This window comes from Apium graveolens, chromosome 11 (assembly GCF_009905375.1).
Source record: "Apium graveolens cultivar Ventura chromosome 11, ASM990537v1, whole genome shotgun sequence".
Taxonomy (NCBI): Eukaryota; Viridiplantae; Streptophyta; class Magnoliopsida; order Apiales; family Apiaceae; genus Apium; species Apium graveolens.
This window is the reverse complement of record NC_133657.1, coordinates 3317463-3388376: the sequence shown is the minus strand read 5'-3', so window position 1 is coordinate 3388376 and position 70914 is coordinate 3317463. Positions and strand designations below refer to the sequence as shown.

At 35.0% G+C, this 70914-nt stretch overlaps 8 protein-coding genes across 12 annotated transcripts; 6 read left to right on the top strand and 2 right to left on the bottom strand.

Moving 5' to 3' along the window:
• Positions 1 to 6815: 6815 nt before the first annotated feature.
• On the top strand, positions 6816 to 10450 carry LOC141697782 (ubiquitin-conjugating enzyme E2 36). The gene is made up of 8 exons (XM_074502327.1): positions 6816 to 6980; positions 7113 to 7140; positions 7252 to 7338; positions 7756 to 7814; positions 9249 to 9290; positions 9378 to 9451; positions 9869 to 9966; positions 10077 to 10450. Exons 1-8 carry the CDS (start codon positions 6945 to 6947, stop codon positions 10112 to 10114), a joined length of 462 nt encoding a protein of 153 aa, XP_074358428.1. The 5' UTR covers positions 6816 to 6944; the 3' UTR covers positions 10115 to 10450.
• Positions 10451 to 13078: 2628 nt separating this feature from the next.
• LOC141697589 (uncharacterized protein At2g24330-like) lies at positions 13079 to 19645 on the top strand. The gene is made up of 6 exons (XM_074502049.1): positions 13079 to 13267; positions 14247 to 14525; positions 16533 to 16677; positions 17786 to 17895; positions 18475 to 18895; positions 19031 to 19645. Exons 2-6 carry the CDS (start codon positions 14250 to 14252, stop codon positions 19312 to 19314), a joined length of 1236 nt encoding a protein of 411 aa, XP_074358150.1. The 5' UTR covers positions 13079 to 13267; positions 14247 to 14249; the 3' UTR covers positions 19315 to 19645.
• A 317-nt stretch (positions 19646 to 19962) lies between these two features.
• Positions 19963 to 31911, bottom strand: LOC141698370 (increased DNA methylation 1). 2 transcript variants are annotated; one of them, XM_074503056.1, is made up of 9 exons: positions 31653 to 31911; positions 28127 to 30520; positions 27286 to 27409; positions 26549 to 26631; positions 24411 to 24655; positions 23184 to 23270; positions 22237 to 22336; positions 20948 to 21155; positions 19963 to 20839 (listed from the first exon to the last, which is right to left on the bottom strand). In XM_074503056.1, the coding sequence occupies exons 2-9, from the start codon at positions 30401 to 30403 to the stop codon at positions 20499 to 20501; spliced, it is 3465 nt and encodes a 1154-aa protein (XP_074359157.1). In that variant the 5' UTR covers positions 30404 to 30520; positions 31653 to 31911; the 3' UTR covers positions 19963 to 20498. The 2 variants fall into 2 exon arrangements, with proteins under 2 accessions (XP_074359157.1, XP_074359158.1); XM_074503057.1 differs by lacking the exon at positions 31653 to 31911 and adding an exon at positions 30647 to 31631.
• A 3342-nt stretch (positions 31912 to 35253) lies between these two features.
• On the top strand, positions 35254 to 37594 carry LOC141695081 (PHD finger-like domain-containing protein 5A). Its single transcript, XM_074499324.1, has 2 exons — positions 35254 to 35392; positions 36918 to 37594. Exon 2 carries the CDS (start codon positions 36961 to 36963, stop codon positions 37291 to 37293), a length of 333 nt encoding a protein of 110 aa, XP_074355425.1. The 5' UTR covers positions 35254 to 35392; positions 36918 to 36960; the 3' UTR covers positions 37294 to 37594.
• Positions 37595 to 38073: 479 nt separating this feature from the next.
• On the top strand, positions 38074 to 40091 carry LOC141698487 (PHD finger-like domain-containing protein 5A). Its single transcript, XM_074503195.1, has 2 exons — positions 38074 to 38253; positions 39295 to 40091. The coding sequence occupies exon 2, from the start codon at positions 39343 to 39345 to the stop codon at positions 39673 to 39675; it is 333 nt and encodes a 110-aa protein (XP_074359296.1). The 5' UTR covers positions 38074 to 38253; positions 39295 to 39342; the 3' UTR covers positions 39676 to 40091.
• A 983-nt stretch (positions 40092 to 41074) lies between these two features.
• Positions 41075 to 45398, top strand: LOC141698519 (cold-responsive protein kinase 1-like). Of its 2 annotated transcripts, XM_074503224.1 has the most exons (7): positions 41075 to 41195; positions 42462 to 42577; positions 42813 to 42928; positions 43021 to 43231; positions 43313 to 43550; positions 44052 to 44202; positions 44817 to 45398. In XM_074503224.1, the coding sequence occupies exons 2-7, from the start codon at positions 42505 to 42507 to the stop codon at positions 45174 to 45176; spliced, it is 1149 nt and encodes a 382-aa protein (XP_074359325.1). In that variant the 5' UTR covers positions 41075 to 41195; positions 42462 to 42504; the 3' UTR covers positions 45177 to 45398. The 2 variants fall into 2 exon arrangements, with proteins under 2 accessions (XP_074359325.1, XP_074359326.1); XM_074503225.1 differs by lacking the exon at positions 41075 to 41195 and having other exon boundaries at positions 41263 to 42577.
• A 5549-nt stretch (positions 45399 to 50947) lies between these two features.
• On the top strand, positions 50948 to 57270 carry LOC141697874 (uncharacterized). Of its 3 annotated transcripts, none has more exons than XM_074502432.1 (2): positions 50948 to 52553; positions 57052 to 57270. In XM_074502432.1, exon 1 carries the CDS (start codon positions 51104 to 51106, stop codon positions 52550 to 52552), a length of 1449 nt encoding a protein of 482 aa, XP_074358533.1. In that variant the 5' UTR covers positions 50948 to 51103; the 3' UTR covers position 52553; positions 57052 to 57270. The 3 variants fall into 3 exon arrangements, with proteins under 3 accessions (XP_074358533.1, XP_074358532.1, XP_074358531.1); XM_074502431.1 differs by lacking the exon at positions 57052 to 57270 and adding an exon at positions 54271 to 54757; XM_074502430.1 differs by lacking the exon at positions 57052 to 57270 and adding an exon at positions 54308 to 54757 and having other exon boundaries at positions 50949 to 52553.
• An 11005-nt stretch (positions 57271 to 68275) lies between these two features.
• LOC141695272 (uncharacterized) lies at positions 68276 to 68850 on the bottom strand. Its single transcript, XM_074499531.1, has 2 exons — positions 68611 to 68850; positions 68276 to 68497 (listed from the first exon to the last, which is right to left on the bottom strand). The coding sequence occupies exons 1-2, from the start codon at positions 68848 to 68850 to the stop codon at positions 68276 to 68278; spliced, it is 462 nt and encodes a 153-aa protein (XP_074355632.1).
• Between the last annotated feature and the right edge of the window lie 2064 nt (positions 68851 to 70914).

The window sequence follows — 70914 nt, the reverse complement described above, 5'->3', positions numbered from 1 at the left end:
AATAGTTCCCAACCAGGAACACAGAACAAACGAGGGAGGGACAATAAAGCCAAACACTCACCAACAAAAGCCTTTATTAGAAGAAAGAGAGCCAGAACCCAATCTTCTACACAGGGTGCACACACTGCACAGATACATCCATTTGTATCAATGCCTTCTCAAACTCAGTTTGATGTGGCTCCAACAAATGTGGAGTCACAGCCCCATTCTCTCACAATTAACACACATCAATCACCACACACTTCATCACCATCTCTAGATGTGGATATGTTATTCCCATCAATTCCTGATTCTCCCTCTTTACAACTCAGGGAGGAGCCCCACTCAAATACAGGTGATCATCATCTTTTAGATGATTTGTTGGATCACCCGCAAATTCTTTCAGATGTAATTGAAGGATCTGTGTCACCAAAACTCATATCAATCTACACAGATTCAACAGTTATATCACTTTCAATTTCTACTTCTTTTCCTTCTTCAACGGATATCACTCATCCGTTGACAAGTGGTTGTTCTTCAACGGATAAGCTTAACAGCAGTTATCCGTTGATACCATCAGTTTCACCTTCAACGGCTATTTCGCATCCGTTGATAGTCTCTACACACACAACTGAAACAATTCCAAGTGTAGAAGACTTGATTACTGTACAATCACTTCTAGGACTGAGGGAAGGGAGTGACAATTTGAGTGAGAGGTTGGGTTGCTCCCAGGCAAAAGGAGAGATTGAGAGCTCAAATATGCATGCTATTTTTTCCAGCATGGCAAAAGTAAGTGAGAGGAGTACCACCTTAGTAGGTGAAGGTGAGGGAGTGAGTTGTGTGAGCCAGGGGGAGCCCCTGATGCAAGAACATAGAGAAAATGAGAGAAAGGCAGGTACAGCAGATATAAGGATGGAACCAGCCATTGCTAGTGAGTCAATGATTGTGAATGATGCTGAAAAGGAAAGACAATTTCAGCAACATTACAAAGCTGTAATTGATAACATTTCCTTGGATGCTGACACTTTTACTCATCCTGTTTCAGCCTATCAATTATTGGCTGCACAGGGCAATGTGGAGGCAGAAAAGACACTACATCTAGTACATACAACAACATCTCTTCAATGGGACAAAGCTGCTATTAACAAGACGCCTTCAACAGCTGGTGAGTCATTTGAAGAATTTGGAGTAAATTCTGATGATGATGACTTTGTTTCTTCTGATGGAAGCATGAACTTAGGGGGAGATGAAGGCCCTAGTTCTATTCCAAATCTACCTGAATGGGCCTTAACAAAGGAGTCTACAACAGGGCAATTCAATGTCTCCTTAGTCAAACAAATCAGTACTATCAAACAGGCCATTCAGAAAACTTCTCATGCTGGTACAAAGGCTATCCTTACAGCTCACTTGGACTCACTGCATCTCATGAAGTTGCAGCAAGTAAGACAGAATCTGAGTGTGGATGAACTCAGAAAGGATATTGCTGACTTGAAATCCTACAATTCTGAAAAATTGGATTCAGTCATGCCCTATGGTACAATGCAGGACATTTTGTTGAGATTGAAAAAGGAATCACATACTGAAAAGAGGCTGGCCAAATTGGAAGACAGAGTTCAAGTTATTGAAGATTCTGTGGCCACCATTCTTCACAACCAACAATCTCAAACAAATCTACTTATGCAGCTAGCAAAAGCACAGGGCTTGACCCCTCTCCTTGATGATAACAAAAAGGGGGAGAGTAAAAGGGAAGGGGAAGGAGAGCCATCTACAAAAATCCAAATATCTAAAGTGCTAGTTCCTGCCATCACTACTTCTCCAATCATTCAAATCAAAGGAAAGCCTGATGGAATTGATTTAATCCAGCTAGCAGCAGCTGAAATTCAAGTGAAAGAGCAAAGGAGGAGAATTGATGAAAGGATGCAACAGTTGTTTGGCTCTACACAAGATAAATCAATATCTGTGAAACATAGCACAAAGGTTGAACCAATCAATATGGAGCACAAGCCAGAAAGGAGAAATAAGGTTGGAGAGACTTCTTTCAAGAATCTAAAACCTATGGTTCTCAAGCCCAGCACTAGATCCAGCAAGGACTCCATAAAGAACCCTCTAGACTTTGCTCAGATGAAAGAAGTGGACTTTCCTCTTCCAAAGCCTGATGAAGACAAAGTTTTGGGTGCTAGCATCATAAAACACAAGGAGACCATGGATGAGGCAGTAAGGAGAAACATGGCTATTATCTTAAGAGAGGGAAAGAGCATATGTGTGATGCAAGGACATCCCAAATTCTCAATAGCCAAGAGGGAAGAAACCAAAAGGTTAAAGAAAGAAGCTGAAAAACTCAAGGCTGACAAAAGAGCACAAGCAAAGCTTGAACAAAAGCTAAAGTCAAGTCTAGTTGAAAATGAGAAAGAAATTGAAGTCAGGGGTGAAGACAAGATTGCAAACTTAGATGAGGTTTTTGGGAGTATATTTGGTGAAAGTATGGAGGAAAAAGAGGAATGGCAGAAGGGAAACAGAAGAAAGGCCAAGGCACATAGAAGGAGTGAAGACAACACTGAAGAAACTAAATCTCTACCTTCCATACCTGAACCCTTTGTTGCTGATCCCACTATAAACATCCATGGTGAACCAATCATCCCAAAAGAGGAACCTATTGATTGGGACACCATCAATTTGCCTACCTTTTTAACCACTCTTCCACTACCAAAGAAACAGAAAAGAAAATCCAAATCTACACCTCCCCTAAACTCTAAGAAATTCACTCAAAAACATAAACCTAACCCTAAGCCACCCATTTCTAAAGATGATTATGTTCACATCTGTGACATAAAATAAATTTCAGACATTGAACTCTATCTGGATGAGCTGGAGGATGTAAGGGGAATTGCTGCCTACAGACAGCTACCAGAGAGATTGGTGTTCAGATACAAAGGAGCTGGGGAAAGAACATGGCCTCTCTACAGGATTCTGAATGAAGGCTACTCTACCTTGATCGGAGTCTTTTCAGCCATACAAAAGGATTCTGGCTTTACCAGAACTGCCAAGACTGAAATTCTCAACAAGATTGCCAACATAAGGAAAACTTGGAGGGAGCCCAATGCTTTGCCCAGAACCTTACTCATTCAAGAAAGGGGAACTACAATTCACAAATCACCTCATTGGTTGATGGAATTCAGAGATGATAAAGGAGTCAGAAGATTTTTCAGACTTGAAGACCAACTCAAGATTGTCAGCAATGAAACTCTCAAAGAAATGCAATCTAAGTTGGATATCAGTGATGAAGATGAAGCTGAATTCTTCAGACAACTCCAACTCCAAATTGAGGAAAATGACAAGGGGCTAGGAAAGAAAACCAGGGAACAAAGAAGAAAAAGATGATTTGCTCAGGCTAGAGGAGCACCCTTGGAAATACTGTAAATCTTCAATTACCTTATAGTACATACACTTTTGCAGCACTTTTAAATTTCTACTTAGTTTCAGTTCATATATTTGTTAAGTGTTTTGTTATCATCAAGTTAACCTTGAATTTATGTCTACAATTCTTATAGACATAAATAGGGGGAGATTGTTAGGAATATATGTGCATTAGTTTGATGATATGTTTAACAAAACACTTAAGTAGAAAACTAGTGTTTGTAGCCTCAACGGATAAGACCATTCTGGCTATCCGTTGATGGTGTAGCTTTACTTAGAAATAAGTCTAGTGTTGTAGCACATTTCAGTCTCTGAATTTGAGATATAATTCTTAAATGTTGAGGGAAATTATAAGTCATGTTTACTACTAGAGGATATGCAGATAGGAAGGCCAATTGTAAATATTTCATGCCTTGTAATCTTGTATAAATGAAATGGTGTCAACGGATAACTTAAAGACCTTCAACGGATGAGAAACAAAGCTTCAACGGATGTCTTTAAAGCTTCAACGGATAACATCCTTCAACGGATGAGTGCATCAACGGATAGAGCTTTAACTGCTAACACATCAACGGATAAAGCCATCAATGGATGAAGGCTTCAACGGATGTTCTGTTAAATAGCAGTTGACAAGTGGTAGTTGTACCTACAAACAGAGGCACATGGGTTGACAGAGACAACTGAGATGTGGTAGCCTATTTCAGGAACATCAGAAAAAGCAGCCGTTCTACTCTAGTATAAAGAGGCAATAGTCAACAATACACTGGAGTAAAATGGAGAAGAAACAAGTGGAGAACTTATTTTATAATTGTACTTTTTATCTTTGTCTTCACTTGTAAACTTGGTAATATATAAACCAAGTAGCAGCTAGTAATTAGATATGAATTTTTCCAGAACTGTTTAGAAAAATCTTGAGAGAAAAATTATGTAGTTTGTACTAGGATGCAGCTGTGATCAACTTCTTGAATCACAGATTTTCTGAAATACCATCTCTGGTGGAACAACAATCCACCAGAAAAGTTTTTAAGGTCTGTTGTGTTCTTTACATTAGTGTTTGAATATATATCTGTCTGTATTAGCTTAAAGCAATTCATACACTTGTTTATCTTAAACACATAGCCTTTGAAACTGCTCAAAACTTGAAAAAGTTTTGAGATTTACATTCAACCCCCCTTCTGTAAATCTCATTGTTAGTTCATTAGGAATAACAGATTTACATATCATATTCCAAAGATATTTATTAATCTAACATTTTATTGCAGAAAATAAAGATATAATAAATTACTAAAGAATAATACATAGAATCATAATTAATAATCCAAATGTCTCATAACATAAACATAATATTGTTGTCTCTAAGGCGCACACACTAACACTTCTACTATTCACTCGACCAAGTTACTATGCTTCTTAGCAAGATAACTATTTGATCACCAATTCTTGTTTGATTTTGTACTAATTGGTTTGCATGGGAATTTGTATGGGTTTATTTCGTTTATTAATTCACTTACGTACTTACTTAGCCGCTTCCTCGTAATTGTGGTAAATCTTCGTAAGTCATTCATGAGGTAATCCTTTTTTATGAATCCTTATATTTTATAATCTTGTATTTGGATTTTATTCGTGGGATTTTAAATCCTTGGTCGTAATGCGATTCTCGTATTTCTCGATAGTTCGTAAAATAAGGTCGTTTTGAAATATTGATTTTCTTCGAGAACTAACGACTTTTACATACACTAATTTGGTATATACAATCATAATACCAACTCAGAAACTTAATTTAAATACCGTTATATAGCGTGGGCTTAAAAGTTTTTCCTTGATCGTCAGGATTACTATTTATTCATCGTTTTACAAAGTCCCAAAAATTCGGGTTATTACAGTCTTCCCCCCTTAAAGGGATTCCGTCCCAGAATCAAACTGAAAGCAGGTGGGGATACTTTTCTTTCATTGCGTCTTCTAGTTCTCATGTTGATTCTTCAACATTCTAGTTCCTCCACAAGACACTGACCAACTTGATAGTCTTGTTCCTCATCACTTGTTTCTTCTGATCCATTATCCTCACCGGTTGTTCTATGTAGGTTAAGTCTGGTCGTAGGTCTACCTGCTCGTATTCTATCACGTGTCATGCATCAGCATGATATTTCCTCAGCATTGACACACAGAACACATTGTGCACTTGTTGCAAGTTAGGAGGCAAGGTGAGCTCGTAAGCTAGAGGTCTAATCATTTTCAAGATTTCAAATGGCCCAATGAATCCGGGGCTCAGCTTCCCTTTCTTTCCAAATCGCATTACTCCTTTCCATGGAGACACCTTCAACAACACTAAATCCCTCACTTCATATTCTCTATCATTTCTGGTCTGGTCGGCGTACTTATTCTGTCTATCTTGAGCTGCTACCTGTCTATTTCTGATGAGCTCTACTATTTCTCGCGTTTGTTGGACCAGCTTGTGTCCTAGAATCTTATGTTCGTCAACTTCGTCCCAACACAAGGGAGAGCGACACCTTCTTCCATAAAGAGCTTCATACGGGGGCATCCTATGCTCGCGTGGTAACTATTGTTGTTGACGAATTCGATTAGGGGCAAGTGGTCATTCCAACTCTCTTTAAAGTCAATTGCATAGACTCTTAACATGTCCTCTATAGTCTGAATGGTCCTTTCGCTCTGCCCAGCTAGCCGGGGGTGATAAGGAGTACTCATGTTTAGTCTGGTGCCAACGCACTCTTGAAAGCTTCTCCAAAATCTGAAATTAAACCTCGGATCCATGTCTGACACTATGGCGACGGGAACTCCGTGTCACACCACAATCTCCTTTAGATAAATATTGACGTGAGATCGAACGTCATATCAAAAATAATAAATATGAATCTATTGATCAACTCAAGATTAAACCTAATAATTTTTCTGCCACGTATATTTTTGTGTCGCTTTTTTCATGTTTCATGTACTCTAATACCAAATACAAAAAAGATCCATCAAGAGTTGGTGACTATTATGTTAGTATTGTAAATTCATGTTCGTATATTTTTGTGTTAAAATTAAATCTAAATTAAAGATATTGATTATAAATAATGACTAATAATAAATAATAAATTTATTAATGCGGCATATGCTGTGTATTTGAAAAACAGACACAAATCAATATTAAATCTCGATTATGTATTTTGATATTTGTACACTTACATGACGTGTAACGCAAATACAAACGCAGACCTAAACACTAAATTATTATATCATTTCGTGTTATACACGAAATTCATGTCATGTATCAAATTGTCGGCTCCAACTCCAATTCCGTCTCGCGTTAATTAATAAAATAAAATGAGTAAAAGTCTTGCAAAAAGAGTTGGTCCGTCCTGGTGGCCCCGATCGAGGAAGGATGGGTCGTCAGCAGAAAAAACAACCCACATTACAATTTGGATCTGCCGAACAAAGTCTCCCCAAACCCTCCCCCCACTCCATAAATACTCTCCCGTCTCTCTCTCTCTCTGCTCCTCCCAAACCCCTTTTTATATAGCGTTCTTTGTAATCTAGCTCATCTTTCTTCGATGGCGAACAGTAATTTACCCAGGCGAATCATCAAGGTAACATCTCTCTCTCTCTCTCTCTCTCTCTCTCTCTCTCTGTCTCTCTGCCTCTTCCTCTCTCTCTCTCTGTTCATAAGCTCCATTTATATGTTTATTTTGCTCTAATTTGTTTTTTTTTTAATTTATTAGGAAACTCAGCGTCTTCTCAGCGAACCAGGTACACATACTCTCTGAGTCTCTATCTCTTTCTCTCTCTGTTTGTTAATTGATGTTACCTCTAAACTTTTGTAACTTTATTCGCAATTTGTAATTTGATCTATTTGTGCAGCTCCTGGAATAAGTGCATCGCCATCCGAAGAAAATATGCGTTACTTCAATGTCATGATCCTCGGTCCTTCGCAGTCTCCTTATGAAGGTACTAGCTACCCGAAGCTTTACCATTTTTTGATGATCAATTGAAGTAAATTATATTATGGTTATTGATTGTGATTTGATTGATAATAAATGTTATGCCGCTGATCATTTCATTTGATTATTTAATGACCTGACAATTCATTAGTTTGTTCAGTTGAAACACATGTTTTTGTGTCGGGCTTATATGCCTTGTTATATCACTAAACTTTAGAAACTGGATTATTAGGTTTTATAGGTTTCTAATCGACTTTGCTGCAGTGATTTATCCATTTATCGAGAATTACTATTTATCGTGCTTCTCTTCCTCACATTACTATTTTGTTTGTTTTGTTTATCGTGCTTCTCTTCCTCACATTACTATTTTGTTTGTTTTGTTTATCGTGCTTCTCTTCCTCACATTAGAAGTTTATGTGTGAAGGTGGCGTGTTTAAGCTGGAATTGTTTTTACCTGAGGAATATCCAATGGCTGCTCCTAAGGTACCTGTTTTCTACTGAGAAGAGCGCCACTATATCTGGTTATGCCTTTCTAAAGTTCAACTATTAAACAGCTTAAATTTTTAGCCCAATCATCTTGTTAAGCTTCATGATAGGCTTGTTATATTTTTACTAAACTGAGGACATATACAAAGTTGGGTTGGTGGTATTTTTACTCAGCTTTGTTGATGAATATAATTTCCATCATATTGCACGGTGGTGTAGGGCAAGGACACGGATTCCACGAATATGAAATTATGGGAATCTGGTGGCGAGGGAATACAGATATACATATATAACAAAGGGTTGGTGCAGTGGTTGAACTCTTGTCCCCCTTGAGGGAGATCAAGAGTTCGACTCCTGCTGTGTGCGTTTGTAATTAATTAGCAAAAAAACAAGATAATAAATTTATATTCAATGTTATGTATGCTTAGCTCCATTAGCTAAATATAGAACTTCATACATTTTAAATTAACATTGACAATATGCTTTTTGTTAAGTAGTTACTGAACACCCAGTTTGGATAAGAATGACACTAAATTACACATTGGGAGGTAGAATAGGTTATTGACACTTATTGACATAAAAATTGACTTTATAACATTATATATTTTGGAATATAAACTGGAGAGCAAAAGAGTTAAAAAGCTATAATTTCGGGTCTTGTGATGGTAAAAAAATCCAGGTTTATCGTATATTTAAGGATAGTTGTGACTTGTGAAGATGGACGTCCATATGGCGGTGTGGCAGGCCAGAACTGTAAGGCATCCTCGTTGCCTTACGTACCTGTTCCAAGGCGGGTATCCACCTTATGGACGTTCTGATGACAAGCTGCTTTTTTGGTTAGTTTGTAATTTCTATATTGAGATTAAGATTTATGAAGTTCATTAGTATAATTTTTTTTTTTTTTTAAATTCGTATTCCAAATAAGATTATTGCTACAGGGACTTTGAAATTCCAACAAAATCAATAATTGAAGCTTTAAACGAACTTTAAGTGTAATGTTTATACAAACTTTTTCACAGAAGTGATGTGATTTTCATTACCTGTTTTCTGTAGATACTAACTTGTTAGTATCCTATTAATTTCATAATTATTGGTGATTACATATATGTGTTATTGTTAGTTAGTATTTACTATGTACAGTAATATATAATCTATGACTACTATATTATGTATAAACGCTTCCGGCACCAAACAGACGTCGCAATGGATTCCACCTCACCATATTGTTGTGAAGGTCTTCCAGTGGCTGGGTTAGAGCCAGATTGACTGTTATACTTTATTTTTTCTAGGACTTTTTAAAAATTAGTATGATTTTATGTCTCTATGACAGATGAGGTGATACTGATTTTGAATGATATGGTGCCTTGACTATAAGGTGTATGTTTGTTGATGCAAGGCTAATGTACTTATTATATGCATACCTTGTAACAGGTCCGATTTCTCACCAAAATATACCATCCCAACATTGACAAGGTTTGCTACGCATAATTCCACCTATATTCCTCTTCGGTTTCAGCCTCATGTTTCTTGCCTTTTTATTGAATTGGTCTCTGGATGCAGCTTGGAAGAATATGTCTTGATATTCTAAAAGACAAATGGAGTCCTGCTCTTCAAATTCGTACCGTACTGTTAAGGTAAATGGCATGGCTACTAATCCATTATGTTGGAAGATTTATCATCTTAAACCAAGTAACCAACTACCCACTAATAAGGCAACTGGTGGTAGCTTTTAACTGAATAGATCTAGTTGATATTCAAACTTAAGATATCGTATACATTTGAGTAATTTACCAACATTCAACTATTCAGGTATACAGTTCTCCACTAAACAATACGCATGGATGATAAAACTACATATAATATAGTTTAATGTATGCCTAAACAGCAGTTTTGTGGACAGTGTTTTGCTGCCAGTTCTACTGTTTAGAGGCTATTCTCAGTTTTGAGTGTGTTTTTTCCGTGGTTCTTTATTGGTTGTTGATAATAGAAATAGCGGAGGTGCCTATTATTCATATAGTTAGTTTTGACAATGGAGTTTCTTGATTGCTTAGCATTCAAGCCCTATTGAGTGCTCCAAACCCAGATGATCCTCTCTCTGAGAACATAGCAAAGCATTGGAAAACGAATGAGACCGAAGCTGTTGAAACAGGTTTATGATTGTTTTTGTTGTAGCACATTTTTACTACAAAGGGCACTTCTTGTTACAGTCTTTACTTTTTTATGTTATAGTTATTTACTTATAAAACCTGAAATACACAGCAAAGGAGTGGACCCGCCTGTATGCTAGTGGTGCGTGACAAAGTTGGGAAATGGGGAACCATCTTCTAGAAAATAACACTAGATGCAAATGTGTTCCCACCAAAGTTGAAAAATGGAATTGGAAAGAATAGATTCTTGAGCAGCCAGCTGGAGCATAAAATTATGAAAGCATGCTGGCAGATACATGTTTCTTGTCTTAAATTTAAAATTGGATTTGTATCATGATTTGTGAACTTGTTCTGTTTCTTTTTTCTTTTATTTCATGTCTGAGATTATGTTATTGTATGAAAAAGTTGGAGTTTGGTAAAAATCATGTGGTTATGGTACTAGTACATAAATATATTATCTCTGATCAACAGATCAAGTTCTATGAATTGGGAAAAAGGTCAAGTAAATGATACTTATTGATTGCAACTGAAACTTTATGGCACCGGGCACCTATTGCCATGATTGAAATTTGGGTGAAAGCTGCCGTGAACACGGCATTACCTGCATGAGAGTTATGATTATAGTTGAAGATACATGATTGGTAGCTGGCTAGTTACTACCATGTCAGTCCAAAGTTCCCGCAAGTAAGATGTAACTGTTTCTGTTTGCGGAGGACTTTGATCCATTAAATATTTTTATTTTGCACTTGTGTTATCATGTTTAATTTCTTGAGGAGGCTAACTGGGTAGGCCGTAAGTACCTGCTTTACATTTTTAACTGCGTTAGATATTGGTTTATTTATTTGGCATGGTAAAACAGACGCTGATGCCCTTGCTGTCATTCCATCCAGTAATGAACATGGCAGAATAACTAGATAGTTTATTGTACGTGCTAACGTTTTTCTCTCTCTCGAGTCTTGAAGTTATATTATTTTATGTTTATTTCTCTTGAGTAGATGTTTCTTTTCTATTACTCCCTCGTTTCCTATTTGTGTTGGACACGTTTGCCAATATCTTTAAATTCGTATTAGTATTAAATATAAAAATTTCACTTACCGTGAACAGTACCGAAAGTCAAATTAGACAACGTTTAACGGGACGGAGGGAGTAACGTTTAATTTCTCTTGAGCTGGTGCCACTGTAGCTGGCGTTTCTATTTATTTAATGGTCTTTAGAGAAAACATGACATGCTCCCACGCGTTCGTCTTAGATTTTTCGTCATCTTGCAACCATTCTCCGCGAGCAGGGAAGGCAAGGCAGTATAAATCATGTTGTTGAAGTAGGGAAGAAGAAAAACTAAGGGGCTGTTAAAAATTTTCCAGTTTTCTTTTTTCCAATTTTCTAAAAAGTTTTCACTTTTCTATTTCTGCTGAAAAATGAGAAAACATGTTCTAAATTAACTTAAACAGAAAAGTAAAAAATATATATGAACACTTCTAAATTTGAAATATATAGTTCTTATATGTAATCAATAAACAATTATAAATAATGTTATTGTCAACAAAAATTATACTAAAAATTATACTATGAAAACTTGTTTTTAAATTATTTAATTATATTTTTATAGTTTTCAATAATTGTATTATATATCAACTTTTATGTATTATTATGTTAACAATTTATTTGTTTAAAACAAATGTATTAATATTAATAATATTAATTGTATTATTATAATAATATTCATGTATTTTCATAAGAAATAATATAATAATATATTATGCATATCTTATAAAAATGTAGTGAATAAAAAGGCACTGAATGTGTGTATATTAGGTTAGAACGCGTGCATATTAGGTTAGAACGTGGGTGTTTTCTATTTTTTTACATTATAAAAAAATAAAAAGCTGTTTTCCAGAGTTTTCCATTCCTAGTTATAAATCTAGAAAATCGTGTTTTTCATTTTTCTAGTTTTCATTTTAGAAAATATGCAAGTTGAACACATATTCAAAATTTTCTATTTTCTAAGAAAAATTTTCTGGAAAACTGTTGAAATAAATAGCCCCTAACCAATTCTCCTGTGATGCTAATAATTGGCTTTGCTCAATTTTTTATATTATTATTATTAGTTTGAGGGAAAAAAACAAAAGGTTGGACTGACAAAGGCTTGATTCAGTTGTCCACCTTTGTCAAGTCATATAATATACTCGATTCATTTAATTTTAATTATTTATAGCTAAATAAATACGGGTGATTATTAATAAATCAAAATTATTGAAAACATTTATTTTAAAAATGCTGGTTAAAAAATTGACAGTATAAACACTTTATCATATAAATGCATTTGATAAATGAGAATCAATGTATATTAAAAAACTGGGACCTCAAAGAACAAATGATTTTTACATTAAAAGAACTAAAAAATAATTAGAATGAGGATACTCAATGTGTTTAACTCTTTTTTTTAAGTGAAAAATCAAAATACGCCTTATTTGGGAGGGAATATTTAAAATATTGTTTTGACAAGAGTGACAGTTCATCATGCATATTCTTTTTTAAAAATTTTACATAAAAAAATACATGTCTTGTGTAACCTTCAAGTGTTTTGGGCCGTTCTTTCTCTGGGAATTTTGAAAACTTAAAACTGAAAATTCATGTATGTTGATATTCTTTCTTTTCGATATGAAAGCATTTGGTACACACTGTTAACTTTTTATAAACACATATTAATTCCTAATAATATAAAATTCATGTGCTACATACTCATAACTTTATATAAACACATATTAATTTCCTAAAAAATTACAAAATTAACAATTACCCTAACAAATTAAAACTTCTAGGCAGTGTTACAGATTTCGGAAATCGGAACTATTCGGTTGAGATACCGATTTACGATTTATCGGACGATTTTTAAAAAATCGGATAATTTATCGGCGATTTATCGGGAATCGGTCAAATCAGATCAATATTTTTGAGCGATTTATCGGCGATTTTTGAAAAATCGGCCGATTTCTATAACAGAGCTTCTCGAACATGAATAATGCATCATAGTTAATTATATTCAAAAAATTCAAAAAAAAAAACAAAAATTAAAAGTTGAATGAGGGAAAGGAAAGAGGCAAGATGCAATAAGTGGAAAGTGGGGCAAATGTGCGGAGTATAGGGAATGAGGCGGGCATGTGAGAGGGGTTAAAGACTCAAAGTATCTAAAATAAGCCCATTCACATCTCTCTCTCTCTCGTAAATCTCTCTCTCTCGTAAATCTCGCCCTCGCCGTCGCAACCTCGGTGTGAATCTCGCCGTCTCCGACTGAGATCTTTAGTGGTAACCTCTCTCTCACTCTTTACAGTTTCTGCACTCTCATTCTTAATTATATATATATAAACAATTAACATATGCGTGTGTATGTATTTATATATATTACTAATTACATGAATAACACTCGATCCATCAAATTTGAACAAAAATAGTTTTATATTAAGCGAAGCATCAAAATCACTGTTGAGATCCAATTCTGATCATCGTGAACAACTTTTTTATTTTGGTTAATTTTTCGATAAATATATATACTGGAAAACTATAGCTTTAGTAGTTTAGCTCGCGGTTTTGTTGTTTATCGCATTGTCTATTTGTAATTGAATTCATTTTACCGGTTTTTTTGCGTTTGCTACTTTGGGCTTGGGGGATGGCTCAAGGCTAGGGTTTTATTTTTAGGGTTTTATGGACTAGCTTAGCTGTCTGGACTAGATCGTCATTCTGAATATATCGAGTTTTTATTTTACATTGCCGTGCAGAGATAATAATTCATTTAATGGAGATAAACTGATTAGTGTAATTGATTGAGCAATGTAGTGCGGTGGTCGAGCCTGAATTAACAAGTTGGGGACGGTAGGTGTCTTTAGTTTAAACTAGTTATAGGATTTGGAATTGAACAACCTAATTGATTGACTAGTTGCATAATTTGGCTTGAACTAGAGAGGTTTATGGAAAAAGAGATGCAAACAAAATCAAAAAAATGTGAAAGGACCTAAACTCATGAACAATCCTTAGGATTGATAGCAAGGTCTATAACCGTTTCTGCACAAATTGTACAAAACTAGCATAATTTTGCTTCGAATCTGTGAAGTGTAAACTAAATAGATAAGTGCTAGCAAGACCTGCCATATTACAATCCCTAGACAAAGTTGTACATTTTGGAATAAAGTAGGTCTAATTTTCCTTGAATTTCAAAACCGTACCATATGATCCCAAAAATGAAACTTTTAATTATTTAGAAATTGAATTTGTCTTAATATTTGAATAGGTAATGGCTGGAGACTCTAAGAAAGACCATAAAGAAGTTGCAGAGATCGCAGGAGATCTTCCAGCTACAGCTTCAGAAGAGAAGACAGCGAAGAAGAAAAAGAGGGGAGTAATGTCTCGAATATGGAACACATTATTTAGGTTACATGGTGATGACTTTGAGAAAAGATTGCAACATATTTCCAAGGAAGAGGCTGCCATTGTTGCTAGATTAAAAAAGCGAGCTATCAATCGGAGGGGGGTAATTAGGAATATTCTTGTTTTATCTGCATTACTTGAGGTAATGATGTCTCAGGCTTTCAGTTATTGTGCTTCACTGTTTTTACTCTTTTGGATATCCAATGTGTTTACACTGTAGAAAGTATACAACTTGAAGCTGCTTGCACACAGTTTGTCAAAATTAGGTCTTTTATGTGCTTGAGGGTTCCAGTAACAGTACTACCTGTCAATACTATACAATGAATTATAAATGGGGATTCTAATACATGACTTTAGGATTAAAAAAAAGGTCGCATGAGGCTCCCCTCTTAGCAGGGTTTAGGATAGGTTTGGATGTGTGCAATGATGCACCTTACCGTTATCTTTCAAATTTCAATTTTATAAAGAGGTTGTTCCTGACTTTATGGGGTTTGAACCTCTGACCTAGAGGATAACAGATAGACTGCGCGACCTTCTGAATATCTAATGTGCAACATTTTTTTGTCAAGTGGTAATAGTTCAAAGGAGTCGCCATAAGTTGGTACTCTACAGTTCAATTTGAGTTTGTGTCAAAGCACGTAGCCTTCTGCACTTAATAAAGATGTTATCTCTCAAATCTAAAAAGCTAAGAAAATGAAGGAAGTTATTGTATATATGCCTAGTGTTATTTAAATGATAAGAACTCACCGAGGCACAGGACTCTCCTAGAGGACCTAGAGTTACAAAAGATATAAGTAGATGGAGATATTCTTTTATAGAGAAAGTAAAACTCAACAGTCAACAAGTAGTAAATAAATCATGTTAAAATGTTTTTTTATAAATTAGATGCAAACATGCAACTTAAATGGGAAAAATAAATTATAAACATGATAAACTTATTTAATTGTGCCATTACACTTGTACAGCAGCAATGAATAATAAATAGTATTCTGATACTATTCTAATGCGTGTATATATTTTGAGAGGGTTCGAACTTCGGTTACAATTTTCGTTATTATCATCTATAATATGTGTGTGCCATACACATAGAGTTTGGTTCTAGGAAACAAGCATGATAATGAAAAATGTAGGAAACTATGGCGTCAACCAGACTAAGGAAGAAGATACACATTTTTCAATCGATCGGTCTGAGGTCTGATCTGGGGTGAGGTCTGGCATGATCAATTACGTCTGTCTGATGGCTAATTAGGAAATAGTGTGAAGTTTTGTATCTTCAAAAATAAAAGCTTTGAATAAGTACCTATCAATACTACATTCTGTCTGATGGCTAATTAGGAAATAGTGTGAAGTTTTGTATCTTCAAAAATAAAAGCTTTGAATAAGTACCTATCAATACTACATTCTCATGCCTGATATTTTATTTTTTAACGATCTTAATCTGGGTTTCACATGAAAAAGGTGCACCTCACCTGCACCTGGCATATTGCCCTGCGCACATGAAAGTGAGCCGGAGATGTCACCGTGCCTAGGCCTGGACCTGTGATGACACTGAGAGTGTTTAGGGGTTCTGCTAAGAGATTAAATTGTAAATATATGAAAAATGCAATTTTTGTACATAATGCCATATGCATTCTGATTTCTACATGAAATCTTCTACTAAAGAAAATATAAAGTTTCACAAGCTGGATAGAGGTAAAAAGAAAATAGAAAGTTTCACAAGCTGGATAGCGAGGCCATTTAGAATCTATGATACTCTCAGCGTAAGATGCAGTTCTTAGCAGTTTTTAACTAATTATCTTAATACCGAATTTTTTAATTTGAGGTGTTTTTGTGAAACACACGGAGTATCATACATATCCCAGTACCTTAGTTGTTGAAATGCAAACAATGAAGACCATATGAACTTGATGTCTGTCACTAAATTACATTTTTTTTCTTGGTTATACTTAGAGTCATATAATGTATGTTGGCACCCCTTAGACAGACCTCTAAACTGATTTTGCGTAGGTGAGTTTCATAGACATGTTTTGTAAATGAATGCGTAGAAACACTTTTCAGATGCATGTATAAAGCATCTGGTTGTGAAGATATTTTTTGCTTGGCAGTGTGTACATGTTATTTTTGAATGACTTTTCTTCCCCATTTCTAGGTTATTGCAGTGTGTTATGCTTTTATGACAACAAGGTCATTGGATTTGAACTGGAAGATGAGGGCGTTACGTGTGTCACCCATGTTTCTTTTGCCTGTTCTGTCCACACTTATTTATTCAGCTATTGTCAGCTTCACAAAGATGTGTAAGTAGCTTCAGTTTTTTTCTCTCATGAATTTTATTGATATCCTACTAACATATTTTAATTGTTGTGATTGAGAGTTCGATGTTAATTTAGCTTCCTTCCTAGTTCTTAACTCGTGATACTGATTTCTTTCTATATACGTACTGTTTGTGTTGGATGAGGTTTTGTGACTACGAGGTTGACAACTTCATGACCTTAATATGTTTTGCTCGAGTACTAACTCTGGAAGAAGTAAAACGGGTGACAGGGTTCAGTATATAACCATACCAGAATCAGTAGCCCGGGCTTTATCTCTTAAAAATGACTAACATTGGAAAATTTAATCTGAAAAACTGGCTGACATATAGATGGATGTGATGACAAAAAGCCCAAGGAATATAAGGACATTGTAGGAAGAAGTTTATTTTTCTCCTTCTTAGGGACATAATTTACATGAAAGACTTCTGTTGTTCCTGTCATAAATTGTTATTGAGACAAAAATACACATCCAGTTTGTTCAATTGCAAGCATGTATCTACTAGGTTATAAGACAATTAGCAAGCATCCATGGGATGTGGCTGCTATTTATGTGCAGTGTTTTATAGGTAATTGAATCTAGTGGTGGTTATTAAAATAGTCCCCTCCATTCAATTATCTAGTGCATGAAGATTCCAGACTTTCTTTTGGTCCCAAAGTTTGCGTTTTTTTCTTTAATGCACATATACATGATGAAGTATATAATTATCTCTTTGATGTTACTTCTCTAATAATCATTGGATTCACATTAGCTTAATATATGGTTTTTGAGCTGTCATTTTAAACTAAGTTGCAAGAGTCAGCTGCCTTGTGTGCCTTAGTCATAAGGAGTTGGGCAAGGATCCATGAAGTGCAATTTATTTAGTTTTTTGGGTTGTCTATTATTTTAATCTCGGGAATATATTTTTCAATATATATTCTAAAGTTTTTTTCAGTATATATTTTTCAGTATATATTCTAAAGTTTTTGCTAGAGGTTATGCAATTTTGTCATGATTATATTTTTTGGGACGAACAGAAAACAATAAAAGACTATAATATTTAATGAAGATGGCGGCTATTACTGATTAATGATTGTTGATGTGATTTTCCAGGTGATCGCAAGGATCAGAAAACTCTAGAAAGGCTTCGGGCTGAACGACTAGAAAAAATTAATGAACTGAAAGAAAAGACTAATTATTATACTACGCAGCAACTTATTCAGGTAACGACCATCCTGTGTTGACTTTTATACATAGTCATAAAGCTTTGCAAGCTTACTTGTATTGTTAGTATATAGAATTTAAATGCCTGATGGTAGGTCACTAAAGTTGGAAACAGTAGACTTTATTTGTGGTACCTCTGTAGAATGATGTAAAATTGTAGATAATAAAAGAACCAAGTGCTTCACTGTTTGCCTTCAATGATGTTAAAATTGATTTCATGCACCATTGTTTCCGAATTTAGCAAGATAGTGTGACTTTTAAATTGTTTTGGAACTTGCTGAAATTTTAAGTCAACTCTTTTTGATTCTGTGGACAAAAAAATAGAGCTATTTTTTAAGCAAAATTATGTTAATATATGTTTCAAAGCTTGACATATGTCATAATTTCGGACTACATCTTGAGTTGAAGTCGAGAAACAATTTCTAAGCTTTTATGAAGGGTAGTAAAAAGGCATGAAGCATGTACTTTAATTTTTAACTGTAGCAGTTTGTAACTCAATTTAAATTGTGGAAATACGATACTTGCATTATAATTTGCGAAAATATGATGTGTGTAAACCTAATTTTTTGTTTTTTCAGAGATACGATCCTGACCCAGCAGCAAAGGCAGCTGCTGCAACTATTCTTGCGTCCAAGTTGGGTGCAGAGTCTGGCCTGAAACTGTATATGGGGGATGAATCAAAGTTCAATCCCTCTACAGGGAAGAGCAATGATGTTGAACATGTCCAATCTAGTGGTCTGAGAAATCGCAAGCAACCACTCTCTAGATCCAGCAGCAGTTCAAGTGCTGTTATGCATCAGTTAGAAGGGGAAATGCTGCAACATGCTGCAACTGAGGGGTCTGATATGGCTAGACATGACGAACTGGTTGTTGAACATGAAAATCCTACTTTGCATGCGCAAGATGGGGGATGGATTGCTCGAATTGCAGCTTTGCTTGTAGGAGAGGATCCTACTCAATCTTATGCACTTATATGTGGCAACTGTCATATGCACAATGGTGAGTAGATCAAAATTACAGGACTAAACTTTTTTTCTTATTTTAAACAATAAATAACTTTAATGTAACTCAATCAACTCATGTACAATTCAACCAGCATTCTCAGTAAATTTATAATACTTCCTCTTGATACAGGGCTTGCAAGGAAGGAAGATTACCCGTACATAACTTACTATTGCCCACACTGCAATGCCTTGAATAGGCCAAAACAACTGGAAGGCAGTTACCCAGATAGTTCACTGATTAGTTCCCCTATTTCTGGGCCTTTAGCACCAGTTGATGAAGTTAGTATGGACCAAAGTGTTAGGAGACCCATGGGTGACAAAGCATCTAATAGCAGCAGCCCTGTGGCTGTGGCTGCTGCAGTTGAGAACAGAGAAGCATCCGAGACAACAGCATGCGAGAGTGAGATAAGTTGATTGCAGGTGTACATGGAAGAACATATTGCAAGTGCTTTCTTTTTCGACCCTTGCGCTCCGTTTCTATATAGGTGGTAGAGCCACGTCAATTGTTGTGATTTGTGACGGTTTGCCTAGGGTTTGTAGAAAATATATGTTTCTATATATAAATATATACACAGCAGAAATTGCACAGCTTTACCTGAATATTTGTAACAATAGCTTGGTTTACTTGGCATAAGCATTTAACGGAATTCCGCTGCTTGAATTTGTACGAGGTATTGAGGTTTTATATTTGTGACAATTTTGAATTTAGGAAGTTTCAGTTAAATTAACTGACAGTTCTGGAACAGATGAAATGCTAGAGTGAAAGTGAATCTTTCGTTTTCTGACGTTAAATATAGAGTTATGACATGAAAGTATGATTTTCCATCTTGTTCCTTGCATAATCTATTTTGTTTTCAAGCTGAATTGTTTTTTATCTCGTGGTAAATATAATGTACATGCATGTCCACCCGAGATGTCGTTTATAGTTTGTCGATCCGATCATATGTAATCTTTCACATTCTATTTTGAACAAATAATATTTCATTTTATTATTATAAAAGACAAAAACATGACACATTACCAACAGCCTATAGCAGAAGAGATAGACAAGCTTCTAAAATTCGGATTTGCTGGTCTTTTTACTATGGCTCATGGTGGCTCTAATTGTCACACTTGTTTAAGTGAAATAGAAACAGAAAAACTCAACATTAGCAGCAAATTGGTACTAAAAAACACACCCAGACACAATTTGTCCCCATTGTACTCCGCCTGTCGCAGGCGGTGAAGGCGCATAAGCCAAGATCAAAATAGAGAAGCCATTTCTCACCACATACAATGAGAGTGACAACCGTATGTATCATTTTGATGTCGACAACTCGACATCCATTCGAGGCCATAAATTACAACCATTTTTTTCCCTCCATACCGTGTTTCCCATACACTATGCAAAAATGTTGTTCCAAGCCTGCAATTTTTACTCCTTTGTAAAAAAAAAGGAAACAGACTATAAGTGCACCCTATTTTAAATTTTGATTTTGTGCTACAGTTATATCGACGGCCTTTCTAAACTTCTAAAGCTTTTTCGAGAGTAAATCTACAAGAATCCAAAATTCCTTTTAAGCACTTTGACCGCAACACCAAAAGTTTCCTCGACTCCTTCATTCGTCAATATTATGAGCTGCATTACTTTTCTCTAGCTGTTTGGTATGTCCTCTTTCGAGATACACTTGCACTGAATTAACGCCACTAACTTTCAACTGGTTATTTTCTTCTTTTTCCTCGAATGACAGCTGTGAGAAATGGGCATCTAAACCTTCAATCTGGTCTTTATCCATCTGTATATTGTTGCCATTACTGGAAACTAGTTCTGTCTTGACTCCAACTTTGTCAGTGGACAAATTTTTTTCTGATGTTGCAGTCCGAGTCACATGACCTCCTTCAGACAATGATTTTGAATCACCCAAACTGTCTTTTTTAGAAGGCGATGCATAGCATTCTCCTATTTTGCCAGGTGTAAGCATGTTAATTAACACTGAAGCACTTTCATAAAAATTTAATGGAGGAACAGAACCAAGGGTTTAATTAATCTGAGAACAATAATTCTCACCGGTTTGTTGCTCCTTCGATACCTCACTCCTACAGAGGGATTTTTGGAGCCATACAGTTCCTGGAAATACCATGAGGTTGGCTGTCCGCCGCATAGCTCGTCTTTCATCATCCTCTAACCGTTCAAAGCCAAAACCTTCAGTCCAAGTCTCTACTAAAGCAGGAACCGCAGACATCACAAGCTTATCTATATTGATGGACCTCAGCATCTACAGGTCATAAGGTACAGAATATCAGAAATAAAAGGTCCAAAACCTATGGCAACTCGGTGTCGAGAAAAAAATGGTCACAACTCGTAATGCATTTTATATAGGGAGGGGCCAAACATGTGAGACATAAAATTACAGTTATCACCTAAGCATCCCTGGCACCATTAACCCAAACACTTTTAGTTGTTTAGATCATATTTGCATAGAAAGGATTGGCTTTTCTCAAGTTAGCCATAGTAAAAGTTGCACATTTTCTCCAATTTCACAGAGAACTGTGACATGGCTAACAACAGACATTAGTAATGTACTGAAAGCCACCCCCCCCCCTCCCTCCTCCCTCCCTCCAAAATTTTGAATAATTTTTTTTTATACTATTTAAATTTCCTCCACGAGCAAATTGTGTGGGATACACAATTACTTTGCCTAAACATACTCCTGTGATTAATATATTTTATGAGGCAGGCATATGTTTATATAAAAAACTAGACAAGTGTTTTTAAAACAGATTGTTGTATCTAGAAATATCCTTTGTGAATAAATTTTTTAACATGTTAGCAAAGTATTCATATATCCCCAAGTACCGACAGGTATTCTCATGATTGCCCAAGTGGATCCTTAGAAAGTACGTATGACTTGCTTGTACTCTATGCATTTTAAAGTGAATATATTACTTCTCTAATGCCAATCCCACTTCTTTAACTTGGTACCAAATATTACACAAATATCATTCATAGAATTTCATGCTCTTGTTTAGCCAAAATGATTTATAAGTTTACTTCTGCTTAAACTATGGCCAAGTGACTAACTACTAGAGTAAGCATAAGCGCCCTTATTAAATAACAAAGCACATGCCAGAGTTATATTGTAATGTTCTTTATGATAAATTCTATGTTACGCTAGAAGTGGAACATGGACACGTGTCCAAGTATCAGACTCGGTAACTTTTTGAAAAACATACATGTTTTTGGCCTAAAATAGGTGTCTAAGTCCGAGTGTCGAGTGTCCGACACGGGTACTCGAAGGTAAATTGAAGAGTCCGAGTAACATAGGATGAAATTACCAACCCAAATAAGGTTACTACCTTTTCAATGGCATACATAAGGCGTCGGCACATTCCCTGACGCCGATATCTATTGCAAGTAGCAATTAGGGGCATTTCTGCAACTGTTGTTCCATGGATCCTGCATTTAGAGAAATATCTGATCTAGAACTTTTGACAGAGGAAATCAGTGATAAAAACTTGTATATTGCCACTTAAGAGTTTCTTTCCAGAAGTTCCCTAGACATGAACCCATGGTGCAAATACGTGCAGATAGTTGTTATTTTTAAATTCTACCATGACTAGTTCACTACCTTCACTGATGCTTTATTTGGTGGCATTCGGTGATAGTATACTACTGATTCAGTAAAAACAACGGCACAAGGCCTAAACTCTGTACAAGATGCAGGTCACTTTACAACAATTAGCTTCTTGCAAAGAGGAAGAAGCTTCGGAATATGCAACTGTGCAACCAGACATACAATCACCAGTACACCATGCATATGTCAGACTATACATTGGGAAATTTTATGTCCTTAACTGCGATTATTCCATAATAAACTGTTAACTTACCCTATTCAAATTGATTTCAAAAATTAAAAAGAGAAAGAAGTCTTCTTCCAAACATTAACTTTATTTCTAATATTAGAGTTACCATTCCCCAAATATGAGCTGAATAGCAAGAAAGTGAACAATCAAGTATAAAAGTGTGCACACTATCATTTGACATTCAGGAAGAGCTACAGGAACAATAGATCAGCTACAGACTTATTGACTAAACGACAAAAAAAAAGATTTTGAAACAAGACTTTCTTGATGGTCAAAACCAAAAGTTCTCCAACACTACAAGCATATGACTTTAAAAGAGAATTTACTAAAAGAGTAGGTTTTAATATGCGACAAACTAAGAATCATTTCATGGAATTATCACAAGGCGAACTTATTGTCACCGTTAAAATTAAAGAGAAGGAAATTACAACATGAGCTACCTGATTGATGCTACCGACAACACCACGTCATTTTTTTCCAAGATCACAGTGTAAAACCCATGATAATCTAGACGAGCAAATTGAGATCTGCACGACAGCCAGAATATTTCAGACTTTGAGGATTGGTACTTGCATTACTTAATTGAAACTAGTAGAATATGCAGAAAATGTGTGTGTGTGTGTGTGTGTGTGTGTGTGTGTGTGTGTATATATAAGAAGCCAAGCATCAATTTTTATTTTCTGTGATACTATATAAATACTTGAAAATTCCAAGAACACCAAAAGGGATGGTCCCGGTACAACTTAGTCCAAGTAATCAAATAGATGATTGGGCTTTCAACAATATGGTATAACATATACGTAAATTTGGAAGAAGTAAGCATATTATAAAAATTAAGACGAAGCACCGGTTCTTGTCATGGATACTATACTAGAATGTGCTTCTCTGTGCTTCAGCAGAAAGTCAATTCCTTGTACATTTCGTATTTCTATTTACTTCCTTCATATATGCAATATCAATTTACGAAAGACCTGAAAAGAAAATAGTTTTAATATGCTCAAGTAAAGATATCTTCATCTTTAAAAACATCAGTTCCTTCCTAAAAACTTATCTCCCCATACCAATTATACACGTAAATATTATAGAATTTTAATCTACCGTAATATTCAGTAGATGACTGAAGTACACACTTCTCCCATCCGAACACATGCATTTGTAATCCCAAGAGCAATGATGAAAGTGTGTTTACATTACTTAAATAATCAGGCTGCTAGCAAATCTTCTCCTAGTATAATTATTACGATGTATGAAGATGAAAAGCAACATAGTAGCTCTAATTGATGATTATTATATTTGTAACACAAAGACTGGTGCTGAGTGAAGAGTGAATTTTTGAAGGAGGAAGAATGGACTTTGGCACCTTTTACTAAGCAAACAGTTATATACGTAGCTTAAGAGTTTCATCATGTAATACATAAAAAGAAAAACAAAGTTTGACTGCTCATTATATATTAATTATAAAGCTAATGCTTTACGAGAGACACTCAAAACTCAACTAACAAAATATTAATATATAAAGATGGAAAGATAAATGACATACAACGTCATGAATGTTACATTATAATTGTTTTCATTTTTAGTTATATCAAAAGAATTGCAGATAATTCTAGTGCTTGGGTGTGAACTATCTAAAAAATTTGAAGGGGGGGACCAAAGGAAATACTGACCCCCAGTTGTACAGTATATGGGGTACCATGTCTATGCCTGTCCTCGCATCAAACATTGGAAGAAAGCATTCTTCCATTACTGTAAGAGCAACGGCTAATTTTATGTTGCACTCCGCCTTTAAAGCAACAAACCGCGGAGCAGAGTGTACTTTCTTGTCACCATGTATGCACCTCAAGAGGGTCCAACTAATACCATCAGATATTAGATTCATTAGCCCCACAAGAGAGTGAAGCCCCGAGTAAACCTGCATGTTCCAGTTGATGAAGTAGCTCAAAAAACAGGAGAAAGCCAAGAACTACTATCAAGATAGCAAATTTGGTTATATCTAGCATGTTTTGTTCATCACAAACAGCTTCTGACTTTAAAATAGTTTAACTCGACTCCATTAAAAAGTTTATCCATTTCTTTTCACTATCTAAAGGGTGTAAACCTATGTCATTACTTGTAGTGAAGTGTTTCTTTCAAGTAGTATTGTTTTAATATGTTTTGGAGAAGGTGATCATATGTAATTACGACCCAATTAATGTTAAGCTCCTTCTTTTGATATTTTCTTAAAAATTACTTGGGCTTTTAAATTAGTGACCGTCTTTGAATATCTAAATTAAGTTTCTCACCAATGTCATGTTTATCTTTTTTTAATCAAACTTCCACAGATATTTTAGTATTTCAGTGAATTTCAAAAGATCCAGTGTTTTAAGTGAAATTATTCTTTATCTTTATACTTACAGTTCACCAAATAAGATTCATACAAGTGACGACCACAAGAAATTCACATGTTTGGTGTTTTATTATGACCAATAATTCGATAACAGTAACAAATTATGTCGCACTCTGAATCCAGAAACCTTCGAATTCTGTCTTGATTTTGACCAAGAATATAATCTCATCATTTACTAACATTCATTTCCCTGGTCCTTGGTTTCCACAGGAAGTGCATCACTGGCAGTAAAAAATATGTACTCAATGGATGGACAAAGCCACTCATCAGATACTTCAATTTTGGACGATTATGACCTATATTTTCTTCTGTATACATATCTTAAGCACATTATTATGCAAAAACCAAATGTATGAAAGCTTTTTTATTAACGATAATAAAAAAATCATATGGTTTAGTTAGAGATAAAAATGGACTTCTTAAAACAGGGTTGTAGATATCATATAACTGAACCTGACATGTAGTACTAATCAGTTTTTTTTTAAAATATAGAATAATATAATATTTATTAACATAAAGTCTTCTGATTTGCACAACTCGTGAGAGGCGCCTATTTTTATATACCTAATCTATGATTGGTCGATTTTATTCCTATTTAATGAACAAAATATAAAAAGTCGTCTAACATCCAACCCGTCTTTAGATCTTATACACTCAACGAATTATTTTTCCATCTCACAGCTATCAATCTATACGATACTATTAAAGCTGAATTATTACATCTTAGCTGGTTGGTCCTTTCGGCCGGTTTTAAAAGAGATCAGTTGGTCCTTTGGCCGAAATTAAAATAATTTTAATATGTAATATTAAAAAATGAGAACTAAGATAGAATATAACATGGATCAATTGGTCTTTTGGGCCAGAGATTTTTTGCTATAACACTATAAAACTTTAAAAATTGGATCTTTAATAGTGTATACAATTGAATTACATATAAAAGATGGCCTTCCAAAAAAATCGTAAATAGTATATATAAAAATATTTAGGTTACAAATATATAGTAGACGTGAACGAAAAGATGGTTAATATATCTATAGAGCTTGCCTGGGCTACCATATAGGCAGTCAAACAATCTATAAGCTTATTAACTTACAAAAGTGTTCGTTCTGTCGTCAAAATCTCTTAAAACTTCCTCTTAAACAGAAAAGAACCATGAGAGGTACTTTTTTTTCCGCATATGCAAGTCAATGGGTAACATAAGAGTTATCTAGAAGGTTAGCCAAAAACCAACATAATTTTAAATAGGATATAACTGCATCATGTACTACGTATCAATAATCTTTCAATATGAAAATTTTGTTAATCTAATCATTAATTATTTTACATATTTTAAAGAGTCTAATATATATTAACTCCACATGGGCTCTACCATACATGTAACAAATATTAACTGAACCAGTTAGAAGCGGAAAAAAATACCTTGTAGCACTCCTTTCCACAGAACCAGTTGTCAGAAGCCTCATCTTCTTTTATACCCTTTACCTTCAGGCATGTCTCATGATCTGCCAGCACGTACCAGAAAAATCAGGGTTCAGAAGCTTTACGAACTTGAACTGTCGTAAAAGTAATGCACATGATGATACTAAATTAGTAATACTAGTAGAAATTGTGATAGCATTAGACACTCTGTCTATTTCCATCGATACAGAACGAAGGAACCAACAGAGATGAGAGTTTTTGGAGAGCAGTAGATATTAAATTCTGAATGCTAATAGAAGAAGAAATCTTAGCAACTGGTTGTTTTCACGTAAACAGATCTAGCTTGTTGCTAAACAACGATGCAAAACCCACACATTGCCTAAAATGCACAAGTTCTTCAAAAAGTAGACTTGATAAAGATCAATCATCGGTGAACTTGAATAAAGTGCCACTTTCAAAGTTTACGTCAACATTATGATAGTCCAAGTAAACCATGCCTGAAGTAAGCAATGGTTCTGATAAGGCCTAAAGGTATTAATATATCTGTATGTGCTAAAAATATTATTGTAAAAGGAGTACATTGGAAAAAAGAGTATAGTGGCTAAATCAAATACATAAAAGTTCAATGAGGCAACAAGTAATGATCAAATAGAATAAAATGAAGGAGCATTAATGGTTCTTATAGATTTTAATAACTCTGTATCCAACTATAGTTTCAATTAAGAGAAGACATTTACATTTATGTTCACACTGAGAACATGTTAATGAATTAGGCGATATCAAAAGCTTTTTATCATCGACCACATCCCCACAAATCTGGCAAGTGCAGCGTGAACAGTACCAGTTGCCTTCAGGTATCTCCTGAACATAATAAACAAAGGTAGATTAATTTACTGGTCATATAAATCATTTGCAGTAGATTTCACTCCAAATCCTGTGGTGAGATTTCATTCTTACAAAATCATAGTTCAAATAAGTTGTGAAGCAACTATGTCAAGTAACAAATAAAGTTGGGTGATGCGTATTATTTTTATATCCTACCTATATCTAAAAGGAAATACAAACTAGTCATGTAGCTTAACACATGCTTTCTCTTCTTTAAAGTCGTTGCTTATGCGTCACACCCCTAAGCCTATTTTATATATTTCCTCTTTCTTCCCACTAATATCTCTCCAAGCCATTTCCCATTTTCTTATCTTAATTCAATATTATATGTAAAATACTTATCATTAATTTATATTTTCTTAGCTTGATACTATTTGATTTTACATCTTATAATTGTATGCTGTTTAAACATCTTAATTAATCTATTTGAATAATTTATTAATTTATATAAATCATTTGCAGTAGATTGGAATTTACATGTTTAAAACAATAGCTTGAACAATAGAGATACTTCTTAGATTTTACAGATGTATATATCAATATTCCACATATTTTTCATAATCAAGAGAAACCGCAAATTTGTGAAATTAAGTTGAAGTCATCAAGACATACATAATAAGAATTAATTAATTAGCTAAAAAATTGTAATATATATAAGACATAAGAATTAACAATATGAATTGCACATTCAACCTGTTCATTAAGGCACACCCGATGGAAAGTAGACGGGCAACTGTCACAGCATATCAACTCCCCCTCACCACCACACAGCCCGCAATTGTCATCATTTTCATCCGATTCATCAACCTGTACAGTTTGATTAGCATTCTTCCTAGCCTTATACTCTTCCGACCATGCCTCAAGTTGGCATAAGGTGAATGGCTTAGCAGACTCCATGAAAAGATTTAGACAGGGGCAGTTCAGCCTGAAACCAGCATGAAACTTGAACTCCGATACAGAGAGTACCGTGTCACAACACCTACATAGAATCCCTTCCCAAGTAACTAAACCATCCTTAACCACAGTGTCATCTTTTGTATTCCGGTACTGTATCACTTCATTAAGAGAGATAATTCCGGAATTAATTAACCAGGACAATACTGTTCTTGAACCTGAGGGTGAACATTTTGCTTCCATGTGATGCATCCCACTCCTGCTGAAACTTCGTGAAAGCACCCTGTAACTTCCCTTTTGGTTCTTGTACTTTTTGAAAGATTTTGTTCTGCACGAAAATTTTCTCGCCTTGGGCAATTTGGTAATAGATTTACAACTTCTGCTTTTTATTATAGCAGAAATTAAAAGATCATTATCATTAAGTCGACATTTTAATGATTTCTTCTTTCGGTTTCCATCTTTGATTCGAGGTCTTCTCGGCTTCTTGATAGGAACTTGAAAGAGGTTATTACCTATCTGATCAGAACTGCTATCCGAGCCATAAGCTTGCAAAGATAACAAAGCCAAGGTGCTTGTTTCGTTACCAGAGATCTCTCTACAATTGATGTTTCTCCCAAATTTCTCCTTAGATAATATATATGCTGCAGACTTCGGAGTTTCCACTGATACTGTCTGCAAATATTGATCCTGTTCAATTACATTAGTTTCATTAAAAGCTACCGATGCTCGATCTGAAACAAAAGAAGATCCACGTCCACGATGTAGATCTTTCGCTTGTTGAACACCTAAAAGGTCCCGAGCATTTGCCACACTTTCCAAGGTTAAAATAGCATCATTCGATCTCTTCGGATCAAATAATAAACTCCTTCTTGCAAGTATCATTTTTCCTGCTTTTAATGAGCCGAACAATTTGTCAATGAAAACTACTCTAGCAAAGGGATCTAGAAGATGCCAACAATATGCCAATGTTGAAGTAGCTTCCCAGTTATCTATTTCTTCAATTTTGGCTGATGTATCATTTAGATCAGACCAGAACTGACTCAGATCTATCCACTGCTTGACATCACTTTCATGTAGGGCAGTCTTTGAAGCTATAAACAGATTCTGCCCGCATAAGACCCATGCTCTACAAAATTCACGTATTGGTTTTCCCTCAGGTAATTTATAAATGTATCCTCCACGCCCATTATTGGACCTTATACGCCTCCCTACCACCCATCCTGAAGCTTTTAGTAAACGGTTAATGTAGTAACGGAGAAGAGGGCGTGGATCATTCTTGATCTCTCTCCTCAGTGACATTTCGGCTTCATCTAGTTCTATATAGCACGATTTACTCCAGCGTCGCTTCAATGGTTGACAACATCCAGAGTCACTTGCATTTATGTCGGGACTGGCAACCAAAAGCTTTGCCGCGGAGCTCTCTTGAGAAACAGGTGATCCAATAGCTTTACTAGCTTCAAATTCCTTTTGCTCACTGCCATCAATACTGGATAACTTACACATGGAATTATCATTGTCATTAGTATAGCCACATAAGTTCATCTCACGGTGCTTCTTCAGAAGATAGCAACTACATGAAACACCATGTCTAGCTGATTCAACTATGCGACACATTACAGTGTGATGTAGAAAAGGAGAAGCTGACTGCGGTAAGTCAGAAACAACTTCCTGAAATGGAGCTGAAGTACTTAACCCATTCTGTATATACGATTTGGCATCAGAAGAATTGTTGACAGATAATTTTGTACGTTTAACCTTCACATTAGGGTCTCCCTTTGCCTGCCCCAATTTTTCAGAGACATGTGGAGGAGATTCAGATTTTTCTTCTGAATCCTCCTTAATCTCCAAAGGATCTTCCTGACTAGTTATAGCGGAGTTTCCACTGTTTGAACAAAGCAACATATCTGCATGCTTTCTATAACCATGTTCAAAATTTATGACCCCGGTAACAAGACACCGTTTAGTACCTCTACCGCCATTATTTCCAAAGTAAACTTTTCTACTAGTACGGGACTCGGTTTCTGAGCCCTCAAAGCCATCATGATGTAGAGATTCAATTTCACTGCTGAATAACATTTTTGCACTCAACAGTGTCTCCCTTAAATTATCAATTCATTGACCACCAGCAGAGAGAGATTAAAAGTGTACATACAGAAGAACATCCATGCCTCCACATTCCGTTTGATTCTCTAACTGCAGTTCCTCGTGAAAGGGAAGAAACTGTATTAGTTCAGAAATTATAGAAGTACTAAATGAACCTACTATTCATGCTTCCAACATATAGAAAAGCTTATGTACAAGCACCATGGTCATATATACCTGGTTCATAATAAGTCATAATTTATTTTTCCGGCCAACATGTTCCATAAACACAGAGCTTGCTCCATTTGATGATAGCAAGGAAACAAGATATTACATCTCAATTTATACTTGTTGGCAAGTTAGGTTTAACTGGTTAAAACCTCAACGTATAAATTCCATAAATGTAGGTCAACTGCAATTTCTGTTTACCAGCGAGACTAAAGCGCTAAATGTAGGTCAGACGTAATAAATATTTGTCATTAAAAACAATGTTACATGATAAGAGTACAACAAAAAAATTAGTAGCATTATTGTTGCAAAAATTAGGTATGAAGAGTGTTTGTATTTGGAAACAGAAAGGCAAATTTGGAAGCATCCGTTGTCCACGCCTAAGATTCATTTAAGACCAGTTTTCTTTTGAAGAGTGAACATATAGCTCGCATATGATATTTGAAAACTCAGAGTTATAAAAGTGCTTATAACTTATTACACAAAGAACAGAGGCAAAAAATTCAAGACGATACGCAACATTTCAAGTTGAAAATTAAAATGTACGCACACATAAAGAACAGAAAAATGACCTGAGTGCTGCTCGAGTACAAACAAGTAAATTTTAAAGTTAAAGTAATACTACATTGTTTATATAAATGTTACTAAATCACAATCCTAAAACAATTAATAAATTTACAATCTATTAAACCCTTGACAGAAGATCCTCTCTCTCTCCCACACAAGAAAATCAAAAACTTACTCAAAAACTCTCTCTCTCTCTCTCTCTCTCGCCCACACACACACAGGAAAATCAGAAACTTACTCAGAAACTCTCTCCCTCCCCCCATCTCTCTCTCTCCTCTCTCTCTCTCTCTCACACACACAGGAAAATCAGAAACTTACTCAAATAATCACATTTCATCAAAAAAATAATGTAAAACGTCTAAAAATCAAGTAATGTTGGCTGCAGAAGCACATTAAACTAACACATTACCAAAAACAAAAAAGCTTTACTTATAAAAAAACAAGTCACCTTGTTTCTGGAAATTAGGGCTGAAAATACAGAATTGGGTTGAGATTGAAGTGTATATTAACTGATATTCAAATAATGCACCTCTCACTCCTCTCTCTCTCTCTCTCTCTCTCCCTCCCTCTCTCTCTCTCTCTCCCTCTCCCTCTCCCTCTCTCTCCCTCTCTCTCCTCCTCTTTGTGCTTACATATATGCACACAATGCGTGTGTGTATTTATATGATTTTTATGAATCGTACGTAACTCTGTTTCACTGCTCCCGATGTTTTCTGTCGTTTGCTTAAAATTTTTACTTTCGAGTTTATCCATATCCTCTCTTTTTCCCCAACCTCTTGTTACTGTAATTTTTTGTTTTTACCCCCTACTTACTGTCAATTTTGCATTTAGTCCCTGACATTTGAAATGGAATTAAACCTTTTTCTGTTTTAACAGTGCGACCCAACTTTCATCCGTTTAAAATGTTACCTTTTTGATTTTTTTAAAAAAATTTAAAATTTTATTTCTTAAAATTTTTATAACATTTTTTTGACTCAATTGTAATATTATTTTTATTTTTAATAGTTTTTTTGTAATATCATTATAACAAATATACATATATTGAAAAATATACGGAAAAATTAAATTACTGTTGTATATTGCAAAAAATCTAATTATATTTTATCCATTGTTGTATAATTGTATCGTATTTTGATTTTTGAATAATCACAAAATAATGTAATCTTTTTACATTTATAATTGGTTAAATCTCTAATTATATTTTATTAAGAATTGTATTAGGACACTGTATCATAATTCATCATTTTTTATTTATAATTGTATTAAGAATATACTTATTTTAATAAGATATAATCTTAACCATCTTTTTTTATAATATCATATCAACCATTGAGATTTTTGTTTTGGCAGTACATGAACAAAATAAGGAATAATAAGTCTTTTGCGCTTATTATATATAAAGGATGAGTCCGCTGTTTTTATTTAAAAAATAGTTAATTCCATTTTACAGCCTCTACTTTTCATTCAATAACAAAATTATATACTTACTTTCAAAAATATAGTTTGCGACCCTAACTTTCGACATCAAATACAATATGCATCACTTTAATCATTTTGTTAAAAATATTTATATTTTGAAGGGTAAAACTGAATTTCAGAAAAATGTTTAAATATTAATTTTAATTTTTTAAAATTAAATTAAAAGTTAAAATTTCAAATTATAAAATTAATATTAATATCAATTATTTTATATTTTACTCGTTATAATTTTTAAAATTTTAAAATATAAATATATTTAGAAACGTTATGATCATATATAAAAACATTGTATATTTTTTGCTTGATAAATATATTTTAAGTATTTAGCATTATGATTAATTTAGAGCATTATATTTTAATTTAAAAGAAAAAATATTTAAAATTATTTAGGAAACAATACTTTATGAAAATTTTAAAATTTGTGCCGATCTTCCTCACCAATGTAAAGAATCTAGTGGGACGGAGGGGTTAAAAAAAATTTCATGTAAAATGTGCATTAAAATAAATATTTTTTTTGATTTAAAATTTTAGTCATTAATATTAACATCTCAATTTCAGTTTTATAACTGGAGATGTTGAACTTAGTATTGAAAGTTAAGGTTGCAAACTGTGTTTTACAGAGTAGATATACTATTCTGATTTTAAATGAAATGTAGGGGTTGCAAACTGAAATTAACTCTTTAAAAAATGGTCAAAATACCATTTTTAGAATTTTTTTTTGCCCAAAATACCCCTCATTAAATAAAGTGTCCAAAATATCAACAAGATACTTCACTATCATCGGAGAGGATGATACGCTTTGTAGCTAATACTCCATCAGTATCCTAATACTTTTTTCCCGATAGAGTACCGTCATTGGAGTATTACGTATTTTTTAAAATTTAAATATTTATTTAATAATTTCATTATTTAAACATGTACCCTATTTTATAATTTTTAATATTTAATATTTAACAATTTCCTATTTAGAATTTAGATTTTTTTTTTTTAATAAAAAGAAAAATCGATTATAGGTATAGGGCGCCCTAAATGGTAGAGCAGGGTATCTTAATACTACTATGTCACTGGTGTATCCTGGCAACCGAGAGAAGCCGAGGCGCTGAGCCTTAAGGAGGCCTTGTCCTGGGTTCGTGAATGGAGGAGCTCTAGGTGTGTTTTTGAGCTGGACGCCAAGATTGTGGTTGAAGCACTATATACCAATGGAGGGAATTCAAATTTTCATACTATTATAGAGAATTGTCGTGACATTCTTAAACACTTTCAGGAAGTGTTAGTAGTTTTTGATCATCGATCCGCGAACACAGTAGCCCATTTGTTAGAACAGGCTGCTTGTTCTATGACAGATCAGATGGAGTGGTTGGATACTGCTCCTGATTTTATCCTATGTAATTTGTTTTCTGACGAGATTTAATATATGCAAGTGCATTTTTTTCAAAAAAAATGTCACTGGTGCACTCCACTGAAAATAGTTTGATAAATATTTTGGGCACTTTAAAATTCTGGTGGTTATTTTGGCAATTATTATTTAAATATGATTATTTGGGTTTTTCACCCTTTTTACTTTTAGTTTTTTTTTTGAAATGGCCCTTTTTAGTTTTATTTAGTTGTTTTGAATTTGATTGTTATAAATATTATTTTTAATTTTTTCTAAATTTAATTAAATAATATATATTTTATTTAACATAAAAAATAACTATTCGATAGAAACACATTAATGTATGACATAAAAATAAATGTCATATACTAAAATAAAAAGAAATTACTAATTGTAAATGTTTCTTCTTGTTGTCCTTGCGGGCCTGCGGCAGAATGAAATCAATTTTTTTTTGCAGTAAACTGTTTATACTTTTTCATTTCTGATCTTTAACGTTCCTGGTTATATTAACTATATTCGAATCAACCAATTTGACTTAAAATTGGTGGATTTAGTAGATACATATTTTATATCATTTACTAAATATATTAAGTATAAATGTACTTTACATCCTCTTATTTTGTTTCAAAAATAAATGTGTATCAAGAGTATTGAAAACTCAGCATGCACCCCTCTACTTCAACGGTCAATTCACCTTTGGATGTTTATAATTAAAAAGGTGAGGGGTAAAATGGGAATTTCAGTAAAATATTAATTAAACTAAATTTTTTATTTCCCAGATTATATTAAAAACTAAATTTTATTATTATAACTATAAAATAATAACTTTAAATTTTTTGAATATTATTTAGTTGAGTTTCGAATTTTAATTGTATTATTAAGGCCAAAAGTTATGTAATTCTACCAAATTTAAATTCAAAATAACTTTTTACATTTTTTAATTTATATACTTAATTTAAATCTAATTGTTTCATTTTTAACTCTTTGACGTTGTTATTATTTTAATGTGCATTTAATAAAAATATTTTGATCAGAGTTAATATTTAATATAAAATAAATCATTTTTATTAATATTTTTACTTATATTTTAAATTCTAACTAAATTTATTTATATTTTAAAATGAAATTACTATTTTACCCTTTATTATTTTAATTATAATCTTCAAAATGGTGCATACGAGATACGACTCACTAAGTTGAAGTCGAGGGGTGTAAGCGGTGACTTTACAAAGTCAACTGATGACTTGTCAAACAACTCCCTCATTCTCTTCACTTAATTCTTACAAGCAAAGCATACACTTGCCTCCCCACATAGACATAGCATACAGACCAAGGTAAGCTCTAGTTTCATTTGTTGTCTTTTTTATTATATCATTTCCATTCATATCTGATTTCTTGTACACTTTCCATATTATAGCATTACATTTGTTGTTACTCTATGTGTTCTTCATTTGTTTTTCCTTCAGCTAGTTAATTATACAGAACCCATGTTTAAGATCAATGACCCAACATGTATGTGATCTTTGAGTTTATTTCTTTGATTGTTACTTTAATTATGCTATTTCTTGGTGTTCTTGTATCCAAACTTAAGAGTTGAGACATTAATTAGTTTTATCCAATTGCCAGTTTTTTAGTATGATCAAATTGTTCTCATATTCTAAACAGATTCATTTTAGGAGCTCGTGTTTAAGCTGATTTATTTGATTGCTTCTTTGAGTAGGTTTTGGTATGCTTAGTGGTCTTAGAACTTTCAATTCCTACTTATTTTTTCTTGAAAACCCCATTCCGGAGAAAATGAATACATTTACACAATTTTATCTAAGATAAGTAGAATACATTACTGCCTTACTGCAAGTACGATTATACGGGAGGCAAATGCACAAAAACTGGGGATGCAAAGTCCCAGAACAACGAGATATTTTAATCCACACATGCTGAGAATTGAATCAAAGACATCTTTATGGCCATAGTCTTGACTTGGTTTCTAAGACCTTAATTTCCTTAAACCTCATTTTAGGCTTTTTATCCAATTTTGAAATAGTTCATGAGATAAAGTTTACGTTTTTCCTGTACCCTTCTAGTCCATATGACTAACTGACTCTTTGACTGAATTGGCAGCACTTTGACCAATTAAAAGTCATATACAGGTTTAATTTAGGATGCATAAAAAGAAGAATAATAATTTAGAAAAAGGAAGAGGAGAAGAAGATTTCTGATTTTCAAGATCACGAAACAATAATGTTTCTATATGTTTGACTATACAAGCTTGTAACATTCGCTACTTCTAGGCTTTAGCGCTCATCTAATTTGTAATTTCTCAATTCATAGGCACTTGCTAGCCTTTGCACATCTAAAGTTTATAAATGTAGGTGCAACCACTAATACTATTTATTAATATGCATTGATGTTGGTCTTGATTATGCATTTTGTGTGCATGATTTTTTCTACCATTAAGTTATAGGCTGTCTATTTGGGTTTTATTGGGAGAAGGGGGGCTTTTTTCATTTAGACCTGGTCATAGTTTGATAGTTTTGTAGGAGATTGAAAACATCATTACCATCCTAATATTCTTGAATTAGGCCCTGTGTAAAAGTTAAGTTACTAGAGCTCTTCTTTATTCTGTTTGGCAGCTGCAGTATACATTCTCTAATGTAGTTTCTATCACTTTGTTTAACGAACTTGTGCTGTTTCAGTAAATAACTCTGTAGCTTTTAGCCCTTGTATCTTTGGTTTTAAAACATCAACGAAAATTATTCTTTAGCAATGATTTAAGATTCAGTTTTGTTTCTTGCAACGTTGAACATGGAACCTAATCTTAAACTTTGCACAAGTCCCTGATTTTTTTAGCTGACTATGCAGGGTGCTACCTGGTATCTTCTGAGGAGATTTTGTTGCAAGAATTATGGCCAAACATCATCCTGATTTGGTAATGTGTCGCAAACAACCTGGCATTGCTATTGGACGACTTTGTGAGAAGGATGATGGGAAGTGTGTAATATGTGATTCATATGTGCGTCCATGCACACTTGTGCGGGTTTGTGATGAATGCAACTATGGTTCTTTCCAAGGTCGCTGTGTTATCTGTGGCGGAGTTGGAATTTCTGATGCATATTACTGCAAGGAGTGCACACAGCAAGAGAAAGATCGGGATGGGTGTCCGAAGATTGTGAATTTGGGGAGTGCAAAGACGGATCTTTTCTACGAACGTAAAAAATATGGTTTCAAAAAACGATGATAAAGTTATCTGCAAACGTCTACCAAGAAAGTCTATGTTCCCTGAATTCTTGCTCCTCCATTGCTTTGCACCCATTCAATTCAACATAAGACAACGTTTAGGTCACTTCACTGCTTGTAATCAGAATGTCTTATTTCAATTCATGTGTAATTGAGTACCTTAGAGGAGATTTGTGCCTTTGTGGTGGATTAATGCATTGAGCTATGATCGAGAAAAAAGGGTAACATTTATGCTTTTGATTACCTGCTCACTGGTCATGAATAATTCATTGGAAAAATAATGCATTTTTGTTGGCTTGTTACTCTCCATGAATAATTATTTTTGAATTTTGATTTTTTTTTTTTGGTTTCGTGAGAATAGTTTGAAATGAATTTTTTTCTTTGACAAACGTGATGAACTAAAATGAAGTCTACAGTCTATTTATTCAACAGAAGCTACTTTTTTGCGTCAATTATGTTCTTGCCATTTTTTCATAATTTTTTAACAAAAAATTGACAAATTCACATTTATTTAGATAAATATTATTTTAAACATGTTATCCTTATTAAGTTATTGTTTTCCACGAACAAAACCAACAAAATTAGATTAATAATTGAATAATAGAATAAAAAGGATTAAAATTAGATAAGGACTAGGAATTAAAATTGAATTAGACTTTAAAATTTTAGGGATCCAATTCTAATATGGATAACTTGTAGGTTAAGATATAGAGTTGTGTCTCGTTATAAATACACCATATTCGTCTTCCTCATCTTAATTAATAAAATTCGTAGGGCTTTATTCACATAAATCAGTAATCTTGTAAATTTCGTAGAAAATTCATCGTAAGTTGGAATTCAGTGATCCTGGACTTTTCTGAAAGGTATTTTCGTTCTCTACAACTTTCGTGTTTCGTGTTTTTCAAGATAACATCGTTTAGAGGGTCAAATAGGCCATATTCAGATCTGGTCAGATTTTGAGGTAAGTACTTTTTGACTTTTATTTTTGGAAAAATTTTGATACTCTGATTTTCGAATTTCGTATAATATATAAGAATTCTGTTTTAAACTGTATAAGAAATAAGATACAAGAATCTTTTGAAACCCAGTCTCTATGTTTTCGAATCCGTTCGTAATTTATGCTATAGTTCCGGAATTAGTCTTAGATACCCTTATTAGGCGCACAAGTGTGCAATTTTAGATACCTATTAAGGGCGTATAATTATTGAATTTTAGATGCCGACCAATGGCAAAGTGTGGTATACGAGAATAAGAATAAGAATTAGATGTCGGCTACTGGCAAAGTGTGGTCGTAGATCAAGACTGTCGTATTTATAAGAATTATCGTTTCGTTATGTTTTACTCTGTTCTGATCTGTTATAAATATCTGCTCTCTTCTATTTTAAATTCTGAATTTTAAAATATAAAATTTTGGGTTGAATTTATTTTAGAAATTGTTTTTACAAAATTATTATTGTTTTGAGAAAAATTGTTTTATTAAAAACACCCATTGTTTTGCGGTTAAATAGTTAGTCAATCTGTACTTGCTGGGTTTTGTAGCGAGTTGGATAGCATTGGAGTTCGATAACCATAGGTTTGACGTAGATTGACTTTTGGACTTCTGATAGCTGCGCGTTTGTTAGCTGCGCGTTTCTAATAGTGACCTTTTTAATTGAATTTCAATTATTAATTGAATTTTGTATTAGTTTTGATTTAGAATTAATAGTCCGTGATGTTGCACCTACGAAGTCCCTTTATATTCGGCTTATAATCATTTGTATTCATTCTCTAATGTCTTGGCTTTTGTTACTTTTGTTTAACGAAGTTATGCATTGCTGTTTTACAAGTAAAAAAAATACTTAATCTTGTAACTTACCCGTATTGTCTTTTTTTGGAAGTGATGTTTTTAGATATTTAGTTTCTTGATGTGGCAAGTAATTAAAGTTTGTGTTTTTGTTCCTAAAAGCATTGATTACTATAAACTTTGTTTTGTTGTCCCTGATTTTTCGTTCTGACTAAGCAGGCTGAACCTGAACCTGGTTATTTCTGAAGAGTTCTTGTTGCGAGAAGTATGGCGAAACATCATCCTGATTTGATAATGTGTCGAAAGCAGCCAGGGATTGCTATCGGACGTCTCTGTGAAAAATGTGATGGGAAGTGTGTAGTATGTGATTCATATGTGCGTCCATGCACACTTGTGCGGGTCTGTGATGAATGCAACTACGGGTCCTTCCAAGGCCGATGTGTTATCTGTGGTGGAGTTGGAATTTCGGATGCTTATTACTGCAAGGAATGTACACAGCAAGAGAAAGATCGGGATGGGTGTCCCAAGATTGTGAATTTGGGGAGTGCAAAGACGGATCTTTTCTATGAACGTAAAAAATATGGTTTTAAAAAACGATGATGAAGTGATATGCAACTGTTTATTAAGAATGTACTGGTATTAGCTCCATTTCTGAATATACATTTGAAATTATGAACCGTGAGACAGACACTATATTATTTGTTATACACTACTAGTTGGTTTCAGTTAAACTCTCTTGGAAAACCAATTATGTATTTTAAATTTCTTTAGTACTATGTTGCCGTCATTTTGTTTCATATGTCATCCCAAGTTTGATTCTGGTTTTTCATCATGTAGTTTGTTGTTTTGATGGACTGTTCTTCTGTTGGATTTCATCTTGTACCAGGTATTAGGTTCTTCTACAAGAAGCATATTCAAAATTTCAAAAGTTTAAAATTATCTGACAACTATTATCTGGAGAGTATGAAGTGTTCAAACATTCCTCAGGAGTGCCTCATTCTGAAGCCTTACCCATCAACCGGTATTTCCTCCAAACTGTTCTTCGAGACTCTAGAGTGTTTGAACATATCCGAGGATCCTCATTAACTGCTAAAGCAATCCAGGTCTCTGGTTCAATACTAGCATAGTTGGCAGGTGAGATGTACTAGAGAAGGTTTTTATGCATGAGCTTTTCAGAGAAGAGGTTGTTTAGTTCCACATGCCCTATAGCACCAAAATTGATATGATAAACCACAATTTTGGAGATTTATTAGTTTGTTTAATGGTTATATAATAACAATAACACAACAGTGAAATGAGAAAGAATGTTGTCATCAATTTTCCAAATCTTGATCTTCCTCACATCACTAGTCTCACAATACAACCATATTGTGATTATTTTTGTTTCAAATTGGGGACGGTCACTCTGTCTCACTTGATCAGTCAGCTTGTGAAAGACTCATTTTGCAAGTTGTCCGCCTCGTCTCTCCTTTAAATCCAAGTCGCTTGATTGAGTCAAGTTCAACTTTGTGACACATTGGCTAATCGGAGATTAGGTAGGCCCGTAAAATGGATTTTGATGTTATAATAGAAGTTGCATCTGAATACTTGTTGTAAAATACCACAGAATGTGTTCATTTTAGAGGCTATCTCTCCCCAGAATCTGGATTGTGTTAATGTGATCCTGTGAAACTGAATAATAATTAATAAATCAGTTTCTGTTCATTCTCTGAGTACTGAGCTTGGCATAATTCACCCTTCTCTGCTTTTCTTCTAATTTCATGTTTCTTGTTGTCCTTGCTGCAGAATGAAATCAATTTTTTTGCCGTAAACTGTTTATACTTTTTCATTTCTGATCTTTAACGTTCCTGGTTATCTTAACTATATTCAAATCCACCAATTTGACTTAAAATTGGTGGATTTAGTAGATACATATTTTATATCATTTACTAAATATATTATTAGAAACACTGTCATATAAGTAGTATTCTATTAGCAGACTTGAACAAGACAATTACAAGGAAATGAATATTCTAGCAGTAGACTTTACCAAGTCAAACTGATGACTTGTATAACAACCCCTCATTCTCTTCACTTATTTCTTACAAGCAAAGCATACACTTGCCTCCCCACAGACCAAGGTAAGCTCTAGTTTCATTTGTTGTCCTGTTTTATCATCCCTCCATTCATATCTGATTTCTTGGGGTTCTTGTATTCAAACTTAAGAGTTGAGACATTAATTAGTTTTATCCAATTGCCAGTTTTTTAGTATGATCATATTGTTCTCTTATTCTAAACAGATTCATTTTAGGAGCTCGTGTTTAAGCTGATTTATTTGATTGCTTCTTTGAGTAGGTTTGGGTATGCTTAGTGGTCTTAGAACTTTCAATTCCTACTTATTTTTTCTTGAAAACCCCATTCCGGAGAAAATGAATACATTTACACAATTTTATCTACGATTAGTAGAATACATTACTGCCTTACTGCAAGTACGATTATACGGAAGGCAAATGCACAAAAACTGGGGATGCAAAGTCCCAAAACAACGAGATATTTTAATCCACACACGCTGAGAATTGAATCAAAGACCTTAATTTCCTTAAACCTCATTTTAGGCTTTTATCCAATTTTGAAATAGTTAAAGAGATAAATTTTATGTTTTCCCTGTCCCCCTTCTAGTCCATATACTGTTTGGTTTACAAAATAATGATACATTGTCCCAGAGAGGTAGGTATAAGCTGCATCTTTCTCTTGTTTTTACAATATTTACGGTGAAGATTAGTATAACTATTCCTTGCCAAAATTTAAGTTGAGCGAAGATAATTTTAAAGGTAAAAAAACCCGCCTCCTTCACTTATCATGGGGGTAGGCGAACTTTGATATAGCAGAACAAATCATAACTCTGGTTTGCTTGTAACTGCTGTCTGTGGTAAAAGTTGGTATACATACTGTATGTTTCCGCGACTAAGGTCTTGTAATGGTATTCACTGCATAGTCATGAGTCATAATATATATTCTACATGTCTGAAGGACAAGTATCACTGGTTTCCTTTGAGTAATATGTATGGTGATCCAATCTTTGAAAATCAGAAAATTCATGAAAATGTTTTCTTTGTCCGGAGAAACTTATATTAGGCATTCACAATTTAAGAATCATTAAGGTCAATGTGCCAGTTGCCTTATTATTTTACTACCCAGCTGTTTTCTCCTTGCTAATATTAGTTTTGCCATTACCATCACTCTTATACTATTTGGGCTACGATGTTTATTCTTATTTTTCCTAATACAAGAAGGTACAAGTTATAACGAGGATATGAAAGTTTAACAGTTTTATTTTAAGTGTTACATGAAGTATAAGTAAAATCACTTGCTGACATATTTTTCTAATAGTTTACTTGGCGTTACAGGGTATTAATAGATTGTAGGACAGATTATTAGATTACTGGTGTAATGCCTTGCTTTAATACCTGTTTTGGGAAAAAAGTATCTTGCCGTTTAGAGCAACCAATCGATGTTGAGGAAGGTACATGGCTTTCTGTCCCTGCAGTATTATTATGTTTCTCAGCTACCAAACTTTGAGAATGTTATTTTGAAAATGTTTAGGAACTAGTAGAGAAGAAAATTCATTCTACCATGTCATATAGACTCCGTTCACATCTCATGAATGATAGCAACACTTTTCTTTTGTTCACCGATGTAAGCACTAAACATTTTCAAGTTTTGGCTGACTTCTGTGGAAAATCACTTTATAAATCCAGAGGTTTCAAGAATTCAGAACATCAAACTATATCCGTACAAGGAGCTTCAAATTGCCACTTCTTACTTCAATGCAGCTAACAAGATTGGGGAGGGAGGGTTTGGTTCTGTGTACAAGGTATACGCGCATTACATGGATCATGTATATATAAATTCTCTAAAACCATACATTGTAACCGTATATATTTTGTTTTATGTGTAACTTGTCAGGGGAAGCTAAAAGATGGCACATTAGTAGCTATAAAGGTACTATCTGCAGAATCAAGACAGGGGGTGAGGGAGTTTTTGACAGAGTTGGTTACTATTTCAGATATAGAGCATGAAAATCTTGTTGAGATTTATGGATGTTGTGTGGAAGGAGTACATAGAATTCTGGTCTATGGCTACCTTGAGAATAATAGCCTTGCTCAAACTCTTCTGGGTATCTTGCTATCTAATTTCGATCTAAAATGTTTAGAATATTGTTATCGTAGAAGTTAATGGCAGGCTTTTGCACCTCCAGGTGATGGCCATTGTACCATTGAATTCAGCTGGAAAAGGAGAACAGAAATTTGCATAGGGATTGCACGTGGTCTAGCTTATCTTCATGAGGATATTCAGCCTCGTATTGTTCACAGAGATATTAAAGCCAGTAATATTCTCCTGGACAAAAATCTTACTGCCAAGATATCTGATTTTGGTATTGCGAAGCTTCTTCCAGCCCATCTATCGCATATTACCACTCAAGTTGCCGGGACTTTGTAAGTTTATGAATTCCACTTTGTAGTCTAGCTGATGAATAGAATTCTTATTGACTTATTGTCTCTCTTTTGTGATATTAAAGACCCCTTATTGTTTTCAAAATGAGCTATTCGTAGAACTGATGCTTTAGAGAATTTGTTTAGTTTGACATGCCTGAGTCACCATTAGTGTCTAGCAAATTTGTTCCACTATAGGGGTTTGATTTTGATCCTTATAAGATTACTTTAGTTACTTTGTATCAATTTCTTAAGGCGGAGTTCCTGCATAAACACTACTATCGTCTTAAAGTTCTAACATAGTATATCTCCTTTATTGGCTGTTAAGTTGATACCCTTTCTCACTATATAAGCATCATTGTGCCTTCTTATAGGATAATTTTGAGTTAGTTTACCAAATCTATTTTCGTTCTACATATTGTTCCGTAAATAACAGGATCGACACCCCCTTCCTTTACTATACTACTGATTGTAAAGAGGTTAACAATGTCATATGTGCTGTAGAGGCTATCTAGCCCCGGAGTATGCAACACGAGGCCGGCTGACCAGAAAGGCGGATGTTTATAGTCTTGGTATTTTGATTTTGGAAATTGTTTGTGGAAGACGCAACAGAGACAGTCGGTTACCTTCTAAACAAAAGTTTCTTCTTGAAATGGTACACAATTTTTGATTCAGTAACTTTTTATAAATTTTCCCGATGAATTATAGTATTGATTTCTCAGATGAGCAGAAAATGGTCCATTTTCCTCATGGTTACAACCTAGCTCAGAGGTGAAATGTCATTTGTATGATTCATCATCTCAGAATTATAAGCTCAGCAACTAAGCTATCTCAAAACTTATGAATTCGAAGCAAACAAGATAGTGAATTCTCAATTTTTCTAAAGTTAGTTGGTGGCATAGTTTTGGTTAGACCTGGGGGTGGCCTGACTATAGGCGAGTAAGACTTGCGCCTAAGACCCGTACACTTAAGGACCCCAAAATTTTAAGTCCTTTAAATAAATATATATATATATGAATTTGCATGATATATGTATGTTAGGGTCCCATAAACTGATTTCACTAGGGCCCCTAGAATCTTAGGACCGGCCCTGGACCTAGCCTTCCCTTCTTGTTTTCCATCTGGTATTTTGTTATAGAACCTGGTTCGCTTTTATTAGACGAGTAAGTATATGTAGATTTGATTAGATTCTGTAATGCCATTTGGTAATGCAGAAAAGTCTCTCCCCCCTTCCCTCTCTCAAAACCTCAAAGGTATTTGTTTTTTCAGGCATGGGAACTATATCAAGAACGGGATATCACGGGACTGGTGGATGCATCCTTAAATGGGAACTTTAGTGTAAATGAAGCTAGCAGATATATAAAAATTGCTTTTCTTTGCACACAAGACGATCCAAAGTCTCGGCCATCAATGTCAACTATAGTAAATATGTTAAAAGGTGACATTGATGTGGAAGAGATAAAGATCTCAAAACCAGGCCTACTTTCCGAGCTGCCAAGAAAATATAGAAGTAGCCAAAATGAATCATCTACTGGGTTGGGGAATCCGGTTGATGCGTTCTTATCAGTCAACGAAACAATGTCCTATGGCACCATAACGTTCACCAACATAGAAGATCGAAGGAGTTGAACGTTTTGGGGAAATGGGTTGGGGAATCTGTTATTTTGGATGTAGTTTTTAAGTTGCATTTAGAGTACTTAAACATGTATGAAGGCCAAGTACCTAGAAAATGTAGTTGAGAACTAATAGTTGTGCCTATATTGAAATTTCATTAGCTGATTACATGACTATGGCAAGTAGGCTTCATATGCATCAGACTAACTACTATTGGCAGAGTTGTTTTCTGCTCCATTACAATGTAAATCATTTGCTATATATGGATTTCTTGATATGTAGAAGAGGAGAACAGTCCACTCCTCTACATTCTTCAGATCTGTATATGGTGTTCATGTGTAGTTATAGGTCGAAACTGTGGCTGTTATAAGAAAATCGGATGCTTGTTTCGCCTACAGATAGTGTGTTCCGTGCATTCTAAAACCTTAAGATGGTATAGCGAGGTTCGAACAAGAGCCTTAACTGAACTCTAATATCATGTTTCTAATATCATGTTAAGTAACACGTCGCTCTAAAATCTTAAGGTATTAGGGAAAGAGCCTTAACTGAACTCTAATATCATGTTTCTAATATCATGTTAAGTAACACGTCGCTCTAAAATCTTAAGGTATTAGAGGAAGACCCGAACAGGATCCTATACTATTTAACAACATTATAATGTAATTAAGTTAATAATAATATTTTAATTGATATGTGAAAAACTGAAAACGAACACATTATAGCATTTTTTTTTTTGAAAATAGCATTAATTTATTATTGAAACGTGTATCACGAGAGAATTAACACACCTTGTTACTACTTGGCCCCTCTTCTCTGTTCTATCTTTTTTGAGGGGTCCGAATGTCTCACGGAAGGGGCCTTTCTAACAATTTTAACGAGTGATATTAAGATTCTTTTACCTCTATTGAAGGAAAATAAAGCAAAGGCACGAGAACATTTCCATGCCTAAAGTAAAGTGAACATAGTACGGTTCAATTTGCAGCACAAAAGGAAAGTAAAGCCAAGGCACCAGAATCTTTCCACAACTGAACTGAAGTGAACTAAAGCCAGGGCACAAGTGTATTTGCTCGATCGACACGAGAGAATAAGACCACTTGACAAGAAGGACTTGAGCAGCACAAGAAAGAAAGAAACATGTCGTTTGTGGTTCCAACTTGGGTTCTTTGGCTGCAAGCTGCCTACAGTCTGTGGACTTTTCTGAGGAATGCCAAGTTCTTTCGCATACCATTCATTAGCATCAGCATGCTGTGGCATGGCTATGACCGTACCTGGTTTAAGCAAAGAAAGTTTTTACTGTTGGACGGTAAGAGCAGAGAGGGAGGTGGTGATTGGCAGGACTACGACAATCAACAAGAGAAAGACTCACACTCATTCTCCATTGAACATAATTATGACATGAAGTTTCAGCTCAACAACAAGAAGTACAGATTTTGTGCCTCGTTTGAAACCGGAAAGCCTCTCAAGTTCCTTCATTTTGCAAAGAATTATCATCTAGCCACCGAGGACATTGTTCTGATGGGAAAATACCATCTGGTTAAAGCCGTCAAGCCAGAATCCATGTTGAAGTATATCCTAATGGGAGGAACCATTAAGACCTGTGAGGAGTATTGTGTTGTTGATCATACCAGCTCTGAGCTCCTGAATGATAACTTCATGAGAATCTTGTCCATCTTTCCCTTGATCTTGCAGGCTAAAGGATTCGATCAATTCTCCACATTGGTAAGTGCAATATTTGTGGTGATCGACATTTTCTCGTATTATTTCAATTTTGTTTGGCAAGGCTGTAAAGCTGTTACATTCCAAAACACAAAGCTTTTCTTGGGAATGTTCAGTGTCAAGTACAGAGTGTTCATGCATGAGCTTCTCAGCACAGGCAGTGATTCATTCATGTTCTGTGATGATTCCGTGAAAAAATCATACTATAAAAGAGTGGACAAATTTATGGTTGTTAGGGGCTGTGAGATTCCTTTGGAAGCCACCACTGCTTCTCTGCCAGAAGACGAAGACGCTAATTTGCCTGATCATCAAGAAATCAAGATGAATCTGAATACTTTTGCTCTGCAGTTTGAAAATTATGACGGGTTCTATAACATCACTATAACAGACAGTAACAATTATAGGGAGACGAGGATGTTCTTACCGTCGAGTCTGACAAGGAAAATCATAAAATATTTGAAGTATTGTAAAGAGACAAATAATTACCCTTTCCGCGATCTTTCCCCGTACTCAGTCCATGTGGTAAATCCAATCAAGGCAATGGTCGATGGGGTCTTTGAATGGGTTTTAACTGTCCAATTAAGACAGGAAGTTCGCTTGTTTTTCCATTGACTCCAACATTTCAAGGGTTCATTTCCTCAAACCAGATTTGAAGTAGATTTGATGTTGTCAATCGTAGCGAAACGTATCGTACGATTGAGGGGGAGTGTTGAAAAGTACAAGATCCTGTTCGGACTTTCCTCTACCATCTTAAGATTTTAGATGGACTGGTTACTTAACAGTCTGATGATGGACTTCGACTGTTCATACTTAATTTCTCACATCTCCTTGTGTTAAGTTTTTAATAAGTTGTTTGCTTGTTTATCCTTCTCACTGTAGTATTTGTTGGCTCTGTCTGGATCTTAATATTACTCCATGTTTTTCATTCAACAGTTCATGTTTGTAAGGCTATGTAGCCTATTATCTTTCATTAATAAAGCAAGTGTTTTTGAATTAAATCTAAGCTCTTGGTCTCTTACATTTTTGGCATCAGAACCAGGTTCTGAAGGTAAATAGGAACTGCAATGGAAAAAGAAGGAAACATTTTTTTTTTTTGCCAAATTTAAATCAGATTTCATTAATAACTTGAAAGAGATTCAATCGGGACAAACCCCCAACTGATCATGCAACAAGGTTGAAAAACAAATAGAGCTAAATAATTAGCCGTTTTGTTTCTGGATTGCTTAACAAACTGAATACAAATATTCTGAAAATTAAAAATAAAGGTAATGGTTTCCCGGGCAATCCAGGATGCATCTCCCCCGAAAATAGCAGCTTCACAATTGACCCTCACATTAATTCGATTGATAGTGCAATGTTCAGAGGACTCAGTTGCAACAACTGAGTTTAGAGGCCTCATCTTATGAACAAATATTTTTTGTGAGAGATAAGCACATGTGATTTTCACCACCGTTCCAAGCGCACCCCAGCTATCTACCTGCCGGACACCAGCTATAGACCTGCCGAAAGTGTTGTTAATGCGAGATATCCAGATCTCCCAATGCACCATCAAATTCATTTTCAACACAACCATCACATTGCACAAAGCGAGACACATCGCATAAAGCGAGACAATCATACACAAATAATAACTTAAACTGAACAATGCGAAAAAAACCCAAAATTCAAAAATCTCAGAATTAACAACAAATTGTAATATGTTGTTAGGCGAGAGATTTTGAATCCAAAAACTGAATTTTATTATAAAATCCAAACTCTTACCTTAGTAGATCTGAAAACTAAAGTGAAGAACTGTAATGGATTTTTCGAGTTTTGTGAAACAAATCTCGATTTTATTGAGGAAAAGGTAAATAAAAGGAGAAGATGAAGATGAATATGGAGGTAGAGATGGGTAGAAAGGGTGAAAAAGGAGGTTGGACGGCTAGGGTTAGGATGAGGTGAATACATGACGGCCGACTCTCATGCGAGAGAGAAAGGGTTTACTTTTGTATGTCTTTTAGAAGGAAACAATTTTACTTGACTCGGTATTCTAAAATTGGAAGGTGAATACCAGCAACACTAGAGTATGTTAATGGACAACTTATGACATAAACATGAACTTGCATCTCTTATCTCTTTAGGTAGGAACAGTTTCAGTAGCTTTCCTTGACATTAACATAGAAGGTGGCTACTACTAGTACTAGCTAACGGAGTGACCGTAGTATCAAACATGCTGTATAACTTGTCCCTCCATCCTGGGTGCATGTCACAGCGGCATTGACATGTCAAGATGGGCGTTATAACAAAAATTTGGTATTGGATAATCTCGGGTCAAATACGAATCAACTGGAATTAAATTGGGGCAAAAAGATGAAAAATTAGGTCTACGCGCTCTAGGGGTGGGACGCGTCCAATATTAGGTGAAGTGAGTAATATAAGTCATTTGAAAGTAAGATGTAATGGGGGCACCCGCAGAGTGAGGACGCGCCCCAGGGTTGGACGCGCTCTCATTAGATGAAATGCACGATATGGATTATCTATGTGTTTGGATTACAATACAAGGGAGAATGTGTGCATTCCACAGGGTGAGGACGCGTCCTAATCTAGAGAGATGCATGCTTTTGGATTCATTTGGATAGTTGGGCTCGTACTTACCTAGGACAAGGCAAACAAAAACAAATTCAGGACAAGGCAAGGATGGAAGGAGTTATGGAGGATTATTTTCACTAACATATTTGCTATAGGTACTCTTTGAAGAATTTTCTCCTTGAGTCGGATTGGTGTGTGCTTTGAGAGCTCTGTTCTTGTATTCAACGAGTGTTCTCGTTGGAGAACTTTGGAGTCATCCTGCACTTTGCACCCAAGAGTTTGAGATCACCTGTCTTGCTATCTGGTGGGTTATCCTCATTCGGGGGACAGAGACGCGTCTGGTATTTGGGGTGAACCGTGCATATACCCGCGTTTGTAACTCAAGGGAGATAGCTATAGCGGAATGTTATCCTTGCGCAGGGAGATGCATTATCTGTGAAGTCCTGCGATTACAAACGAGCATTGGGCCTTCGCGGTTGGGCCTCATAGTTGGACATTCTTAAAGCTAGCTGAAGATGAATTCTTGAAGGACTTCTACCGTGCCTAGGAATAAGAAGTCTAAGCCTATTAGATTTCTTGTTCTCCAAGAACTACGTGAGTTTGATTCCCTATAAATAGGGATACGTAGTCAAATTGTAAGGGGTCAGAAGCGAGAGCCATAAGGAGCCATCACCAACACTAACCAATCTCAGCCCCCAATTCATCACCACCACCACACTCCGCTCACTTTTCAGGCAAAGAATCACCATCGTAGATCTTGATTCCGGCGACGAATCTCAAACTTTGTTGATACCAAATTCCTCCGTCAACAATAGGCATGACGTCAATTAGTTAGACATGTCTTTTCATAATTTGACATATTTTTTACTCTTTTTTATTATTTTTTAATAATTATTTTAATATTAGAAATATCCAAAAATAACAAATATAATTCTAAAATATTTACATATATTTGAATATTTAGAAAATTACCAATGTAAATAAGTATTATGATGATATTCTGTTGTCACTATCAACTAAGTTTAATTTTGTATTCAAGTTTACAATATATTAGTATAACAATTATGTTTTAAACAGATATGTTTTCCGGTAGTCTCGTGACAGGTACCCGACTCTACGCGGGTTGAAAGACAAATTTAGCCAATTTTATAGTATAAAATTAACAAACATGATTAATTTCTGAAAAGTTGGCCAACTTTAAGAGATGAGATACCTAAATTTCAATGGAGTATCTCATTAAAATACCCAACTATATTTTATATAAATTAGAATACCTAACTGATATGGAATATTCAATCGGCTCAAATTAATTATTTTTTTCAAAATAACTACTTTTGTTATTTTTTTAAAAAATAATTTATTTTTGTTATTTTTTCCTTCACATACAGGCAAATCTAGGAATTAAATTCCGAGAGTGCACCGACTGTATTTGGAGGACACGGGAGACCGAGTGCCCCTAGCTTAATTTATTCTTTTGTTGATTTGAGCGAAAACTTTAATTTGTACATGATCCAAAATTGTGGCCTGTGGGCTTCGGGTGTCAATAATGCGGTCTGTGGACCCAAAAAATAACACCCCCAATTTTAACAAATTCTAGGGTTAGGGTTCCTCATTAATTTCACTCCAATTTTAATCAAATTCCCCCAATTTTCGCACCAATGGATCTAACAAAGAAGCGAAAGCTCGAAGATAACGGTCTTCTCCAACCAATCTTCGATCTCTCCATCGCCGACGTTCGCAAAATCATCTCTTCCTTCACTTCTGACCAGCTCCTCGACATCGTTCAAAACGCCGCCGTTCGCCACCTCGACGTTCTCGACGCCGTCCGGTCAGTCGCCGATCAGGACATATCGCAACGCAAACTCTTCATTCGAGGCCTCGGATGGGACACAACGAATGAGAATCTCGCTGCGATGTTTTCGACTTACGGCGAGCTCGATGAAGCTGTTGTTATATTAGATAAAGCTACTGGTAAGAGTAAAGGTTTTGGCTTTTTGACTTATAAGCATATTGATGGTGCAATTCGGGCTTTGAAAGAGCCTAGTAAGAAAATTGATGGTAGAATGACTGTTACTAATTTAGCGTCGGCTGGACCGGGTGGCGGTCCGGTTATGCAGCATCCTGTTGATGTTTCGAATAGGAAGATTTATGTAGGGAATGTTCCGTATGAGATGCCTGCGGATAGGTTGTTAGGGTTTTTTTTGTCGTATGGGGAGGTGGAGGAAGGGCCGTTAGGGTTTGATAAGGTTACGGGGAAGAGTAAGGGGTTTGCGTTGTTTGTGTATAAGAGTGAGGAGGGGGCCAAGGCCGCATTGGTTGATCCGGTTAAGAATATTGATGGTGTTCAGTTGAATTGTAAGTTGGCGAATGAGGGGAAGAAGAAGGGAGGCGGGAGTGGTGGTGGTCAGAGTGATGTACAGGGGAATGGAGTTGGGGCGCAGCAAGCGGGTGTGGTCCAGGGTTCGGGTGTGGTGCAGGGTTCGGGTGCGGTGGGGCAGTATGGGGGCGTAGGTGGAGTGACTGGTTATGGTGGTGTGGCGTATCCAGGAGGATTGCTGGGGCCTTTGGGACAAGTTCAGCATCCTCAGAATCCATCGTTTTCTGGTGGAGTGGGTGTTGGAGGTCCTGGTTATTCGTCAGTACCTGGTCAAGTACCTACTTCGATGGGTTATAATGGTGGGTATGGTGCTGTTGCTGGTGTTGGCGCTCCCTATAGTAGCTCGCAGTTTGTTGGCCCTGGTGCTACAGGGTATGGAGGATTAGGTGGTGCAGCTACCAGATTAGGTGCTGGGGTTGGAGGATTAGGTGCTGGGGTTGGGGGATTAGGTGGTGCTGCTTCAGGTGGAGGATTGGGTGTCGGTGCTGCTGGCCTTAGTGGAGCTGTTTCTGGTCTGGGTGGGTCTGCTGGCTTAGGCGGGCCTAGTCGTATGTCATTACTGTATGGAATGCAGCAGAATTCAGCCGGAATAGCTGCAGGAGCTTACTCTGACAGTGCACATTACAGTTTGTCTGGTGGCTCTGCGTATCAGAACCAAAATAACCAGACGACAGGGGCATCTCCAGCAGCTAGAGGGCCATACAGTGGAATGTACCCTCCTCGATATTGAGGTAAATTCTTTCTTTTACTTAACAATATTGTGATTCTTATGTCTTTGGTAGTGCCTTTTACTTCTTGTTATTTGTTGTGAAATAGCCTTTTTGCTGTACAGATTACTAACATTGGTATATCTTCTTTGTTATGGTTTCTCAGCCCCAACTTTATGTGGAAATGGTTTCTATAGTTATGCTATTAGATTTTTTTATTTTGTTGATGTGAACATGATAGATTTGTCTTTATAACAGTCGTGTCTTTTCTTGTGCATGCTAATGTTTGGTCCTTATACTTTAATGTGACTTGCTTTCTTTGCTTTTCTGAGTGATGAACTAGTAGGTCTTTGGCAGTGCCTATTATTATTGTTTTCATGCTAGGTTCATTTAGCTTGTCCAGTATGTGTCACTTTGGTATGGTGTAGTGCATTTTAAAACTTGTAAAGGGTTTGGGAAGCTCAAGCTACATTAATGCATCTGCGTGTCTGTTGTGGTACTTACTATTTCCTCACACATTAATGCATTTGCGTGTCCTTCTATTTCCTAATATAGAAGTACTTCAAATCAACACAAAAGCTTGGGTTGGAATTGCTAATTAATCTTGGATGTGATAATTTTTAATTTTTTAGCCAGATAAACAATAGTTGCAATCTTATATTAGATGGAATTTTTTGATATCTTGGAAACTGCTTGTGTGTATTTCTCTGCATAGGCATGAATTTTCCCCACTTTTGACTGTGCTTTGTTTGCTCTAGATATGCAGTTATTATCAGAATGTTTGTTTCAACTCGGGATACATCTGCATGAATGTGTTTGTTTCAATCTTCAATTGGACTATGCTTTATGTGCATAAATGTTCTATGAGCTTTATCATCGTCAATGCGTTGAATTTATGTCAAATGCTATTTGTTTGCATTGGTTGGGTGATGAAGGAACTGAAGTTGAATTTTTATATATGTTATAAGTTAGTTTACATGTATTTAGTTTAGCGAGAATTAAAATTTTCTTTTATATGTTTTAAATATGGACTAGTAGTTAATTAATTATTTAGGTTATTTTAAGTAAGCCCGAATGTTTATGGGCCTTAGTCTATTAGGTTATTTAATTAAGAATTCTATTCCCTATATAAGCATTGTGATCCCTGCATATTACTACTAGACTTGATTATCAGAATTATTGGGTCTCTTTCGTGGATTGCAATCCATAAATCTTTCTCCCTTCTGCGGTAGGGGAACCCTTGGGGTAGTGGGTGTTCTGCGGTTCATCCACCCAAGTTCTATCTTATTATTATATTTATGTCATATATACATCTTCTAAATCCGGTCTTGCATCAATCTAGGCCTTTTTTAAGGTGAGTTATTCCGTGTTAAGGTTTCATTCCAAGATCTCATGTCAAGAATAATTTCCAATAGATGGTTTATTTGCTATTTTTACTATAAATTAGCGCTCTATAATATGCCCAGTCTGACTGTTTTCCGTTTTAGGAAGACAGGTATTTAATGGTCATAACAATAATAAATATGTGACTGGTAGATAAATCATTACGATGAATGAATGCATTTCTACATTTTGCTGTAGTACTACTTGTTTTTTCTCTTGTGTTTTGACCTTATTGATTTGTTATGAATTAGATTATGGCATGTTCTCAATTCCAACATGAAAGACTGAAAGTGATGTTTGCTAATGTTTTTTTATTGGCTGATTTTTTTTATTTGGACGGGTTCATTTTGCATTTCAGTGAATGATGGATTTGAGTGAATACATGTTTGATTCAGGTGTATGACAGCTTCGTTGGGCGCAGTTGATCTTATTGGTCCGGCTGATTGCATGAATGCAGACAATATGTGCTCTGGCTTGATGAATGTCCTTGTGTGTTCTTTGGTTTCATCTGCACTTTATGATGTGCTTGTCTTCTTTTAGTTGCTTGCTTAAATGACTAGGTAGACTGGTTTACATACTTTCTTTATAGTAAACTCTATGCAGAGTAATATGTTTGGAATAAGTAAGAACTCTTTTACCAGGGTTTGATGGCAGTGGCTCTGTTTCAGCATATTTGTTAGTGGCTAGTGTTTACGATTATCAGATTATAGTTTGGTCCTTTGCTGTGTGACTGTTGTTATGGTTCCTACTATTGATAAGAGTGTCAGACTTGAAATTTTGTATTATACTTTGTGGGAATTTTTTTTTTGTATGATATTGTGTGTGCATTTATTTGCATTTGTTTCTTTTGGTATTTCAGCGACTTGCATTTATTCTACGTTTTTTATCTCTTATTTTGGAAAATTATGAGATAACTTTCATGATTTTGGGGAGCTGGGCGTTTAAGCAGATATGTAAATGATATTAGGCAGCCAAATATGGAGTACTCGAGTTTTTATATATGCATAAATTTTATAAAGTTTTATAACTATTGACATACTTCTGAAAGTCATTAAACTTTTCTGTTTGTTTGCCATCTAATTTCAGCATTGCCACTACTTCACTTTTTGGTTAAATTGTTGCTCTTTGTGGTGTTTCTGGTAGCTGCCTTATTTATAAGAGGAATCTCATACTAACTTGTAATTGTTTATCATTAGGTTTTCGTTCTAGTCTAATGTGTTTACTTTTGTTTTCATATATCATTTTCTGCATAAATTCTCATATTATATAATCGTTTCCACTTCAGCACGCAAATTACGAGATTCTTTTGTGGTGAGGAGACTGATTTATTGCCCCACTGTTGTTTCAAGTCCAAACATTCCTCTAAATACACATCCACATGCACATACACGTGTCTAGTGTTTACCCTAGTTCTTTGTGCTGGAAAGTTCAAATTCGATCATTACTCTTGTGTTGAATCTTATCAATGAGTTGATTGCTAGGATTTTAAGTTGAATTTGCTCGTCATGTTTTTTCTAAAGCAAATTGCTCAGCATGTTGGATGTATCTCATTTGGACAATTTTGTCTTTGCTTGCCTGTACCCTGAAGAGTCCACTCTGTGTGTGCTGCGCTTGTATTCATTATGTGATTCATATTGATATTGCATTTTAAAGCATCTATGTATGCTTTCTTAAATAAACCTAAATCTATCTCTCTCACTCTCTATATGGATAACTATGGTTAAGAGTGGGGTCCTGGCATTGATTTTGAAGAAGTTTATGAACTTTTGGGCATGTCTCGGGTATTGATGGCAAACGGGTTTAAGCAAAAACCAACCCGACCCTTTTTTTTTGCCTTACCGAACACGAACCCAGGAAAAACCCAAAACACTAAATTCAAACCCGAACCCATTGAGTTTTGGTCGGGTTTGGGTTTAGCCGGAACCCGAAACTCAGTACTACCCCCAAAATCCGTGTTATATCACCTTTGATTGTGTTAGTTTAAATCCCTCATTTTTTAAAAGATGTGATACTGAAGTAGATCATCCCCCCAATTTCCAACTTTATACAACCTTGCTACTGCCGTCGACCGCGACTCTGATGGCCAAGCTTTTTTACTCATCCCCTAAATGGTAATTTGGTACAATTGTTGTTTATTTACTAATATAGAAGATGAATCGAAGGACATATCAGAAATTGAACTTACTATCCAAAAATGATGAATCAAAGAAAGAAGATGAGGATTGGCTGATTGTTTAGGCACCGCCGCACCGAGCTGTAGTGTTACTACTAGGGTTGGTAATTTGACACTTTTGAGCGACTCAGAGAAGACTAGAAATTAGTCAATATAGAATTGAAGATAGTAATATATTAGTAACATATTATACACTATTTGATACATAAATATAAATATGTATTATATATAGATAATGTATTATAAATAAATATTTTATTTTATACATTTTAATACGGGTTTTGGGTCTGGATTAGGGTTCGAGTCGTACATATTCGGGTTTCGGGTCGGGTTCGAAAGAGTAAGGCCAAAAACCAAACCTGGCCCAAAAGTAGTTCGGGTTTAAATATCAAACCCGAATGGGTTCGGTAAAATCCAATCGGGTCGATACGGATCGGGTATCCGTCGGATCGGTACAAATTGCTAGCCCTAGTCTTGGGAAGTGAGGCGTGCACACAAATATTTTTCTAGACGGTTCTACGTGCCTGTATGTCTGTTATGTGTTAACAATGTGGAGCAGTGATTTCCCGTAGTCTCTGTATCGGAACTCTTTACTTGCTGATATAAGGGTGACTGGATTGGTCAGGCAGCTTGCACTATCCATTTATGTCACTACAATAGCATGTGCCGAAAGTTTTGGTGACAGTTGTGGAAAGGGAAGGAAACTCTGCTTATTGAATTCGTTGGTATCCCTATTATATGCTTACTCTGCTATAATTCGTTGGGATCCTTGAGCAGAGTTTCTTCATATGGATATAATAATTCTTGATTGTAGTATGTGCTATAATTCATTGCGGTTTCTCCCCTCCGGTCAAAGTTTCAGGGTAATCTTCATATGGATATAAAAATTCTCAACTTTTTGAGGAATTTTGCTTTAGATTCGTTTTTTGATCAGCTCATTTGTTTCCGTATCTTCTTGTTGATTAGTTTGTCTTCGTTGTGGGGAACTGTGGCAGCTTATCGGTAGTGTCGATGAGCGATGGGTTCTTTGAGGCATCCATGGTTGTAAAAACATTTTTTAGATCTACTTTTTTCATGGGTTTGTCAAGATTTTCTTGGTTATTCTTGTTTAATGTACTAGCTGTATACATATATTTTTTTTCGGGAAATTTGATTGATGGAAAATCGACGCCACTTGTGATTCCATGGTGATCAGTCCCTCGCATTGTATATATTATGATCTTCAGATTACTTTATGTTTCTCAGTGTTTGAGTGCAGTTGTGATTTTCCTTTCATGTAATATTTTGCGTCATGTAAATTTCACTCTTAATTTTGTGGATCGGTAAATATTTTACGTTCTTGTTTGTATCACTGACAAAGTGATTCGAAACAATATAGTTTAATTTCTGAAAAAAAACATGATACCCCTCCCCACCTGATGTACCGAAATGTATATATCCAGCTACCCGGGGTAGGGGTGAGCAAACAAAAACCGAAAAATCGGACCGAAAAATTGAAAAATCGCACCGAAAAAAATCGTAACCGAACCGAACCGACCGGACGGTTTGGTAACGGTTACGGTTTTGGTTTTATCCTTAAAACCGAACCGAAAAACCGAACCGCTAATATTATTTTAAAATATTTAATATATATTTATTTACTTATCTATTTTATACAAATATGAGTATATGATACTTGCCAAATTTATATAAGAATTTTAAAAACCTTTTATTGTTGGGCCTGTAGGTAGATGGATTATAATAGTCATTTACTTGCACTTGGACTTGTTGATAGTCATTCATCAAGTCATTTATATTATAGTTCTATTAATTCCTCAAGACCTCGCATGTGATGCAAATTATGCAATCCTGCTTTATGGAATTTTTTCTTTGGACAATTTGTATCAAGTAATTGCAATCAATTCTTCTGCCGTTCACAATGAAATATGTTTAAAAGATGAAGTTATGAAACAAATCCACTGTTGTAGTTAGAGGTGCAAGTAAAAAGAGAGTGGTTTTGTATGAACTGAGCTGAGCCTAATTTTTATTTAAATGAAATAAGCTAAGCCAAGATTTATAACCGAGCCGAAAGCGATAGCGATGTTCAAGTTTATAAACAATCTACCTCAAAGTGTAATTTATAATTTTGTCTTGAAATCAAATACTAGTCTTATACACACACACTCACAGTTTAAATTTATTTTTTAAGTTATATCATTTTATTTTTTAAGTCGAGCTTTAGAAATATATCTATATCTATTTTTATTTTAAATTATTGAGACAGTCGTAAGTTTAGAAATTGTAAATTATATTTTAAATTGTTGATGTCGAAATTTTATTATTTTTTGATGTTTTACATAAATTTCGTTAATTTAAATTATAAGTTATTTAATAGTGTTTATGAAAATGTGAAGAATCGGAGATAAATAGATTTTGATAACAATGTTTGATATTTTACTTTGAAAAAACTAAGCGTTAAATTTAGAAAAATAAACAAAATTTGTAAATAATTAAATATTAATAAATGATGAAAAAACTATACTAATAAAAATATTTAATTGATTGGTAATAATTTATTAATTGTAATATATATAAATTTTATCGGAGATAGAGTCGAGTTATCGTGTTTGAGTCGAGTCTGAGTTTAAATTTTTGAAGAGGTTTTGTCTTTAATTTATAAGGATATAATTTAGGCTGAGCGAGTCGAGTTTCGAATAGAGTGTAATTCGAGTTAAGGTTAATCGAGTCTAAACCTTGGGCCAAGCCAAACTTGACTAGTTTAATTTCACAAATCAAGTCAAGCCAGCATGTTTAGCTAAACGAGTCAATTTTAACGAGTTAGGTGAATCGGCTCGTTCAATTTTATACTTAACCAATTTTAAATTTCTACCCGAATTCTGCTTGTTTAATTTCACGAATCGAATCAAACTTAATTAAACGAGTTTCAGCCGGCGAAATCGCTACGCGCCGACTCGAATTACATTCTATTAATGTAGTTGACGGTGGAGGGATCAACTCATCAACAACAGTCACATCGTTGATGTTTACATGATTGTACTGTATTTACCTACCTGAGTAATAAAGGAGATAACCATCAACGAAGCTGCATTATTATTAAATAATTTCACTTCACGTGATTAATCATTTTTTAGACTCTTGGAGTGTCAAAATTTACCAACTCACTAAAAATAATATTTTTTTATTTTATCTTCCTTCCGTGTCCAATGTATCAACTATTCTCTAATATTTAGTACCTCTTCAAGTTGCCTAAATGATTCGCACATTTAATAAATAAATGAATAGGATATAATAAAAGAGGAAAGTGTAATATATACACATCTTGCTAATTCCAGATCACCCCGGGTCCTCTCCTTAGCCTACCCGGACTCAACCTCCATTTGAGCAGAAATAATGATGGTTTGCGGTGTAGCTGTAGGATGTGCTCCTGCAAAACAGAACCGGAGGGGGTGGCGTCCCCGCGGCACCTCCGGCGTGAGAATGAGAAGGGGTATCGGAGAATAAAGGGCAAAATAGGAATTAATCGAATATCTGTGGTGTGTGTATATGCGTGTAGATAGTAAAGATTCAGTAACCCCCAATCCACCTTTTGATCGGCCTTTTATAGGCTTCCCACTAGGGTTTAGGGGTTTGTACCTTGGATCTGGACCGTAGGCGAGTTTTGGACTGAAAGACGCGTGGACGTCTGTGATGAGCTAAAGTACTTCTGGATCCGGACCATTGTAAGGTTCTGGATCCGGGCCACCTAGACGGTAGTAATGTTGTCACGTGTCATGGTGTCCTCCAGGGTTATTGTTAACCGGGCCCTAGGCTCCTCGTACTGGGCCTGAACTATAATGAGCTATCACTATATATTCAGATCTAGCTGTAAATCTTTTTTTGTTCAAGAGAATTACTATAGCATTCATCGCTTCTTCTCTCTGAGTTATTTGTACTGTACTTTGTGCTATTTTGTTATTATGGTAACATTAAAGGCATATTAATAGAGCTTACTGAAGAAGTAGATTATATTTATAGAAAGACTTCTAAATCTCACTCTGGATAAATAGAATTTGATAGTAAATTCACTATGATAAAAGTTAAATTGTTTGAAGTCCAGACGAAGCATGACACTCTTTCTACCACAATATTAATATAGAGATGCTTTGAATGAATAATTTATATGCTCCCTCTGTTTCATTTTATTTGTCTTTTAGACTTTTCTGCACACATCTCAAGATGCATTGACCGCATAGTAAAAATTATTATTTTTAAAATTTTCTTTTTGTAAATAAAAGTTTAAATAATATATTTTTATTCAGGAAAAAAAAATTTTAAAAATTATTATTTTAACTATGCGGTCAAAACACCTAGAAATGAGTGTAGAAAAGTCAAAGGACTATTAAAATGAAACAGAGGGAGTATATAAGAACACTCATATCGATAAAATTATTTGAACCCCTATTAGAAAAATTGGGATTAAACCCCCTTTTATCCAATCATAAATCGACGACTTCTACTATGGATGAACTTAATAGGAGCAAGAGACTTTTTTTTTGAAATACCATTAGCATTAAAACAACTCCAATTATAGTAGGACTGGACTCTTACAAGACTAACGAAAGAACACAGAATCAAACCAAATCCTACCGCCACCAGGGAAATAAGACACTTGCTTAACCTAACATACAAAGACACTGCAATCTAGACCTAGAACAACAACAAAGACAACTAATAAACAAATTAAAAGAGACACCAGCAACTCCATCTTCAGCAACACCAACGACTTAAATACTTGAACTGAAAAGACAAACAGAAATATCAAACATCTAACATCACCATGTTATGAAATCGATTAGAATAGATCAAACAAATCATCTTCATCTTCCTCAGAGTCAGCCAAAATCTCTTCTTCAAACATCACATCCTGCATTTGAGGCTCTTCATTCCTAGCACCAAGAGGCTGGAGCACCAAGTTCTCCATGAAAGCATCCGTCAAAATCCCAGCACCATCCTCCAAGATTTCATCAAACACCTCTCGTACTTCCTGAACCATGGGAGCTTCTAGAAACTGAGGTCCATGAGGACCTAGTCCCATGTCAAGATCCATAAGCTCAGCCATGCGGCCAATTGGCTCAGAGAAGAAATACAGCCTGCAGAAAAGTTCTCCTCCCAGGATAGACAGATAAGTGGCCAGAGTGTTCCTTGGAGAGTACACTAGACGGAAAGAACAAGTCCAGTTAGGGTCCCCGAGACGAGTCAGAATCTGATGAATTAGATCATCATACTGAGGATACTGGTGGAGGTAAGCAAACTGGATAACACCATAAGCCTGAATGTTACCAGTCTCAATAATGACTGATTCAGCACCTTCAATGAAAGCTCTACGAAGCCCTACTTGCACTGCCCACAATTGAGAACCCAAACTTGTTAAACCTGGAATCACTCCAGCAATACAGTTAACATGACCACCATTTGAAACTCTCAAAACCACTCCAATGCCATTCATGTTACCATTAGGCATAGGAGCTGCAAAAGCCTCACTATGCACATTCACTTTTGAGAGTGCCAAATGGAGGAAGAACCCAATTCACAGCCATGAAGGTAGGAGGAAAAGAAATAAGAACTAAAGAATGCCAGAAGAGAAAGGTCGGGAATGAGTTCTTTGAATAGCTCAGTTGCCGTTTATATAGCCAACTTACTACTACGCATGCAAAGATCCCATATTTCCCAGATGTTATCTGAATATTTCCCATGCAAATATTGTAGATGTGACGACCTCAATCTCGGGGTTAGGAAATGAGGACTCACACACCTCTAATCTACTAATTAAATATGCATAAACCCCGATTAACTACTAACAGGATCAACAGGATAAAGTATGAGACAAGATTACAACTACCAATCACCGAATATAACTTACAAACCCAAAATATTATTAAATAATCAATATCGATTCCGGCTGGGAACCGACAGATAACCCATTGTATCTTTAAACACCTCTTTACTAGGCGCGAGCTCACTCATAACCTGTACTACTTGCTCTGGCAACTGGAAGCCCTGAACACGGTAGGGACCACCAGGTACGCTCTTACGAGCAGTGCGCCTAAGCCTGGACATCTTCTTGCTTAACTGCCATGGTTAGATTAAGACAAAACAATGAGTATAAAACTCAGCAAGTAACTAAATAGCAGTTCTACAATAACAATTCTCAATATGCTTTGAACAAACTAGGGCATTCTATTTTAGCTAAACTAGGTGGCAGATTTCCGTATATATTTTTTTTTTTTTGCTTTCTTTGAGATAAGGAAAGGTATCTGAAGAATAACTGGGCTTTCAAGAAACAAGGCTCGAAACAGGATGAAAGCCGACATTCAACACAAATCAGTATAGGATCAAAATAGATCTTTCGGTAGAGGAAAGCAACAGTATTTCAAGATATAGAATCATTCATATGATCAACAATTTCAGGAATCAGGGTTCTGAGCTCTAAGCTCCACAATAACATAATCAACTCTTTTCAAAACAGTATATAAACCATTTTCATTTCCCAAAAATCAATTTACTGAATAAAAGTTTCAGTTCCTTTTCTTAAATAATCATTTAGAACCCTTGATTGGATCACTTATATTTCCATTTCATTATATACGGGTGATTAGCCTGTATCGACCTCCATTCCGGTCTTTAAGGTACCATTCGGCATAATTTCAGCCTTAAATTGGACTAGTCCCACTAGCCTCTTACCATGACTGGACTAGTCCCACTAGCCTCTTACGTCTCAATCCAATCCATCAGAAATTCATTTGGAAAACCTTGAGTTGGAAAACAATAGGTTTTCTAAAATTCATTTTATCATTACCAAGCCTTTGAAATCATTCGGACTCTTTCAAGTTGAAACTCATTCTTAATTCAGATTTTTAAAGAAACAAAGTTCAGGGAGTAAATCAAAGATACGCAAGGAACAATTCTCAAGAATTCTGTATCAAGGTTAATAAGGTACTAAATTTGAAGGATCAGAAATAACTTAGGGATCATTAGGGCGATCAAGAGAAACAGGGTATCATTAAACAGAGTTAACCAAGATAATTAAAGGTTCAATATGATCATGGCATTATAGGAAACTTGAACAGAAAGGCAGATTATCAATGGGTGAAATCAATAGGATTATCAATAACAGGTTATCAAGAACAAAGGGTACTTCAAATCAATATCAGGGTTTCATAAAGCAAGGGTTTCATACTTTAACAGTTCAATACTCTACATGGTATGAACAACATTTCCTTTATAATCATTTACACAAGTAATCAGAGTTACTTGCCTGAAATTGCTTTCCTGAGGGTTGAACTACTGCCACCTAATATACTTTTCCCTTTCCTAGCCCGAATGCCCTCACGCTCCGAATCTACAATAAAACCAGAAATCTTAATTAGATTTCTAACTCTCGTTCCCGGAACGATCACTCTATACGATAACTCGATTATATTTTTGACTCGAACTATACGAGTATAGCTTATACAAATAAGCACACAGCACATAGCACAATTTTTTCTCGTAGTTTTTATATCCTTATATACCTAGTAATCAAAGCGTACTCGCTTGACCTAGGCTATTTCTCAAATCACACTAACACTACTCTTTTACGAGTACTAGACACATTTTCAACCAAACATTTACGTGCATACTATCACTTTTATCAATCGACTTAATTCCCTTTTCTTTTATTCCTTAATTCGAATCAAAATATCAAACAAAATCAAAGATTTTCACCTATAACACTCAATCATTCTTTCAATTACCAAAATCAAGTTTTGACCTTTATTTCTTATGGCCTATTCGGCCTTATTGCAAATACCCACCATAAAATCAATCAAATACTCACTTTAATTCACATAAACACGTATCTCAATAAACAACCTTTAAAGAACCACTCTCCTTTCTTTTAATCATAGAAATCCGAACCATAATTATACATATACAATCAAATTTCTCAAAATTACACCATACAACTTTAGTTCTAACATGATTCCACATTTAAACTAGCACCATTTTCTTGATCAACAACCATTCGAACCAAAACATACATACATGCTCGCATGCAATTCAATGTTAACTTAGCACAATATCAAACACTTTATCTTTATCACGTAAGCCAACTAAGTTCCTTAACACAATTGATTTTTATCTAAATTACAACATACATCCATTCATTCATCAAATTAATCTATTTTAACTCAATTTCATTCGGCAATAACTCAAATTCACATCCCAAGGACAAATCATTGACATGCACATCTTGATCCTTTTTAAAACTAACATGCAATCACTTTTAGTCCATTTATACTTAGTGTTTACCAAGATTATCCAACAAAAATCAATTTCCTTTCTTATTAACACAAAAATTCGAACCTAAACTTAGCATGCAACAATATTTTCATTCCTTTTTAATCTAATAACAATCCCTCATCATTTTAAACAAGTTAATTCAAATCAAACAACCTTAAAGATTAAAACCATTCGGCCTTTTTCAAAAACAATCATGCAACTTGATATTCTTAATTCTTGAATCACAAATCCACCTATATTTCAACATCAAATCAATGACTCATGCATTTCAATATAATCAACTTGATTTCCTTAAAATAGTAAGGGCCATTCGGCCTTTTAATCAAAACACCACATGCAAACATGAATAAGTGATCTTAAGGTTCTAGAGCTCAGTTTTTAACATCATAGCTCACCACCGGTTCACCGGAGTTCATCACCGGTGGCGGTGGCTTCACGGTGGTGCCCTCATTCGAGGGTGTCCAACCACGAAACCCCCGATTTCTCAAAAGAAATGCATCAACACCACATGCAAACTGATTTCAGCACAATAATCATAGGATACGAACTAATCAAGCAAGCCCTCGGTTCTTGGCTCAAAGCCGAACCCAAAAACACACACACACTTCGGCATGCAAGCACCAATACACACATGCACATACTTCTACCTACACATAAGTGTTTATCAAGAAGAATTAGGGATGATTGATAAGTTTGATCAAGGAAAAAGGAGGTATACCGAGAGAAATTGAAGAGAGAGCCGAGAGAGAGTTGTTCGAGTGAGAGAGAGAGAGTGAAAGAAAAAGAGGAGAGAAAAGAGTGAGTGCACGGAAAAGAAAGAAGAAAATGGGGAGGAAGGAGTAATTTATACTCCACCAACACAAGGGCAAAATGGTAATCTAATAACTCCCTTTTTAATTTGCATTTTGTTTCTCTTTTTACTCAAATGTAACAAAATTCAAAATAAAAATATTTCTCTCTCGGAAAGTCGAGAATTATTGAAAATGACAATTTTAACACGTAGGTCTCGAAATTAGCTTTTCATCCATTACTCGTAATAAAAATTTGAACGAGCGGTTGATTTTATATGAATTTCGCAAACTCGCTTTAATAAATATCTTTTCCACATAAAATCAATTTAAAAATGCAAAGACCCGCAATTAAATTCACTTATCATTTTTAAAAAGTCTCTAAGACCTCTACGAAGATAACAGAACGAATCCCATGTTTTTATCCATCTCAGATGATTTTATAAAAATGCACGAAGGTTAAATAAACCCTTATGTAAATCACATAATTCCTTTAAAATTCACAGAAATTAACACAGAACATATAATCATGCACACAATCAAGCAATCACACACATATAGTCACATAACGACTCAGGTCTGATCATAAAATCTATCCCTCTTTAATCTTTATTCTCTTTTTACGCGTACCGGGTCACGTTCAGCCTGACGGCCCGACGCTCAGCGTTTTGAATACGCTTCTCATTACCTTTGCCAATCAACACGTCTCTTAAGACGAAATACTTCATTCATTTACTTCACATATAATTCACATTTTATATTATTTAATTTTCATACTAGGACGGGTTCCGTTCTACCTGACGGCCCGAAACCACAGCTTGACTTTTAAGCTGACTCTTTAAATTGGAACATTTTTATCCACGCTCTTTAACTCTAGTATACAGATAAGACAAATAATCACCACTTAATCACATAATCTCATCACATAACACATACTTTACTTTCTTAATTACGACGCAAAATTCTCGTTCGTTACAGTAGATATCAAAGTAACTAAGCTGCAAAGCTATAATTACTGTTCCCTGGCACAGAGAGCACCAGTCTAACCTCTGCTTTAAGTTGCCCAATACTAATGTCTTGGTAAAATGAAAAGTAATACTCCTATTATACCAATAATACAACATACCTTTTTCCATAATCCCCAAAAGTTGATTTAAAACCATCCTTGAATTAATTTAACCCTCTCTCCCCTCCTTAGCAAAGCCATCTGCTACATTATTCCAATAACGCTTAATGTAGTTAATTTTAATCCAAGGGAATGATTTAATCAAAAAAACGGAGCAAGAGACTTGGTGAAAACAACCAAAATGAAATATTATTTAATCGTGGAAATGCCATGTCAGGTGCTATGCTTACACACAAGACTACCCCTCTTCCCGAAAGCTTCGCGGGGACTACTTTACGACGATGAACGACCGCTCATAGGGGATTTTTGTGTCTCTTTCTCAAGACTATGACTATGAGTACAAGTATAAAGATGATGGTTATGGCAAGCGTCTTCTTCATGATAATGTTTTTAACGACAAAGCTAAAAGAGATGTAAAACCTCCTATTGCTAAACCTATTTCTAATAAAAAATGTATTTATGATAACAATATATCGCAAATAGATTCTTCAAATGAAAAGGGCATCACACCTTTTATGGTACCCGATATTGAGACAATCCTTATTCCGGATGATAAGGGGTTGGAAAGAAGAAACTGGGAAAAAATAGACTAGAAACGAAATCTGTTCTGTCAATGACACCAACGGGATATTAAATGGATGAAATTGGGATATGGATGGAATATAATGAAACAGAGCCACTTTGGGGTTCCCTATAAAATGTTGCAAAGTGTTGCAAATTACAGGGCATGGAAACACTCTTTTAAAATACAACTATCATCCAAAGAGGGGTTGGGGTTTGTTGATGGATCTTTGTCAAAAACACTGTTTTAAAGATGCCACTGAAGTTGAACAATGGTATACCTGTAACAATATGATCATCTCCTGGATCCACGGATCAATAATAATATCTCACATTATATAAAAGGCATGTTCTCTTAAGTGACTCAACTGTTAAAATTTGGAATTAACTTGTAAAAAGGTTTTCTCTAACTAATGGTTCAAGAAAATATAAGCTTACAAAAGATTTGTTTGTGCGAAAACAAAACACCTTGAGAGTAAATGATTATTTTACTGTCATAAGTACTTTATGAGAAGAGATTGATTGTATGAGTGTTCTCTCGGTTATAAAAACCATTACCCCTGAAATTTCTGCATTTCTTCAAGTTGTTAACTCCTATAAGTAAAAATCTAGATTTTTTCAATATTTAAATGGGTTAAATAAATTCATGGCCCCCAGAAAATCCATCTATTGATGCAGATTCCTTTGCCTTCTATTGAAGTAGCATGTTCTGCTATAAAATAAGAAGAATCTCAAAGAGATCTTCTTCATAATGTTCTTGGCCTTGAAAATGATATTTCTTCCATGTATAGTAAAGGGACTCAACATCATACTGATAGGCCTGCAATGTGCACCAACTGTTGGGGGATCATCCATCTGACAAATGTTGGACTGTTGTTGGGTTCCCTAAATGGCATCATAGGTATAAACCTCCAACTTAAAGAAAACCTTCACAAAAAAATAGACGGACCAGAGGCAAACCTCGAGTGCCTAAGATGACCAATGTAACTCAAGGTCATTGTCCTTTATTAGAGCAATCCGGAGTTACGGTGTTAGCACAACAATTGGAGAAGCTGCTTAAAGTGTTACCTGCTAATGCCTTGGACACAAGATAAACATCAGGAACAAATGATGAGCTTTATTACAACAAAGAAGAATTATGTTTCCCTTTGAGATTAACATATCAATATGGCACTGCAACCAAATTGCAGCATTGATGAACAAAATGAATCTTCCTCTTACAATGATCACACAAAAATTCCCATTTGTTTCTTTTAGAATCATTTTTCAGTGTCATACTTCTTAATGCATATGGATATGCAGATGTAAGGGGATAAGTAGAATTTTTTTTACTCTAAAGTGCACTAATATATTAAGGTTTAGTAAAGGACATATTGGGATGTTGTTGCTTCTCAATTTATTGAATAATATGATATGCCTTCAAGACAGTAGGCAAGGGTTCCATAGTCAACATATTTGTTCTTACATTATCAAAGTTCTTATTTAGACCAAATTGTATAAGCTTCTTAGTTTTAGTAGGTTCAATAACCTTCTTAAACAAATTACAAATACATTTAGCAAGTGCACCACCACTATAATCAAGTTGTCCTTCAAGAAGATTAAGTTTGTCACATACAATCTTGAGTTTTTCATAATATTCAGCAATAGATAAATTTTATTGCTCAACTGGACTAAGACTCGTAAGAAGTTCGTATAGCAAGGAGCATTGGATTTACCAAAATGGTCACATACATCAATCCACAATTCTCTAGCAGATGCAGTAGATATAAAGCTATTAACAATTACTGGTTCCATAGATAAAGTAATCCAAAAAAGTATCATATAATCAGTTTGAGTCCATTGTTTAAAATCTGAAAATGTAGAATTAGGTGCAATCAAAGATCCATCGATAAAACCAAGCTTATTCTTCGCTCCTAAAGCCATTTTCACACCACGACTCCAGTTAATGAAATTATCGCCATTAAGCAGCATAGTACCCAGTTGTTGTCTGGAATTATTACCGGAAGAGAAAAGGTAAGGATCTTTGTTACTTGATCGCAGTATTTTGAAGATTATTACTCGTCGATGGATTATCAGCAATTTCAATCGAAGAAAATTAAAATATTAGAGTTTAATCGAAGATAAAAACAGAGATGAATCAAAGTTAATCAAACAAGATATTCAATTAAGAAGAAAATACAATCACAATCATGTGATTAAGTAAATTGTTGTTATAATCAAGAAAGATGAACAAAATTAGGATTCTAGCATATTAAAATTAGAATTTTTGATGAAGTACTACTAAAAACAATCAACCGATATGAAAAATTTCACCATGGACCTTGCCGTAATGAATATAGAACTAGAAGCACTTGAAAGCAATAAGGCATGTGAAGTAGCTACTCTACTTGCAGGGAAGAAGGCCATTAGTTGAAAATGGCTTTTCAAAACTAAACATAATATAAATGGTACCATTGAAAGGTATAAATCAAGGCTGGTAATTCAGGGCTGCAAGCAGATTTATAAAGTTGATTTATGGGAAACCTTTTCCCCTGTGGCCAAAATGACTACAGTTAGAGTAATATTAATTATCACTACCATGAATGATTGGAAAGAAAATCAGATGGATATCACAAATGTATTTCAACATGGTGATCTTAAAGAAACAATATAAATGAAGCTTCCAAAGGGATGTACGGGCTATGGTTACAGGATTATTCAATATCAGGGGGAGCATTAACCTACAAATTTTGTGTACAAGCTTCAGGAATCCTTATATGGTCTCAAACAATCCCCCATGTCATGGTTTCATAAGTTGTCGGTCACACAGTTGACAAGTTTCTTTAATCAAAGGCTAATTTTAGCTTATTCTCTAAGATATACTCAGACAAAATCTCTTTAATACTGGTCTATATGGATGACTTGCTTATTGTTAGGAACTGCCAAAACTCTATCAATGACTTGAAATCAATTTTATCAGAGGTGTTCCCTATGAAAGATCTAGGAATTGTCAAATACCCTTTGGGTCCAGGGTTAGATTCTTTGTCTCCCAACAAAAATACATTAAAGATCTTCACAAGGAATACAACTTACAAAATTTCACACCTCTTAGACTCTCAGTGGACCTGCATTTGGAGCTTATTCCAGGAAAATGAGACTCTCTGCCTAGCCCTCATCATTATCAAAGACTGTTAGAGAAACTGTTGGTGAGACTATGTAGTTGTATGAATAGTTACGTGATAACTCAACACAATAACAACACTAGAACATGACATGTTAATAATACTACGTCTACACAAGAAATCAGGAAGAATGAAGACAAGATAAATACAAAGAATCAGAAGATTAGAAGAAAGCTTGAAGTCTGTCTACAGGTCACTGAAAGAAGTTCATTAATATGATCATGCCTCAGTGAAGAACAAAGGTTAAAGACTTGCAGGGTTTCAGAAATATTGAAGATTCAGTATACAAGTGCTACCGGAAGATTTCAGTGTATTGGCATTGATTGAAGATAGACAGTGTTCGAAGCATAGGAATATGAAGAATTGAAGACATGGTATAGACAGAGGTTAATGAAGACGTTGTCTAAAGTACCAGAAAGGATTCCAGTGAAAGTACAGTTATTTATTGACAGTCAGTGTTCGAAGCAATAAAGTTGAGGCAAGCTTAACAATGTAATCAAGGCTATAATACGAAGACCTGAATCGGGGTTAGTCGTCTGTGAACCAGACCAGTTGCACCAGGCGTCAACAGCTCGTGAAAGGAATCTGGGTATTATTATAGAAGAATTGTTAAGTTGAGGAACCTACTTGGATTGAACGTTTATATGTTAAAGTACGAGAAGAGGTGCGCGGGGTATACAGCTAAACAGCTCAGGGGACTGGTGAAGCTCAAAGTTTAATTGTTAAATTAAATAAATTATTTAATGGACTTTAATATAATTTATTTAATAAATTTAAAATGATTTATCTTATAAACTTCAAATAAGTTTATTTTATAAATCTAAATTAGTTTATTTATATAAGTTATATTTAAGTTTATTTTATAAATTAATTT

Bases quoted from the DNA above. Each gene is read 5' to 3' on its own strand.
- LOC141697782 (XM_074502327.1), top strand. From the start codon at position 6,945: ATGGCGAACAGTAATTTACCCAGGCGAATCATCAAG. The intron at 9,291-9,377 runs GTTTGCTACGCA...CTCTGGATGCAG, and splicing joins ACCATCCCAACATTGACAAG to CTTGGAAGAATATGTCTTGA. The intron at 9,967-10,076 runs GTTTATGATTGT...TGAAATACACAG, and splicing joins GACCGAAGCTGTTGAAACAG to CAAAGGAGTGGACCCGCCTG.
- LOC141697589 (XM_074502049.1), top strand. From the start codon at position 14,250: ATGGCTGGAGACTCTAAGAAAGACCATAAAGAAGTTGCAGAGATCGCA. The intron at 14,526-16,532 runs GTAATGATGTCT...CCCCATTTCTAG, and splicing joins TTTTATCTGCATTACTTGAG to GTTATTGCAGTGTGTTATGC. The intron at 16,678-17,785 runs GTAAGTAGCTTC...GTGATTTTCCAG, and splicing joins TGTCAGCTTCACAAAGATGT to GTGATCGCAAGGATCAGAAA.
- LOC141698370 (XM_074503056.1), bottom strand. From the start codon at position 30,403: ATGTTATTCAGCAGTGAAATTGAATCTCTACATCATGATGGCTTTGAG. The intron at 24,656-26,548 runs GTATTTTTTTCC...TGGAACATGCAG, and splicing joins GTGGAAAGGAGTGCTACAAG to GTTTACTCGGGGCTTCACTC. The intron at 23,271-24,410 runs GTCAGTATTTCC...GCTGTCGTGCAG, and splicing joins CATATACTGTACAACTGGGG to ATCTCAATTTGCTCGTCTAG.
- LOC141695081 (XM_074499324.1), top strand. From the start codon at position 36,961: ATGGCCAAACATCATCCTGATTTGGTAATGTGTCGCAAACAACCTGGC.
- LOC141698487 (XM_074503195.1), top strand. From the start codon at position 39,343: ATGGCGAAACATCATCCTGATTTGATAATGTGTCGAAAGCAGCCAGGG.
- LOC141698519 (XM_074503224.1), top strand. From the start codon at position 42,505: ATGCCTTGCTTTAATACCTGTTTTGGGAAAAAAGTATCTTGCCGTTTA. The intron at 43,551-44,051 runs GTAAGTTTATGA...TATGTGCTGTAG, and splicing joins ACTCAAGTTGCCGGGACTTT to AGGCTATCTAGCCCCGGAGT. The intron at 44,203-44,816 runs GTACACAATTTT...TTGTTTTTTCAG, and splicing joins AAAAGTTTCTTCTTGAAATG to GCATGGGAACTATATCAAGA.
- LOC141697874 (XM_074502432.1), top strand. From the start codon at position 51,104: ATGGATCTAACAAAGAAGCGAAAGCTCGAAGATAACGGTCTTCTCCAA.
- LOC141695272 (XM_074499531.1), bottom strand. From the start codon at position 68,850: ATGCTGCTTAATGGCGATAATTTCATTAACTGGAGTCGTGGTGTGAAA. The intron at 68,498-68,610 runs GTATGTGACCAT...GAAAAACTCAAG, and splicing joins CTAGAGAATTGTGGATTGAT to ATTGTATGTGACAAACTTAA.